Source organism: Esox lucius, chromosome 4 (assembly GCF_011004845.1).
Source record: "Esox lucius isolate fEsoLuc1 chromosome 4, fEsoLuc1.pri, whole genome shotgun sequence".
NCBI lineage: Eukaryota > Metazoa > Chordata > Actinopteri > Esociformes > Esocidae > Esox > Esox lucius.
Genome location: NC_047572.1, coordinates 5286644 through 5351964, shown reverse-complemented (window position 1 = coordinate 5351964; position 65321 = coordinate 5286644). Strand labels below are relative to the sequence as shown.

Below are 65321 nucleotides of genomic sequence, written 5' to 3'. Positions count from 1 at the left end.
ATTCAGTACCCCTGTATGGTGGGGTTGTATAATTCGGTACACCCTTATGGTGGGGTTGTATCATTCAGTACACCTGTATGGAGGGGTTGTATCATTCGGTACACCTTTATGGTAGGGTTGTATAATTCAGTAGACCTGTATAATAGGGTTGTATAATTCAGTACACCCTTATGTTGGTGTTGTTTCATTCAGTACACCTTTATAGTAGGGTTGTATCATTCAGTACACCTGAATGGTAGGGTTGTATCATTCAGTACACCTGTATGGTGGGGTTGTATCATTCAGTACACCTGTATGGTGGGGTTGCATCATTCAGTACACCTGTATGGTGGGGTTGTATCATTCAGTAGACCTGTATGGTGGGGTTCGATCATTCAGTACACCTGTATGGTGGGGTTGTATCATTCAGTACACCTGTATGGTGGGGTTGTATCATTCAGTACACCGGTATGTTAGGGTTGTATCATTCAGTACACCAGTATGTTAGGGTTGTATCGTTTCGTATACCTGAATGGTAGGATGTTATCATTCCGTACACCTGTATGGTGGGGTTGTATCATTCAGTGCACCTGTATGGTGGGGTTGTATCATTCAGTACACTGGTATGTTAGGGTTGTATCATTCAGTACACCAGTATGTTAGGGTTGTATCGTTTCGTATACCTGTATAGTAGGGTTGTATTATTCAGTAGACCTGCATGGTGGGGTTCTATCATTCAATACACCTGTATGGTGTGGTTGTATCATTTAGTACACCTGTTTGGTAGGGTTGTATGATTCGGTACACCTATATGGTTGGGTGGTTTCATTCAGTACCTCTGTATGGTGGGGTTGTAACATTCAGTACACTTGTATGGTAGGGTTGTATCATTCAGTACATCTGTATGGTGGGATTGTTCCATTCAGTACACCTGTATGGTGGGGTTGTATAATTCAGTATACTGGTATGTTAGTGTTGTATCGTTTAGTACACCTGTATAGTAGGGTTGTATCATTCAGTACGCCTGTATGGTAGAGTTGTTTCATTCAGTTGACCCTTATGGTAGGGTTGTATAATTCAGTAGACCTGTATGATAGGGTTGTATCCTTCAGTACACCCTTATGGTAGGGTTGTATCATTCAGTACACCTGTATGGTGGGGTTGTATCATTCAGTACACCTGTATGGTGGGGTTGTATCATTCAGTACACCTGAATGGTAGGGTTGTATCGTTTATTACACCTGTATAGTAGGGTTGTATCATTCAGTACACCTGTATGGTAGGATGGTATCATTCAGTACACCTGTATGGTGGGGTTGTATCATTCAGTACACCGGTATGTTAGGGTTGTATCATTCAGTACACCAGTATGTTAGGGTTGTATCGTTTCGTATACCTGAATGGTAGGATGTTATCATTCCGTACACCTGTATGGTGGGGTTGTATCATTCAGTGCACCTGTATGGTGGGGTTGTATCTTTCAGTACACTGGTATGTTAGGGTTGTATCATTCAGTACACCAGTATGTTAGGGTTGTATCGTTTCGTATACCTGTATAGTAGGGTTGTATTATTCAGTAGACCTGCATGGTGGGGTTCTATCCTTCAATACACCTGTATGGTGTGGTTGTATCATTTAGTACACCTGTTTGGTAGGGTTGTATAATTCGGTACACCTATATGGTTGGGTGGTTTCATTCAGTACCTCTGTATGGTGGGGTTGTAACATTCAGTACACTTGTATGGTAGGGTTGTATCATTCAGTACATCTGTATGGTGGGATTGTTCCATTCAGTACACCTGTATGGTGGGGTTGTATAATTCAGTATACTGGTATGTTAGTGTTGTATCGTTTAGTACACCTGTATAGTAGGGTTGTATCATTCAGTACGCCTGTATGGTAGAGTTGTTTCATTCAGTTGACCCTTATGGTAGGGTTGTATAATTCAGTAGACCTGTATGATAGGGTTGTATCCTTCAGTACACCCTTATGGTAGGGTTGTATCATTCAGTACACCTGTATGGTGGGGTTGTATCATTCAGTACACCTGTATGGTGGGGTTGTATCATTCAGTACACCTGAATGGTAGGGTTGTATCGTTTATTACACCTGTATAGTAGGGTTGTATCATTCAGTACACCTGTATGGTAGGATGGTATCATTCCGTACACCTGTATGGTAGGATGGTATCATTCCGTACACCTGTATGGTAGGATGGTATCATTCCGTACACCTGTATGGTAGGATGGTATCATTCCGTACACCTGTATGGTGGGGTTGCAGTACATGAACACTTGATTTCTTTAGGCTTTCAATTTAATTTCTCAGTTTGTTGTCTGTAGGTACTAGGTAGGCTGTCTCTACATTCAATACCTCCTATGTGGCCTTACTGAATAATAACAATGTGACAACTGCTACATTACTAGTTGCTCTTCTTAAGGATACATGGGGCATTACGATAATTTTTTTTTAGCCCAATTCATGGTCTTACATTTAAAACTTGTAATTGTAATTGTCTGAAAAGGCACAATAAATAAAAGCCTTTCAGGATTTCATGAATTTACTGTGTATGTGAGGTTGTTTATATGATTCAAGGCATGTTGACACCGAACATTAGTGGTTTGCCATGTAACTGCATACAAACAATGCAAGTAAATATCCATCAAATACAAATTCATGAGAAGTAGCTTAGAAATACTAGGCCTTGTGTATTTCAGAGACAAAAACATATCAACACACGTCGGATAGCCTTAGTTAGATGGCTAGATAATAATATGCTGGTAACGCATCCAACGCAACCTACAGAATGGACTTGTACACAATATGCAGTTAAAATAATATGAATGACTGCGTTATCCAAACTATGTAGACTTTAATGAAATAAACACAATGTACACTAGGCCTCTAACACCAGAGTCTAGTGCACGCCACGCTCCAAGGGCATTACACGAGATGAGACCCACGGGAATAGTAAACAAAACATTGTGTTCCCATTCTTGCTTGATATAGGATTTCAGCTGCTCATCAGATCAGGGTCTCAAAACCAGTCCTGTAGAATAGACCCCTTATCAATCAGTGACACCTTCCGATCTGTTTCCTGGGGCTCTTCCTATGACATAGGGGTGTTCTCTCAAGGATCAAGCAAGATAGGCAATTAAAAGCTCCCCTTTTGTCCCTGCATTCCCACATTACAGAAACATCTGTTAACCATAAACATTCCAATGACAACCTACTAGGACAGAATACAAGAACCCATAAAACAGTGCTAAACTAACTAAGAAAGAATAATTTAACTGGTAACTAAATTGTGGACTTAAAATGTTTGGGTTCCTTCACACTTGGTATGGGGGGTATGTTTACTACTGTGTTGCATCACCACTTCTTTTAACAATACTCTAAAAGCGTTTGAGAACTGAGGAGACCAATATTGTTGTGGTTTTGAATAGTGAAATCTGTTCCCATTCTTGCTTGATATAGGATTTCAGGTGCTCATCAGTTCAGGGTCTCCTCTGTCATATGTTTCATAATGCACCAATTGTTTTCTATGGGTGACAGGTCTGGACTGCAGGGAGGCTGGTTTAGCACCAAGACTCTTTTACTATGGAGCCATGTTGATGTAATACCTGTAGAATGTGGTTCGGCATTGTCTTCCTGAAATAAGCAAGGCCTTCCCTGAAAAAAAACATTGTCTGGTTGGCAGCATATGTTGCTCCAAAATCTGTGCAATTTGTTTAGCATTAATGGTGCCTTCACAGATGTGCAAGTCACCCATGCCATGTACACTAATGCACCCCCATATATTCACTGATGTTGGCTTTTGAACTGTGCACTGATAAGAAGCTGGAAGGTCCCTCTCCTCTTGGCGTCCATGATTCCCCAAAATAATTTCACATTTTGATTTGTCAGACCACAGGACAGTTTTCCATTTCGCCTCAGTCCATCTTAAATGAGCTTGGGCCCAGAGAAGGCAGCAGCAGTTCTGGATCTTGTTTATATATGGTTTGGATGGTAGAGTTTTAACTTGCATTTGTGGGCAACTTGCAATTGTATGCAACGTACTGTGTTCACAGACAATGTCCCTTATTCATGAAATGTGCATATGATTAAATCTGATCTTAAAATGATCGTACGATCATTTCACCGACAGAGCTGGTATTCAACAATATTATCTGTGTCGTATCCTTATGAACAAACTCTTGTCCAAAAATATGATCATGCTTGATTCGAAAAAAGACCATCATTATCACGAAAAACAACAATCCTAACAGCCTCAGTAGCAACAACCACAATTATAATCATAATAATAGGTAATATCAAATAAGATGATGAGAAATAGAACACACCTACCGCAATTTTAAATATATCACTACCGTAGGCTATTACTTTCTTAATTATTTCACTTTATTCTGCGTTCTCTCTCTCTTCTGTTGTTTATGCATTTGTAAGGTTTGAAATGCCTTTGTGGGTTGATTGGCAACATGGGTTGGTTGGCAACAGGGGTTGGTTTAGTGAAAAGTATTGTTTAGACATGTATTAAGCGTGTATCCGTGTCTCTCTTTGTGTGTGTGTGTGTGTGTGTGTGTGTGTGTGTAGAGGGGGGGCTAATAGGCCTGTTGTAGGAACTGTCCATTCTAAAATATTGTAGCAAAACGTATGGGATGGGCAGAAGCCTTAGTGACTGAATGTGCCCTATTGTGTTCTATGTTTATCCGTGCAGGGTTACAGGGAGTGGGAGATATAGCTGGTGAATTGAGACCTCTCATTCTCTCTCGAGTGTGCCTTTGCCAAAGACGTTCTTGCTTAGACTGACTATAGTGTTTCAAGGCTAGGTTTATTGTTTAGTGCAGCTTTCCTAATACCCACTTTTGTAGTGTTCTACTAAAACGCCATTCGGCAGTAAATAAGATTCACTCTCCTTGCCTATCTCGAGTTAACTAAACTAGATGGTTGTGAAACCCGTAAATGCCACAATGTTGTGGTAACTGCTGGATATTTTGAATGGACAATGGCAAAAGTAATTTGACATTCCTACTGATGTATTGCTTACATTTTTTTGGCTCATTTAAATAATGGCTCGTTTAAATTACATGTTCAAATTTTTTCTATTGGCTGTTTCATTTTTGTAACTACAGCATTTTATCATTGTGCCAACCAACACCGTGATGGGGCTGCATGGCACAAATGCACATCATGACTTAAATCCTAAATTACTTAATTAAATACATTAAAACATTTATTTATAGCTGAGACCTTAACCTTTCATTAGCTACTGGTTAGAATATTTTAACATAAATTATGCCAGAGAAATACGGCAGAGAGTGAAAAGTGTGTCAACCAACCCTGGTCTCCCCTATGTAATGTGCTAGACAAACAAACTTGCTTTGCCTTGCTTTTCCTAAGTCACTCAGGCCGTATCGACATACTTGGAGATCATGAATGGTTGTTATAATTTCGGTGGCTGGCATCATGATTAGTTAATAGGTCTTAAATTGACTGGTAAGAGGATAAATAAACCAGTGGTTCTGGGTCGAGCAGTTACCCTAATGATGGCAGATGCTCTTTTAAAGGACTTTGGCTCTGAATTGAGATGCGAAAGTTTTCCATAACTGTGCTGATTTCATCATGGAGAATGACAAATGGTTAATAGCTGTTTCAGGCTATAATTTATGTTGAAATCAGCCAATTCATTAGGTTACTGATCGCCACACCCGAATAAATTAAGTGTGTGTCATAAGTAAATAAGGAGAGGTGTAGCGAGTTCTCCCGTCTACGTCTTTTTCCGATTTATCAATCTGTAACGACATCTACGCTAATTTCGACCACATGCGACAGTTTTGTGAATCACACTTAGAGATGAAGTCTCTGGAAGAAGTTCAAGAGGACGGTCAATCTCCCTCGGTCTGGGGCTCCATGCAAGATCTCACCTTGTGGGGCATCAATTATCATGAGGAAGTTGAGGGATCAGCCCAGAACTACACGGCAGGACCTGGTCAATGACCTGAAGTGAGCTGGGACCACAGTCTCAAAGAAAACCATTAGTAACACACTACGCCGTCATGGATTAAAATCTTGCAGCACACGTAAGGTCCCCCTGCTCAAGCCAGCGCATGTCCAGGCCCGTCTGAAGTTTGCCAATGACCATCTGGATGATCCAAAGGAGGAATGGGAGAAGGTCATGTGGTCTGATAAGACAAAAATAGAGCTTTTTGGTCTAAACTCCACTCACCATGTTTGGAGGAAGAAGAAGGATGAGTACAACCCAAAGAACCCCATCCCAACAGTGAAGCATGGCGGTGGAAACATCATTCTTTGGGGATACTTTTCTGCAAAGGGGACAGGACGACTGCACCGTATTGAGGGGAGGATGGATGGGGCCATGTATCGTGAGATCTTGGCCAGCAACCTCCTTCCCTCAGTAAGAGCATTGAAGATGGGTCGTGGCTGGGTCTTACAGCATGACAACGACCCGAAACATACAGCCAGGGCAACTAAGGAGTGGCTCCGTAAGAAGCATCTCAAGGTCCTGGAGTGGCCTAGCCAGTCTCCAGACCTGAATCTAATTGAAAGGCTTTGGAGGGAGCTGAAAGTCCGTATTGCCCAGTGACAACTCCGAAAACTGAAGGATCTGGAGAAGGTCTGTATGGAGGAGTGGGCCAAAATCATTGCTGCAGTGTGTGCAAACCTGGTCAAGAACTACAGGAAACTTATGATCTCTGTAATTGCAAACAAAAGGTTTTTGTAGCAAATATTAAGTTCAGATTTTCTGATGTCATGCGCTAAAATGCAAATGAATTACTTAAAATCATACAATGTGATTTTCTGGATTTTTGTTTTAGATTCCGTCACTCACAGTTGAAGAGTACCTATGATAAAAATGACAGACTTGTACATGCTTTGTAAGTGGGAAAACCTGCAAAATCGGCAGTGTATCAAATACTTGTTCTTCCCACTGTACATTTTATGCAGCATCCCAACGTTTTGGAAACAGGGTTGAGCTGCGTGCGGCCGTGGAGCAGGGCTGGGACCGCGGCCCCTTGAATCCCCAGCCAAAATGGGAAGGATCGCAAACAGCACCGAGGGTGTTGTAAAATGTCCCATAATCCACCTTCTCTGAAGTCTCCTCACACAAAAACTCAGAAACCCAGTTCCAGGTCAAGCCCAGCAGCAAGTCAATGTTGATGTTGATCTTAGTGTCATTGGACCAATTCTTTCCCGCAAGGAATGTTTCCATTTGGCAGATGAAAGCCAAACATAAGAAAAACTCACCGTTGTACTCCCCACTGTGTTAAAATCTGCCTCGATCAGCTGCTCCTCTCTCTAGTACGTCCTGCTACTTACATATTTAGGTCAGTCATTCTGTCACATTCTGAGGTTGTGTAGGAAGTAAGCGCAGGCAGACAGATGTCCAACAACAAGTACCTATAATCCAAAGAATAATCCACAACATACAGTACATGGGCACATGAAACTGTCTAACAATAACTGACAGGGACTGGGAGAAAAGGACAGAACTAAATACACAGGCAAATGAGGGAACAGGACACAGGTGAGTGGAAACACAGGTGAGCATGATGACACTGATAGACTGAGGGAAGCTAGGAAGACCAAATAAGGACTTATGAGGCAACTAAAGACCAGGAGAGGGCATGACAGGACAAGACAAAACCCCAAACGGTCCTGTTCGGCTGGGGCTGTTACAGTGGTGTTCTGTATTTTTGGGGCTTTACTGTGGTTGAAGTGCAGAGGGACCATGTGGACTCTAAGTAATATCCTAACACTCTCTCAAGTCAAGTGCTCATTAATTAGAGCCAATGGCTGGAATGTAACATTCACCTCCAAAGTCCATCTGGAAATATATGGAGTTATTACTACAAAAGAGGATGAGAATAACAGGAACAAAATCAATCACTGCAGAGAAGAAAGATAATTGTTTCTGGAAAAGTAATAGAGGGTGCTGTTTACAGTCCTCTTTCCTATCCAGTCAACAAATCATGTTGACATCTCCAAGGGGAGCATTGAGGGATTTGTGATAATCCTATACGTATGCAAATCAAGCTGTTGACTGGCGTTTTCAACAGAAGGATCTTGCCATAATGTTGGTGAGTAAAAAAAGGAAATTGGGAGTGTTAGTAAAAGTATTGGCAGTTCTGCTCAGAAGGAGTTCCCCAAGCTCTTTATTAGCCTGTAAACAGAACTCTCGTCTCCAGTCCATATGGACTGCATTGATCAACAGGTCAGACGAGGTTGGCTTCATCTCTTTAATTGCTTGTGTCACTCTTATTCTTGCCTCAACAGCTGTCAATTATCTCCCAGCTAAACCAGTGCCAGCCACACTCCTTGCAGTTCAAAGCCAGACTTAGGTGTGACCAGAATACAGCTCAGAGAAAGATCCTTTACATTTCACTGGTCTGTTATTGAGCTCACCTTACAACACGGAAAGTAACAAACGGCTTTAAAACGTGCTCAAACATATGAACTTAATAGAACGAATGCAGTAGTTACAGATTTACTATAATTTGAGAGGACTACTTCTGTTTGCACAGAGCAGGCAAAAGTCTGCCATTGTGCATTCATCAGCTTCTCCTTCTCTTGTTTGATAGGATCACCAGATCAGTAGGCATCACAACAACAGAAACATCCTTGATCCAAGTGGCATTAAAATAAAAACACGTCAGACAGGAAGCAGTCTGTTCTTTTATTGTTGAAGATGATATTGCTCAATTCATGGTTTTTTCTAGACTTATTTAAGTATGGCTCTGTGAACTATTTCCAATGTGGAAGACACAAACCACCATATACAGTCTGTTACATAAACTCAGGTCATACCAGACAAATCAGAAATCAGTTTCCTCTAAACCACTTATTTATATAGAATAGATCCCAATGTTGCCGGTTCACAGCGTTCGTAAAATATGATGTTTGTCTGATGTTCATATCATATTCTAAGTTTTAATAGCGTTCGTAACATATAGGTTGTAATAGCATTCGTAACATATTATACGTTGTAATAGCGTTTGTAAGACGTGTTACGTTTTAGCCAATTCGTAGTGTGTTATACATTTTGGTAGCACATTGTAATGTAACCTAACATAACGTAACATATCATATGAAATAGGGTGCCATGGATTTCCGTAAAATAGTCTGCGTAGTCCAGAAACCACGTTGGTCTAGCCCATTACATACATAAGCATTTCAAACCTTACAAATGCATGAACAACAGGAGAGAAAATGCTGAATAAAGTGAAATAAATAAATAATAGCCTACGGTTGTGATATAATATTTGATATTGTGGTAAGTTTGTATGTGTCATGTTCCTCGTCATCTTATTTTATATTACCTGTTTTTATAATTGTTGTTACTGAGACTGTTATGATTGTTGTTTTGCGTGATAATGATGGTCTTAATGTGAATCAAGCGTGATCTTATCATGACGTGATTTTGATCGTATGAATAAGACAAAGATAATATTGATGAATACCAGCTCTGTCGGTGAAATTATCATACAATAATTTTAAGATCAATCAATCAATTACATTTATTTATTAAGCCCTTTTTACAACAGCAGTTGTCACAAAGTGCTTTACAGAGACACCCGGCCTTAAACCCCAAGGAGCAAACAACAGTAGTGTTGAATTTCAGTGGCTAGGAAAGACTCCCTAAGAAGGTCGAATTTTAGGAAGAAACCTAGAGAGGACCCAGGCTCAGAGGGGTGACCAGTCCTCTTCTGGCTGTGCCGGGTGAGATATTACGAGTCCATTTGGAATAATAAATAAATTTCTCTGGGCTAAATCCAGAGTCTATTTGATTTTAGACTAGGTCAAAAGTATGACCAGGTAGACAAGGACAGGGACAGCAACGGGCCCCCCAAACCAGGTAATCCGCAGGTGTGGACCAGGACCTCTTCTCCTCCTAAAATGTAAAACTGGAGGAGACTGAGAAAAGTTAGTAGTGCATTCCTCATATCCCCCAGCACAATAATATAGCAGTGTAACACCTTGGAACTGAGACGGGGGGGTCCGGTTGCATTTCTAATGTTAATTGGCAGATTATTCCACAGGAGTGGAGCTCTATGAGAAAAGGCCCTGCCGCCAGCTGTTTGTTTAGAAATTCTAGGTTAAAAGGCCTGCATCTTGCGATCTAAGGTTACGTGTAGGTATGTATGGCTGGATCATTTCAGCAAGGTAAGTAGGAGCAAGTCCATGTATTGACTTATAGGTTAAGAGTAAAACCTTAAAATCAGCCCTAACCCTAACAGGCAGCCAGTGTAAGGAAGCCAGGACAGGAGTAATGTGTTCAAATTGTTTTGTTCTAGTTAGGATTCTAGCAGCCTTGTGCAGCACTAATTGAAGTTTATTTATTAATTTGTCCGGATAACCAGAGAGAAGAGCATTGCAGTAATCTAGTCTAGAAGTAACCAAACATGGATTAATTTTTCTGCATCAGTTTTTGATAGAAATCTCTAATTTTTGCAATGTTTCGAAGATGAAACAGCCTCCCGATGTCTTTCTAATAAAAAGGGAAGCTATTCGAGCTGCTTGTCTGGTGAGTGGGAATTCAACGTCAAGGGGCCAATGCTACCAGTCATTTGACTGTTTTTTTTCTTTAAGTGTCAATGTTCTTATCTATACATATTCACAATTAAATTATATTGATATGCATAATCCTCTATTTTACATGTTCTATTTTTTTCTTGTGTCACATGCCCCTAAACCTAACCCTAACCCTAACCCTACTGCCTCCAAGCTACTGTATCCTCTTAGGTCTTGTAGAATCCCCAGGAAAAAATTGAATACAAAAGTTCAGGGTATAGTTATTTCAGAGCTTGCAATTTCTGAATGGTTCATTGGATATGGTTGAACATACTTTCAAAGTTAAGCATACAGTTTGCACTTTAATCCCCTAGTTACTGTATCATTTGAAATCAAAAGTGCTTTAACACAGAACCAAAGACAAAGACTTTCTCTGAGATGTGAAAAGCATACAAAAGTATATCCCAAAAAGGTATACACCCTTCTTAAATAATGCAGGAAAGCTTTGGAGTTCTGAAACACAGCATAGCCAACGCCACAGCATAATCAACAAACATAGACAATGAATGGTACTGAAAGTAATTTGAGAGGGCATAATCCATTTCAACTATTGACTTCACTAACAACCTGGGCTTTGTTGGTGCTAGGCCCTTTCAGAATCCAAGGCTTAATTCCGATTACCCAAATTCCTCTCACTTGCTCAGTTCATTTACAGACTTGGAATTGAAGGACATTCCAAGACATTAGTCATTAAAGTAAACATCTGATCGAAGTCAACTACTGGCAATAAATGCAGCCAAGATATCACTATTCCCTTAGCTTGTCATTCTTATGATAGGTTAATCATGGCAAAGAACGTCATCCTGGTGCATTGTGGGTAATTTAAGCTCTACAAATGTGCAGCCACGTAAACTTGCAGCAAGGGAGTAAGTGATTTCCCAGTTTTTCTTTCTGGTTCGTATTTTCCAAACAATGGCAGAGTGCCACATGGTACTTCCTGCTCATAGGTAGGGGAACTTTCTATGGTTACATTCAGCTATTGTTTGCCAGCAGTACAGCACCCAGAATAGCACCCTGCTTCACACTGCTGGTTTTTGATCTGACGCTAAGCAGGGATGGTCCTAATCAGTCCATGGGTGAGTGACCAGATGCAGCTGGAAGTTTTGTTGAAAGGCTAGTAGGAGTCCATATATAAAATCCCACTGTCCCAGGGCAGTAATTTTGGTGTTAGCACCCAGTGAAAATCAAACCTACAACGCTGACCCTACAAATGTGGTTCTCTACCAACTGAGCTACAAACTTTGTTTTTACAAGTCATAATTTCACTAGACAATCAGTTAAATTATCTGTTTTACTCAAATCATTAATATAAAATATAACTTGATATGGTTTATGGTTCATACAATAACAGCATTAATGTTAGTTATATATTTATATATGTTAAGGACTGTCTGGCATTTGTGTTATGGATAAAATCACATTTAAATTGATTAGATATGAATACAGGTTGTGCAATTTCTAAAATCCCTTCAGTGAACACAAGCATATTCTATGGCAAGGTAAAGGAGAAAAGGGCAGAACTGGCTCTTCTTGCCAATGAAATTGAGGATTACATAGGATTTGGATCATGAAGATGATGTGGATTGGACAGTTGATGGAAGCAGTGATGGAGATAGACACGACAGATAGCCTATAGTCTAATGAAGTGTTCCATAATTCTGAGGCATCTGCATAAGTAATAGACTTGTTATTAATTTATTATAATATGTATTGGATGTACTGTATTTTGTCTGTGTACACAAATACTATTGTTTTGAATACTTTTTAATCATTTCAGCAGATGAAGAGCTGTATGTTTGTAATGTATGTTGCCCTGTGCCCACCATTCCAAAAGGCGAAGAACCTGAAATGGAGGAAAAAGAGGAGCACTACTGCGGTTCCAGGTCATGGAGACCTACAGACATGCAAGATATGAAGAAAAATAGACCACACATGATGGTACAACACTAACAGCAGTGAAATGGTTCGCACATTTGCCGCAGCCACACCTACCTCCACAGTGGAGCGGACAAGAAGATGAAGGAGGTCATTACAGAGACACGTCCAAACAATAAAAATCTACAACGAAACGAAAGCATCTCTTCTTGTTCTGTACCGCACCAAAATCCACTCAAAGAAGTGGTACCACCGCATTGTGTTCCATATGTTGGACTTCATCACGGCAGAAAGCTGGCTGCTTTACCGAAAATATTGCAATGATGTGGGGCTCACAGAAAATGCACAACTCAGTCTACTTGACTTTCAATTTGACATTTCACACTGCCTTTGTAACGAAAACAAGGGAGGGCTGAAGCGCAAAGGTAGGCCCTCACAGAGCATTGAATCAGCTCTGAATGGAAAAAAACTGAGACCTACCTGCCCACTGCCACCACAGCCCGTACGACTGGACCAGACCATCCACTGGCCTAACATGGTGTCTCAGAAGGGCAAATGCAAGTATCCTCCAATAAGGTATATCTGCAGACCGCAAGTCGGGGGCGTTACTTTATATGGGGGTTCCTGAATATTAAGTTACGCCCTCTGATGTTCGCTATTGGTGAGTTTAAATGCGGGTTCCTGAATATTAAGTAACACCCACTGATGTTCGCCATTGGTCAGTTTGGGTACATCCTGGTTTGACACACTAGGTGTCATGTATGCGTATGACGTCATTACGTTGAGTGTACTAATGGAGGAAGAGTAAACTAATGTTACAACTTTATCTCAGAGTCCATGTGATTTCATTCAATATCTTTTGTCAAGATATAAAACTAGGTTCAAGCGGTTCAAGCACTGATATAGAAAACAAAAGTGTATTTGCTTTGACTACTGCACTCTAGTCTGATTATGCTTGTACCAATTATGTAATATAAAATGGTATTTTCCAATAACATTTAATTGTATTTTGTTTCAGGATTAAAATAGTTTGATAACAAACAACTGAAATACATTCATTTGAAAACTGAAGTGCCTCTAAAGAAGTTTTGGTTACAGTCAAGAATGAGACATGGGTGGTTTAGAAAGCTGCTGAGTGCAGTTATAATACAGACACATGCATACATACACATGCACAGTCACACTCACTATGCCTGCCATGGTCAGTTTTTCTTTGAGTAGCCATTGCTTGGTTATATGTGATACAGTAGAAAGCCATCATTAGGAGGTTGATGGTTGAGAATGCTGCTTATTGCAGTTAAAATATAGTTGATCTGAGCTCTTCATGTTACAAAGTGAAACAGGCCTCCCTTTTGCACAAGTTTATACAGTATTACCATTTATGTATTTTCCATAGTTTCAACATATTAGACAAATGTGAACATGCTGTGTACATTGTGCGGTGGACCTGTGAGCAACAACTTCAGTGACAGCTAAACTGTTCTGAAGGTCCTTTTCCGTGACCTGTGGGTTCTGCTGTATAGATCTGACCAGTTTTCATACAAATCATTGTAATGGTTTCTCCTTCCTCTGACTTGCATTGCTCAATTGAACAGCAATCTTCTAAAAAGTTGAAATTGGTAACTGGAAGTGTGGAATTTTCTATAGCCTGTTGCAGAAAGGTGGCAAGTTTCAATTTGCATAATTTAGAGGTCAGGTCAACATCTGTTTACAGAACAATACATTTATCCAGGGGTGCCTGGAACAAGCACAATTTTTATTATATAGTAATGACGTGGTTATGGACTTAAAACATTGTTGGGAGGAATATGTGTTACAACTAATTTAACCCTTATCCTAAAAGTTGTTTCAATAGCATAAATTACAAGTAGAACAGGTCAAAAAGAGCACAACATACATTATTGAAAGTCAATTAATATAGCCCAAAATCTTAAAGTTAATGGCATAACCTAAGAAATACAAAATTAAATGATATGCCAGTTAGACAATTAAACATTTAATTACCCCATTAAATATTCTAAACATTACATTCCAACACTGTCAAAACTAAACTGTTTCTTTATGTACTGTGTATTCAGCTTTGCCCAGATTCTGTAGGCTTTGGATTCATCCTATCATGTTGTATGGCCAGGTGAACACTTCCAAAACATTGTTCAGTTAATCTTGCTAAATAAATGATGTTCCTTGTCTCTTTGTCTCGTCAAATTATATTGTGTTTTCTAGATCTTGTAATTTTTGTTGTGTGGAACCCAGCATTAGCTGATGGTTTAAAGACAGCTAACAGTTATCCTCATCAACAAACATAATTAACATGGAAGCTCAAAATTTTCACTAAGTCCTCTTTTTTCTATTTCGTCTATGAATGTTTCAGTGTTTTCAAAATTATTAAACAAAAACATGAATAGGGAGAGAGCTTCTTGTTCTTCCTCTAGAGGTGAAGCCTCTCTGAGCATCTGCAGAGCACCCTGTATTTCCTCATCATTCAGGGGTGAGGACTGCCCAGTCTCAGAAAAGGCCCATGTTGGCATTTACCCAGGCAACAGCATCCCCCAGCTCAACAACGCATCTTTGGAACTGAAATGAAAGATCACAAAAATCACATAGAAGTAGAGGTGTACAAAGTGCAAAGTAAAAGTACTAAACTGTGTTCGGCTTTGTTCACCACTTTAGGGAAGTATCTAATTAAGATCTAAGTAACCAGGTAAAGCAAGCAAATGTATTTATATAGCACAATTCATACATCGAGCCCTGCTCAGTTTATATTCTTCAAACATATCAGAAATTTAACCATTCAGAGATTTATAAATTAAAAGCACCACTTTGAAATCTATTCTGTAACTGACTGGAAACCAATGCAAAGATTTAAGAACCAGAGTGATGTGCTGTTTTCTCTTGGTCCTGGTTAGCATTCTGAATGAGCTGCAGCTGTTTTAAAGTATTTTTGGGGAGTCCAGTTAAGAGGCCATTACATTAGTCAACCCTACTAGAGATAGCATGGATGAGCTTCTCTGGGTCTTTTTGGGGCACCAAGCCTGCAAATCTTGCAATATTTTTGAGATGATAGAATGCTGTTTTGGTGACCGTTTGAATATGACTGTTAAATGTGAGGTCTGAGTTTTATCAGAACACCAAGATTACGCACTTGATCCCTGGTTTTAAGGGCCTGAGAATCCAGCTCTTTACTAATACTTTTTTTTTTAAAAAATTTGCCAAACACAATAATCTCATAATTGTACACAATTTTGGGAGTTCAAAACTAACCAGTGATCAATAAAATTAAAAGGAAGAGTGTAAATAATCAATTAAGATCACTGGTTAGTTATGAACTCTGTTTAGGTAATTTAGCTCATCCTTAGCAACTTCACAAAACCGGTGAACACAGCCAAATACAATTTTTTTCACCACTGCATAGAAGATGGCCATGACAAATTATTATTTTGTTTACATTTCTAAACAATGACAACATAGTGTATATTAAGCTACAAAATAAATAGGTCTTGCCTGCTTGCATAGAGTGACAGGTGCATCACACATCTAGTTATAACTACCCTAATAGACTAGACCTGGCTTAAGCCCCATGTGGTGCGAGACAAGGCAACCGTGTTTGACATCCACCTTGTAACTGCCTTTGTCCAGTTTATTTTGTATTAGCACTTTTACTATTTGTTTTTCTTTCTAAATTGAATGTTAATAGTAAGACGGAATTAATTATTGGTCCCGCCCGGAGGTTTCCGGCCGGGCGCCTTTGAGCGACGCACTGAAGAAAACTTTACCGCGAAAGAGACTGATTATTCCGCTGTTGTCATGTTTAAGTAAATAAGTTGGCAGGAAAATATACAGAAGATGATTCAGGAGATTTGAAAGGATGTTTAGCACCTCTTTGTGATAAGCAGCAATGAGGTTTGTTGACAGCTTTATTTTGCTGTATATGTTTCTGTTTACATATGTTTTTCATGTGCCATGTTTACTGATGTATAACATATAAAGTGGCTAGCCGTATATGGACTGGATTGTAAACAATATATGTGACATGCATATAGCATTATTTTGTTAATTTAATTTTCTTTCTTCAAACAAGTTCTCATGGGTTGACCAACATTAAAGCCCTGTGTTCTAACCAAGACCTCTTGCTTCATGCCTGTCACTGGGGGAGCTACACACCTGTCAAATCCCGGGCCGTGTACATTTTGCACCACCCTCTGTTGGAGCCCCATGCACTGTCAATACGCCTCAACCAGGATTCGATTGAAGCAAAGTTGCAGCTGCACTGCAAGCTGGAACGCTGCGGTACGTTACCGGTAAGTTTTAGGTAATAATCGCAATCCATGTGCCACATCATGTCAGAAATAATAACAAGTAGCCTACCTCATCACGTAGCTAGCTTTCTTTAAACGTAACTATAAGGGTTGTCGTGTAGTCTGTCTCTGGAGAGCTATTCGAATCTCAGATTCAAAGATTTTAGTAGATCTTAGCGAACATGTTAACTATCCCTAAATATATAGCTAGCGGTTGTCAATTGGAAGCACTTACCAAAATCTTCGTCATTGACCCTGTAATTCTTCCTTCCTAAATGCATGCACTTAATCGAAAACACCACACCAATGGAAACCTTCAATGGGCGTAACTTAATATTAAGGAACCCCCATATTAAGTTATGCCCCTTACTTGCGGTCTGCAGATATACCCTCCTCAGTATCCTGGCTGTAAGGGTATTGTTAGGGCGAAGTGCACCAAATGTGGGGTGTACCTGTGCCTTGCCTCTGCAAAAAACTGCATTGTGAAGTTTCATAACGAAAAAAGGTGAAGAGATCCACAAGGATTAGTGGGGCACATGTTCATAGCCTCTCATAAGATAATGCATAATGTTGAATTTTCATTAACTGCAATGTTTTGGGTTTTATGTCAGTGTTTTATGATACATGATGAACAGTATATTTGTTTTCTGAATAAGTTAGCAATTTAAATAATATTCTTAAAAATATAATAAAATTCTAAGAATATTTAAAGCTGCAAGCAGCATTTAGCGCAGACCTGGGCAAACTACGGCCCGCGGGTCACTTCCGGCCCTTTGTACGTCCCTGTCCGGCCCGCGTGAGGCCAATCATTAATTATAGGGATGCACTGAATAGTCGGCCACCGAATAATTGACACAATCTTTTCTTTCAGTGTTTCGGTTTTTGGTTTTCGGCCTTTGGACATTTTATTTTGAAAAGCGTTATGTTTGTATTACTTACGTATGGACGTATATGCGTGCTTGAGCTGAGAGTGAAGGTGAACAGACAAGTGTTGCTAGCCAGGTTACCCTCAAGATGTCAGCTCACGCTAAGAAAATAAAAGTTGATAACGAATGCCGTGTTTTCAACAAGACATGGACTGCCAAGAAATACTTTACAGAAATTAAAGGTAAAGCCGTTTGCTTAATCTGTGGTACACAGGTCGCTGTGTTAAAGGATTATAATTTGAATCGCCACTACACGACGCATGGGAACAAATACAGAAATCTGTCTGATGAGGAGCGCGCGTGGGAGTCTGATGTGTTGCTAGCAAAACAGCAAACCCAACAAGGACTTTTTACGAAACTTCACACCCCCAGAGATGCAGCCGTCAGGACAAGGTATGTAATTTCTCACAAAATCGCCAGAAAAAGTAAGGCGTTTTCTGACGGAGAGATTATTAAGGAGTGCTTATTGGACTCTTGCGTTGTGCCCGGAGAAAAAGGGCGCATTTGAGAATGTGTCACTCTCCCGACGCACTGTAATGAGGTGGGTTGAGGACATCGCAGGAAACTTGGAGCTTCAGCTGAAGAACAGAGCGGCCGACTCTGACTATTTTTCTCTGGCTTTGGATGAGAGCTGCGATGTACGTGACACCGCCCAGCTACTCATCTTCTTACGTGGGATAACTGCAGACTTTCAAATCACGGAGGAGTTGACAACCATGCAGTCAATGAAAAAGACAACCACTGGTAATGACTTGTTCACAGAGGTAAATGCATGTTTGGACATGTTAGGACTCAAGTGGGACAAGCTGGCAGGTGTGACAACAGACGGTTGTCCAAATCTGACAGGGAAAAATGTTGGACTTTTAAAGAGAATGCAGGATAAAGTGACAGAAATTGACATTTTTGCATTGTATTATACATCAGGAAGTGTTATGTAAGACAGTGTTATAAATGAACCATGTTGTTGATGCTGTAACTAAAACAGTTAACTTCATCTGAGCGAGAGCATTAAGTCACAGACAATTTGTTGCATTTTTGGAGGAAAATTAAATAGCTTATGTCACCATATTCAATTACTGCACTGTCAGGTGGCTCAGCCTTGGCAAAGTACTGAAAAATGTCTGGGACCTGAGAGACCAGATTCAGGATTTCTGTGTTAAGAAAGGACATAACATCCCAGAGCTTTCAGATAAAGACTGGGTGGCAGACCTCGGATTCGCTGTTGATGTGACTGCACTAATGAACAAACTAAATGTCAAACTGCAGTGCAAGGGCCTTTTTGTGCATGAGATGTACAGTGCAGTGAAGGCTTTCATGAGAAAGTTGCAGCTTATCTCAAGCCATGTGAAGGACAACATTCTGACCCACTTGCCAACACTAAAGAAGGCCAAAAGATCAGCCGATCACATCCACAAGTACTCAACCATTTTAGAAGCACTGCTTGCAGAGTTTAAGCCGATTTCAAGATTTCTAAACTCTTGAGAGTGAAATGCACATGGTTTCTTCTCCCTTCAACTGCAGTGTGGATAATGCACCAAGTGATGTTCAGATGGAACTCATTGACCTGCAGTCTGACACACTTCTGGCAGAGCACTTCAGGTCAGTCTCACTGCTGGACTTTTATTCCTCCCTCAAAGAGGAGAACTTTCCACACCTGAGGAGGCATGCTCAGAGGATTCTAGTCCTCTTTGGATCTACCTATGTATGTGAACAGACATTCTCAGTGATGAAGTTCAACAAATCCAAACACCGATCCTCTATCACTGATGACCACCTCTCAGCTGTCCTTCGCATAGCCACCTCAGACATTCAGCCAGATTTCAATGCCCTAGTTCAAGCCCAGAACAGACTGGATTATTCTCACTGAAGAGGTAAAATGAGGTGGAAAACATTACAGGTTTTTGTTTGTTGTATTGCTGTATTTCTATAAACTTGTTGTTTTTCATTGTATGTGGAGATTAACAAGTTACAAAAAAATTGCACTGATTCAATAATTGCTTTTGTTTTCTTATTTGACCTATACACCACAATATTCACATTGCCTAATATAAATATTTACAGAATTGTTTTATTCTTCCGATTATCTGTACCAGCTATTCAAAATATATAATTTAGTACATTTTACAATGGAAGAAAGTTGAGCAGAATTAAGTTCAAGTTATCGTTGGTGTGGCCCTCTGACACAATTCAGGTTTCTCATGTGGCACCTTGTAAAAATTTATTGCCCACCCCTGATTTAGCGGGTTTCAGCATTGAAGCAACTACTAGAAAGATTGCAATTTTTTTCAACTTATATCCATAGTTGCAAGTAATACAACATCTGTTTTCCCCTTCCTATAGTGCCCCGATGTGGCCAACTTGAAACATCATTCATACAATGTAAAATCACAACCCTGATTATGTGTACCAAATTTAATCTCACTGCGTGACAAAGAACAACAGATATTGTGTTATGGCAATTATGCCGCCACTGTTTGGCCAAACTGAATGTACTTGCATGTTACATTGCATTAGTTTTCAGGACATTTACCTCAAATGGTATTATAATACAATTTTCTGCATCAGATAAATATGGATACTTCAAATGTCTGACACTATCAGTGATGTACAACACCTTAGGCACCCAACAATGTAACTAGGTAGTTCTTAGAATTCTTCAGAATGTAATAAATGTAGACAACTTTTATGATAAATGTGACTGAACGGATGTTTATCAGTCTTCCCCAGTCCAGGACATATTAATGAATTCACATTTTGCTTGTTGTAAGATAATGATGACGTCAGAAGAAATAATCATTATTATTTTCAAAGGTATGTTAACTTAAGTATGTGCATTAACATCAATGATTGAGCAAACTATTTGTCTTAGAATTGTTTAATTTTGATTATCAAAAGACTACAATAAAACCAATACCTTTCCAGGTTTTAATTTATTTGGAAAATACCCTCCCTATTCTTAGTGTAAAAATATGTTGACTGGTAGGGTATGGGCAAAGAGCCTACGTACCCATGTGTTGTTAAATTACAACTCAGATTTTCTTTTATTTTAAACACAGTAACTGAACTGTCCCCCATGAAACCTTAGTTCAGGGGGAAAAAATATGGTAACGGCAAGAGACGTTTGTTTCTAACCAGTGTGTTTGTTTTACATTCAATCCATTTTCTTATCCTTTACACAAGCAATAGTGCATAAGTCAAAGTAAAAATTTTTATAAACTCCCAATGTTGACCAAATTTCTGTACACTTAGATTTAACAATATTAAAATAAAGTTACTACAAATAAAATCAGTAGAAGAATAAAAGGGGTACAATAGCTTCTCTGCTGTAAGAAAATGGCAAAACTACACATGAGCAAATGAGGCACAGCAGGTCACAGCGCACGTCCTCACTTCGGCAGCTAGCTGCCAGCGTAAAGCAGTTGGGCCGCTGGTGGAAAGCTGCCAGACATGCAAATAAGCTGATGCAAATTGAGATCAGGAGAAAAGCAACAAAAGTTGGCGGTAGGACATTATAACCTCCGGCGGTCCGCCATCAGTAAAACGCCTGCACGCCGCCATTGCTAAAAAAATCACATTAAGAACCAGAATATGTATGTAGATTGTCATGTCCTGTCTATGCCACTAGCCATCTCTGCGCTGGGCTGGGGCCATAGTCAGGACCAGACAGAAAGTGGTGCCTCTAGGCACCTCTAATGCCGTTTTGGTCTCCCCAATTGGAGGCAGGTGTAAATCGTTGCCTCCAATTGCGGGAACCTATTGATGTTGAGTGTTTGTCCACACCTGGTGTGGATCATTGGTTTTGGGTTGGTGCTACCTGCTCAAAGTGATCAGTTGTTGATTTTGTGTTGGTTGTTTTTGCTTCATTAAACCATGGATTTCTACACTCTCGTCTCTGCGCCTGTGTCCTGCCTCCACAACCGTGACAGAATGATCCACCAAACGCCTGACAGTGACACAGAGGGGGAGGAGAACCCCTACCGTCACCTGCTCCACACCTGGCCAGCCCAGCGACAACCCCGGAAGAGGCAACAACAGAGGTGACGTCACGAACCTGCAGTGAGTCAGCCCCAAAAATAGTTTTGGGGGGGCTAATGGGGTGCCCGAGGGGGGGCCTAGCCCAAGCCCTTTCATACCACCTCCCAATGCCATGGGACTGGATAGGCAGTCGTCTAGCCATCCGGTGCACCCCAGTCGCTGCTCTGCAGCCTGCTCTACGTTTGGTGCCATCTCCAAGGTGCCAAGCAACCTCTCTACGTCTAAGTTCCAACCCCCTCTAAATGCTGAGCGCCCAGGAGACAAATAAGCGGTCATTGGGTCCGATTTATAAGTAAAAATGTTACTGCAAAAACACCAACACAAAACGCCCTTTGAATGCATTTAAAAATATTTTTCATTAAACACTAGAAAACAGAACATTTAAACATTATATTAGGAATTTTTCATTGAACACTAGAAAACACAACACTATATTTGGAAACATTTCTTGTAAAATGAACTGAATTTGTTAATACAGCTCTGGAAAAAATTAAGAGACCACTCCTAATTTTTCTTCAAATTTTATTTGGAACTTGGGTGTAATTTTGTCATAGAATGAAACAAACATTTTCATTTTACTCAAACACATACCTATGAATAGTAAAACCAGAGTAACTGATAATTTTCAGTGGTCTCTTAATTTTTTCCAGAGCTGTATATCAATGTCCTCCTATGCAACTTTACACCACCTATCGGCAGTGAGTTTTACCTATCGGCTATATAACTCTATTAGGATCTGACATTGTCATTACTAACTAAGAGCATATTGACTAGTTTGAAGCAGTGTCACCTCCAACCGTCATTGTACCGATGTTGGTACAATGAACACAGACTTTCGTTTCAAATGGGGTTAAAGCTGATGGGCCCTTTCCATAAATCTATTGCATTAGATGCATTGCCATATTTCAGAAACTCGTTGATGACTAACAAGCGAACATGAAACCATAATCATGCTAGCTAGCACTAGCTGGAACAATAATATGCCCACTTCGACCAGTTTGCATAAGGTTAAATCTAGCTAAAAGGCAATAAAATTGCTTCTTCCAAGCAATTCTTCCAAGCAATTCCAAGAATAACACCAACCGGAGATTGAAGAACCCAAAGCTGAGGCCTGGCTGTGTAATTCCAGGGATGACAATGCTGAAGCCTTCTATGGAAACCCCGGACCCTGACAGCTCGATTCCACCAGCATACCCAACAAGAAACTACCATTGGCTTGATCGGTTTGGTGATCAGCTAGTACCTCTTAATCTGCCATACCTTTCAAATGCTAACAAGAGTTATCACAAAATGGACAAACGCCTTGCACCAAATGTTTTAAACATCATCAAAGCAACATCATCAGCCTACTGATGTTTGTGAAGAAAATGTTAGACTAGTTCTCAGAAACCTGTATGGTACAACAATAATGATCAAAGTTACATATTCCGGGTTGGGGATACTTTGAGACGTTAACAAAAGGCTATGAAAAAGGGTACACTGATGAATATTTACAATGACAGAATGCATTCCGCGGTTACCTCCTGTATATAGAATAAAATATTACGATGGCGATGTGATATTTTGGGATCTTTTATGAACAGGAATTACTGAAAATAATCGTGGCAGTTCTGGATGAGAAAGTACAGAAAGGGAAGAAAATGAGCTTGGTTGGCCTGAGAAATTCAACAGCTGGAAACCATCGGAACAAGTGCTAGACCTAGAAACTGGATAAAACTCCAAGATTTTCAGGATCACGTCATTTACATTGACTGCAATAAGCATGGGTGACGGTTGTTTCTACCTAACGCTGCCCAATAACTCGTCGAGACATGTGTATCCAAACAATTCGAGTTCGACCTATATCACAAAATTTGCCAAAGGTATAGATTTGAAAGGTGAATGGGAAGTCTTTGATAGAATTCCAATACCTGCATATGTGGAAGACTTTTACAAAGGGGTGAAAATTTGAACTACTCTTGGGAAAATGAACTCAATACCGGTTATTACAATGGCAATCTACACAGATATAATTGATTATCAATGAGTGGGTGACAGTCAAGTCCCGATGTTACGAACTGTACATATTGCAGGGAAAAAGAACGAAGTTGTAACGGTGACTTACGACAAGCCACACTATGTACCTTATAGTAAGAGCCAGTTTGATGAGATCTGTATTGAAGTAAAATCTAATCAGAATCAGCTGTTTCATTTGTAGTGGGGAAGGTGATTGCAAAATTACACTTCAGACCCGTCAAACATTCTTTTAGACTATAAAATGCAGCCTCAGAAACTCTTACGATGATCCTCAAAGGTACGTTGAATACTACACAACACAGGCCGGTAACAGTTTACCGGGGTATCTTGGTAGCGCTGCAATGTATGGGGCTGGTCTAGGGGGCCTTTTCCGAGGGCTTTTTCCAGATGGCAATACCTTTGTTGAAGCGTGAGTTCTCAATAGCAAAACCACATCTGAAAAATATATTTATATTATCTGCGTCACTATTTGTCAAGAAAGTGTCTGTTGGAGCCATTCCGTGTATTGGGATGGGTTGGCGCTGTGATCTGCCACTTAAGACGGGGGCTAATTAGTGCTGGTGTGGCGCACAGCGAGGTGCATGGTTTTTGACCGTGAGACACGGCATGTAGGCAAATCACGTTTATTTTGAGAAATGTTTGATTTTTCGTTATGTTAATAAATGGATTGGCATATCCCACTTTAAGTTCAGACTTTTGAAAGTTTATTTTTAGTTTCTTCTTTTTATTTCATTATTTAAGCCAAGAGGAAACAGCACGTCAAAAACACGCTTGCAAAACAACTTAAATGTGCGCCAACAGTGTCTGTTTCACCAGCCATGAAACTTGAACACGCTCAAGCACTACTCTCAACCACTGCCAAGTACCTAACTGAAAGAGTGTTAGTTTACTCTGCCAAAATGTATTGCATTGAATTGGTGGACAATGACAGTTTTACAGGGAAAACTATTTAATTTCAAATATTATAATTTGGAGTTTATGGTTATGTATGTAGACGGTCAGCAATTTCCTAGCAAACCATTCCAACCAAATTACACAACAGGGTCAGCCGTGCATGAATTTTACCAATTGGCCTTGGCTTCAGGAAAACACCTAAAGGACCAAACCTTGGCTATTGACAGGTCTGACGTCTTACACGGCTATGCCCTTTATGCGTTCAACTGCGCGCCAAATGTGGTCAGCACCTATCCTTGATCAAGTCAGGGAATGTATGACTTGAGATGAGGTTCAGACAACCACTACCCCACACACTTAATTTGGTTGCTTATTACATTTTTGACTCCATTATCAAAGTGTCAAACCGGCGACAAGTCATGGTTGACTACTATTAAGAAAACAGTGTGGAAATAAATACCGCAAATTTGACCGGTGTGGTCAACCAATTTTCATCTAGGACTCATTTCTATAATAATAATAATAATTGTTATTTATATAGCGCTTTTCTTAGACTCAAAGTCACTTTACAATGCTGGTTGGTTATAAAAACAGAACAAAACAAAAGAAACAAAAAAAGACAAGATTCAGACACAGATGAGAAGGGAGGGGGGCGTGGGGCTACGGATAGACAGAGGTGAAGAGATGGGTCTTGAGGTGGGACTAGAAGATGGTGAGGAATTCAGAGGTGCGGATCACTTGGGGAAGGGAGTTCCAGAGCCTGGGAGCTGCCCTGGAGAAGGCTGTCCCCAAAACTGCGGATGTAGGATTTATAGATGGAGAGGAGACCAGCTGAGGAGGATCTGAGGGACCGTGAGGGTTGGTATGGGGAGAGGAGGTCAGTGAGGTATGAGGGGGCCAGATGGTGGAGGGCTTTGTAGGTGAGGACCAGGATTTTGTAGGTGATCCGGTGGGAGATAGGAAGCCAGTGGAGGTGTTTTAGGACTGGAGTGATGTGGTGCCAGGATTTGGAGCGGGTGATGAGTCGGGCTGCTGCGTTTTGGACCAGTTGGAGTTGGTTGATGTTGGTAGAGCTGATGCCGAGGAGAATTGAGTTGCAGTAGTCCAGTCGGGAGGAGATGAAGGCGTGAATGAGTCTTTCAGCAGCGGGGGGTGTGAGAGGGGGTCTGATTTTGGCCATGTTGCGGAGTTGAAAGAAGGAGGTTTTAATGACTTGACGGATGTGTGGCTCAAGGGAGAGGGTAGAATCAAAGATAACGCCAAGGTTGCGGGCCTGGGGAGATGGGGAGACAATGGTGCCGTCGATGGTGAGAGTGGGGTTATTGGTTTTGCTGAGTGTGGATTTGGAGCCTATCAGGAGAAATTCTGTTTTGTCGCTGTTGAGTTTGAGGAAGTTGTGTTGTGGAGTAGGGAGGGGGTCAAAGGAGCAGGTAGTGGGTTTGGAAGAGCTGATGAGTTTGGAGATTTCAGGAGGAGTGACCGGGTCAAACTGGGAGAGGAGGCAGTGAGGAGGAGGGGTCGAGAGGTCAGGAGAGATGGGGAGTGGAGGGTCCATGGTGGGTGCTGGAGTAGATACTGAGAGGTGAGATACAGGAGATAGAGATTAATAGATGATGTTGATTTTGTCAGCGAAAAAGTGGAGGAATGAGTTGCAGAGATCCGGAGTAGAGGTTGGTAGGGTGTTGGTCCGAGGCTTGATGAGGTTGATCATTGTGGAGAAGAGGGTTCTGGGGTTTTGGCAGGGGTCGGTGAAGATGGTGGAAAGGCAGCAATGAGGGCGTCTTTGTAGGCAGTGAGATGGAGTTTATAGGCTTCATGATGGACTGTGAGGGATGATTTCTTTGTCAGACGTTCAAGTTGGCGGCTAGTTTGTTTCATTTTCCGGAGTGCAGGTGTGTACCAGGATGAAGATGTGTTAAAAGTGACAGTTTTTGTTTTGAGGGGGGCCAGAGTGTTGAGGGAGGTAGACAAGGCGGAGTTGAGGTTAAGGTTGCGTAAGGTGATCTCTCTGAGGAGGCGGGGACGTGGGGTTGGAGAAGGGATGGTAAAAAGTATCAGTTTGTTATCACAGGATCGAGGTTGGGGAATGTGACATGTTGGGTGAGAGAGAAGTTATCCAGTAAAATGGTGAATACTGATGAGAGCTTGCAGGTGGAGGAGTCCATGTGGATGTTTAAGTCACCGAGTAGCAGCAGACGTGGAAAGAGAGATGAGGCTAGTGTGAGGAGTTCAGTAAAATCAGTGAGGAAGGAGGGATTTGGTTTAGGTGGCCGGTAAATGAGGATGACTGTCATGGAGGAAAGAGCTTTGAAGGTGAGATATTCAAACAATGATACTGAGGGGAGGGTGAGTTCTGTGATCTGGAAGTTTTGATTGATGATAACAGCGAGGCCACCTCCACGGCGGGAGGGACAGGGTTTGCAGATGTAGTTGTAGCCAGGGGGGGATGCTTGGTTGAGGGAGAAGAAGTCATTGGGTTGTTGCCAGGTTTCAGTGAGCAGAAGGAAGTCCAGAGTGTTGTCTAGGATTAGTTAATGGAGGGCAGGGGCTTTATTGTTGAGTGGTCGGGTGTTGAGGAGGGCAAAGTTGGCATGGTGAGAGGGTGGTGGGATGGGGGCAGGCTGGAGAGATCTGAGGTTGTCCTGGTTAGCAGTGCGTATGGTCGGTGGGGTGTGGGGGTATTGCATTTGCCGGGGGACAGTGAGCGGATTTGCAGATGATTGGAGAGTATGATTAAGTGTATATGAAGTGCGGAAGGCACTGTAGTCCAGTCCGGGTTTTCTGTGCAGCCAGACGATGCGTTCAGCCCTATGTGATCCAGTGGGTGCAGTATTCTGATGACATGAGACAGATGCGACAGAGCGTGCAGGTGACCAGATGGATGGAATGGATTGTCCGTGGAAGAAAACAAACTTGCGGCGAGAACTTCTGTGGATGTAACAGGGTCGACGTAGAAGTCTGAGCTGTTTGATGACTGGGATGCAGGATGGAATGGAGTAGTTGACGAGTTCGACTAGTTGCAGAGTTGAATATTTGAACATGATGCCGGGCAGAAGGACTGAGAGCTCCGTGGTAGCGGTTAGCCGTGGGCTACGGGCACAGAGGTGGATAAATGATGTGAATGCCAGAATGATCCACGGCATGACAGGAGGAGATGAAAGTCTCGGTCACGGCTCGCATCTGGTGGAGGTTGCCTGTGAGAAGGAGGCCAGCAATCGGGCCACTGTAGCAGCTAGGACTACCTGCCATGCATTTGGTGAACGGGGGCAGCCAGCTAGCGGCTAACCGACGAGGCGACGGTCCGGTCGAGGAGCACAGGCGGCTTCGGGAACCAGCTGAGAAGCTGTCCAGTGATACAGAGGCTGTCCATAGGAAGGTGTACAGCGAACACAAACAAACAGGAACACAAGAGTAGCAGACAGAGAAGTGGCGAATATGCAGTGCCAGCGTTCTCTCACGTCCTCTGACGGTACACAACCACTATGTTGTGCTGGCATGCAACCAACTACCTAGTGGACCAGTCCGGGATGTTGCATCAATGATGATTGTTAATACACACCCGAGCAATCACACCGGGGAACACTGGCTAGATATTTACTTAACAGACAATTGTATTGGAAGGTTTTATGACAGTTTTTGAAAACCCCCAGATTTTACGTATTTTCCCTAGTCAATCAATGCCTTTCTGCAAACCTGTGAGAATGTGGAATACAGTTAAAAAAGTACAGGACATGATTTCAACCACGTTTGGAAAACATTGTGTTCTTTCTCTATCTAATGAGAAGAGGTCTGAGTTATAAAAATGCTATGTCTTCTTATATTGTTGATTTACAAGAAAACGATGTGCTAGTCTCAAGAATTGTAGCTAAGATGTACCAGAGTAAGCGTGATAAGCTAATGTTTAATTGCTTACAACATGCTCAATCTTGTGAATCTTTTCATTTGTGTCATGGTGCTTGAAGAAATAGAAAAGGTAATCATGTGTATGTCAGCTTTATTATTTAAAAATAAAACAATTTGTAAAACCACATTAATGTTTACATAGTATTTTTCATACAACAATTATTTAAGGTAAAACATACACTTTGAGAATGAATCACAAATGATAAATAAAAAGCATTAAATAAAAACACATTAAAATGGAAGCCATTTTGTGGGGTCAGTGGTCGGGGGAGCAAAGAAAGCTTTGGTTGGTTGATAACCAGTTGCTGGGGGAGTGGCTAAATCATCAATTGTGTCGCAGATTGATTTTACACCTTACAAGCTCATTTGGAATAGTAGTAAAAGGCATGTTGAGACATGCCATGGCCTCTAAAAACAGCCCCCACCCCAATGGCCTTCTATCATCAGCAATTTTATTTGTAGTTGTCACACTTTTAACCAGGTCCAACAGGTGCAAATCCTTGATTAGCACTCCTTTGAAAATGAATTCACCATTTGAAGTCCATGAAGTCAAATCTTTAGACATGTGCATTCTATTAATAATATATTCAACATTCTTCCTACGACTCACATTATTAAAAATGTAATCAACAAGGTTAACATTTCGGTCAAAAGTTTGCTTAGTCCCTGTCATGTTTACTACATCAGCCCCAGTCTCAGACCTGGGTAGACTTAAAGTGAGTGTATTTGTGTCAAGCTCCCCCTGTCTCACAACAGTCAAAAATCTTTGTAAAATGGCAGAGTATCTTCTAGCTTTCTCATGTAAATCCATATCAGGCTTCAACAGTATATTGCGAATCGATGAGTCCAAATCATTTTCAACAGATTGTCTTATATTGGTGCTAGTCGTTTTGGATTCTCACAGTTTTTCTCACTGATGTTGTGGCAACAGAAAACAATTCTGACCAAGATCCATGTTGTTTAACCGTGTCTCGATGCAATTAGACTGGCTAGGAATGGAACTGCAACGCTTAGTAACAGTAGTAGAAAACCTCCAGAATGGTTGATCGTTTTTCTTTTCTTTGTGACTGTATTGTTCTTTCTAGACATGTATATAATTTTGTCTTTTTGTCTCTTTACTTTTCGGAGCTGCGATTCTGTTAAGGGTATATTTCGGCACCTTAGATTAAGCGCTATTTCACAGAGTGATAGAATGAGGTCAGTGGATGCTGATTCTAAAATAACTTTTTGTTGACTTGCCAGTGCCTTAAATAACATCTTCAAAAGTGGTACATTTCTACAAATGCTTTTAGACATGATCAAACTTTCTTAGGAACATACACGACAGGCCAAACCCCTGAAAATAACCCCATTCTCAGATGGTAGTCTTCTGGTGTTGTAGCTTTAAAGTCAATATGTAAATAACCAAAAGGCGGATATGTTGCTTCTTTAACATTCTCCATGAAGAATCGAGAAAGACCGGGGTATATCTGTCTGCCTAAAATACTAATCTGCTGATTTTCACAGGGGTTTTAAACAAGATGAGGTAGTTTGTGTTCAAGTTAATAGTTCTACTAGATTTCCCTTTAACAAACATGTTTTGGACAAGGTAAATTGCACTCAGGTTACGGTGGTGTGAATATTGTGTGAAAACTCGCTCCATCTCCAAACTCTCTGATGCACTTTTGATTAAATCGTCAATAATTAAAAGGTTGTTTTTCTGAATCGGTAGCAGATTGTCATCACACAGCGATGTTGGTAGACCTTCTATAAAAATAATCTCCCTCACCTTCAACATTTCGTCATACATCGGTTGCCAACATGAATAAACCCAGACGATATTCAGAACATCAGTGTGACGACTGCGCCCTCTGCTGCTTCTCCTCCCCCCCAGCGGTCGACGTCACCGGTCTTATAACACCACCGCCCTACAGACCATGGAGGCCCTGTTTACACACGTCTTCCGGCACTATGGGGTGCCCCAAGACATTGTGTCTGACCGGGGTCCCCAGTTCACGTCCAGGGTGTGGAAGGCGTTCATGCAGCACCTGGGGGTCTCGGTCAGCCTGACCTCGGGAAACCATCCCCAATCTAACGGGCAGGTGGAGCACGTTAATCAAGAAGTAGGCAGGTTCCTTCGGTCCTACTGCCAGGACCGGCTGGGGGAGTGGGCGGAGTTCCTGCCTTGGGCGGAACACGCGTTGAACTCTTCACCACTCCTCCATGGTGATGTCACCATTTCGCTCCTAGCACCCTGGACCCCTGCGGTGGATGATTGGTTCTGGCGGGCGGCGGACACGTGGGAGTCTGTGCAGGCTCGCCTCCGGCTCGCTGTCCGCCGCCAGAAGACCTTTGCTGACCACCACCACAGGGAGGCCCCAGTGTATCGTCCGGGCGACCAGGTCTGGATCTCGACCAAAGACCTGCCCCTCCGCCAAAGACCTGCCCCTCCACCTGCCCTGCTGGAAGTTGGGCTCACAGTTTGTGGGGCCTTTTAAAGTCCTGAGGAGATGCAACGAGGTGACATATCGATTACGCCTTCCCCGACTACCATATTAACCCCTCGTTTCATGTGTCTCTCCTCAGGCCGGTGGTGGCTGGTCCCCTTCATGGGTGTGAGGACATTGAGGGGGCCCTGGCGTACTCCGTCCGCTCCATCATCGACTCGAGGCGCCGGGTGGGGTGCCTCCAGTACCTCGTGGAGTGGGAGGGGTACGGCCCGGAGGAACGGAGCTGGGTTCCGGTGAGAGACATCCTGGCTCTCGCCCTCCTGCGCGACTTCCATCGCCCGGATCGCCCTGCTCTGTGTTCCCCGGGTCGGCCCCAGGGCCGGTGTCGTTGGGGGGGTTGGTGCTGTAATGACTGCGCCCTCTGCTGCCTCTCCTCCCCCTGCAGCAGGCAGGCTCCAGCGGTCGACGTCACCGGTCTTCTAACACCATCGCCCGTCTCATTCATGCATTTCCCCTGTTGTCTTGTTTAGCGCACCTGATCCTCATTCTAATCATTGCCCCCAGTATATATGCTCCCTCTGCTTCCCGTGTCTTTGTGTTTTATTGTCTCGCCTACCCAGAGCATTATCAGGCTACGCCACTATTGTCACTATTAAAACACAGTTCAACAGTACGACTTCGGATTCCTGCTCCTCGTTCCTCCTCGAGCCTGACATTCAGCATTATCCAACAACATCTTGTTTTACCTGGGTTACTGGGGCCAATAATGACACAGCCGAATGGGTGTTGAAGTTGCGGGTCAAAACCGCTATCCATCCTAGAATGTGATTTAGTACCCGTAAGGCCCTGTGCTGTAATCAGGGAGCAGTACACACTTGTTGTACACAACTCTGAAATGCTTAGACACTACTTGGTTTTTCAATCTGAATGTTGTTTTATCTCTCACAATTGTGTCTACATTAGCAAGGACGTAATCATCATCACCACCCTCGCCTCGTACATAGTTATCAACCAGTCGTGTTAGCGTCTCCAAATTAACAATGGTTGTGTTGTAGCTGTTGAGTGTAATGTTTGCTTTGAGACAGGTCAGACCTTTAACAGTTTTGTAACCATGTGTCTTTGGCCCACCACTAACAAATTGAGCAATGCTGTCACCATCTGGCAACTAAACGGTCAAGTCACCCAAGAATGGACCCAGTGGGGGGACCCAATCCCCATGGCGTGTGACAAAGATCACTGAATCAGTGTCTGTGTCTATCCAACCTCTCCAAGAGTGAATACAACTCAAGTCTAGCATAAGCGGTTGTGAACGCGGCAATAAAAATGTTGCCGTTACGTGGTTTGATTCGTGTCTGTTTTGTGTAATGCCACTGTACCATCGCAACGGTGTCTGAGATAAAAGAGAAATAACCAACTTCTATTTCACTGGAAAAAAGGTAGTGGCTAAACCCCTCCGGATCTGTAATTAGCATTCTGTTCATAAGGTTAGACCAACCACCCATCTTACCCCAAAGACTATTCATTACCAGTTTAGCCAAAGATAGCCTAGTACTGTTTACAACAATTTTTTCCCTGTCAAGCTGCACACCCTAATTTTCATGATATTCAGGGATACAGAAAACCCCCAGCTATCTGCGGTTCCATATTCCCGAACTCAAGTATCCGCAGAAATTCTAAAAACGCGCTAGTTTCAGCCATCCAAGCGTCGATCTGGTTAATTGCATTCGGTTAATTGTTTTACTATATAAAAACTTTGTTTTATGTATATTAAATGTATTTATAGGTGTTTTATATCTTATATATTTTATTTACATTATTCACAACATATTTACAATTTTATCATGCAATAAGACAATGGAAAGGGTAATGGGGCGTTCTGTGTAGGGTAACTGGGGTAATGGGGTGTTTTGTGTATTGTAACTGGGGTAATGGGGCGTTTTCTGTAGGATAACTGAGGCAATGGGGCGTTTTCTGTAGGGTAACTGGGTGTTGGGGAGTGATTGTCAAGGGTGCGTCACTTATCCGCAATTTTCCACATCCACGAGGGTTCGCAGAACCGATCCCTCACGGATACGGGAGATGTACTGTATACCGGTCTTTAGCATCATCTGCTTATGCTTCAGGAATGTTTTCATGTAATCTGCAAAAAGATTATCTGATGTCCTGGTGAAATCCCAGACTTCGAATATCCCAGCCTTAACCAGCTCAATAGAAACCCAGGTACCAGTTAAATCTCTTTCTGAATCAATATGTGAACAATCAGCTACCTGGTTTTCAGACTCATTATATACAATCTTACCGCCGACCCTGTGCAGTAAAACAAAGTGATAAAGGCCTTTCGGTGGACACACCGTAGCCCTAACAATACCAAAGTAGGTGTCTAGCAGTTTGAAATCTCAAAAGATTATGTCTGGATGCCCAATCGGATAATTCTTTGTCTTATTGCAGAATGGGTAAAGACTAAAGGGATCGTTATACTGAATAGTCTCCCCTTCTTTTGTCAGCCATTGTTGGTGCATCAACCTGTACTGAATCTTCGTCACTGGATTGGTGCTTGCTGAACAATGACCCTTTGCGTGACAGAGCCAGAAACAGCCTAGAAATTCATAGACTGTGCACACCCCATCGCGTTTAGCATATCCATCAACATAGTAGGCACCGATTTTCACTTCACCCCTGTTCAGGGCTTGCTGTATTGATATATTCTCATCAGAGGCCACATATTCAAGTAATTGGATTGAGCTGTTTGAGAATGTCTTCTGACAACGGTTGTAGTTGTCTTAGGGGACCAATGCAATGGTGTCCTTGGTGAGGAATCTGTTGCAAAAGACTTTCATGCAAGCCGAAGCAATTGTAATTGACCGGAGTGGGTCAACACCACCACACTCCAGGAACTTGAGTCTGTAGCGCATAGAACCATCTCTCTAGTTGACCACATCATTCACGCATTCACGCAAATCATTGCTTGCTACCATTAGCAATAAGTGTCGTGCCAATACCATTGTTAGCAAGGTATGGCATCAATATGTAAACATCCAACCCTTTAGGGTTGTGTGCTATAAATATGTCATTATATTTTCGCCTAAACTTTTTGAAAAAAGCAGCGGCACAACCATCTCCGGCTTAACACCACGTCTTGTTATCAAAGTTATTGCGTACACAAAATTTGATGTGTACACACCGTTCACCGGATTGGCAATTGTCTCAAAATCATAAAATATGTAGCGCTCACTGGGGTCCTCAGGTTTTGAGGGTTTTATGAAACACTGATGATACATTTGAACCACCAGATCCACATTACAATTGGGACACACTGTATAGTTGGTAATACTAACATTGTTATGACGGCTGCAATCGAGACAGTATTTCTTCTGGTCACATCTGCTAACCCAACAACCCACACTTTTGTGGTGCTTCAAGCGTTTATGCTGTCTATAACAAAAGTCAGAATATCCACATACAGTCTGGGAACTGCTTTGTGTTACGGGGTTGGCTATGACAATTTTCATGAAGACAGACACTACAGCTATGTTTACAGCCATGATCGCTACGGGTGTTAAAACATGTATAACACCTTTCACAAACATGACACATCCGGAAAACCCTTCAGATTTACGATGCTGTAGAAATGGTTCTTTTAAGTACACAAAGACGGTTAACCAGCTGTAGTGATTCATCAATCATGATCTCAGCATTACTCTGCATAACACTTTCAAGTAAATTACCAAAGGTGCGTTCATTATATTCATCCGCTCTTATGGTCACATGTACGGGGGCTATCAGAGATTCACCAATCAACTCAATCTGCAGACGATCACCGGACTTGTGTACAAAGTCTGAAGCTATAACAATCAAAGTATCCAAGCCCGCCATAATACTTGCGTAGAATGTGCCAAAATCACCTACTTCACCAGTATTTTGTAAATGTATCAACTGTCATACTTCAACATTGTCAAACACATTATGTTGTATAACTCTAACATCGCCATCACTGCACTGAGTTTGCATCAGAGAGCTTGAAGGAGAGTCAACTAGATCATGTGAAAAATGGGGGCTACTAAGCTTGGTTAACAAGCCTTGTATCTGGGGGTTATTGTGTGCATCGCTGTGTAACAAAGTAATGATTGGTTCATTTGTATTTTGGGGTGTGATCGATTGATTATGTGTAGAGGTTGTTGGCTGTTCCATGTCTGGTCTGTGGTTAGTATTATCTTTCGCCATTTCTCTGGCTTAATGTGTAAATAACAATCCACTTTTCGGGTTTAAATATTCTAACTCAAACATACATTTACATACAGCACAGTTTTGAAGAGTTGGCTGCATTACCTTCAGCTTTCAAGCCTGAAAGAAAACAAAACAAAAATCCCCTCACGCTGTGCAGCCACAAGGTAGGGTGTCCGTAACTGAATCCATTGTGGTAATGTACTTTGTATCATCACCGGGCTGTCCTCAATCTGTTGGAATAAAGAATGTTGTACCAAGGTTCAGTATGCACATTGTCATAATTGTTAATAACGCTTTAGAACAAGACTAAACATTTCTGTAAATAATTAAACTTACACAAAAAGTATCTGCTCAGGTTGTGTAAGATCACAACCGCCCAGTCCAACTGACGCAGATGCTGGTCACTTGGTCTAAATACAAATAGGATTAACAAGCTTATACAGGTAATTAAAGCTGATTAACAATAATATCAAAAGTCTACTTACCAAGATTTGAAGGTCCTAAAATGTGTTTACCCGCTATAATACTTGCATTGAATGTGCCAAAATCACCAACTTCACCAGTATTTTTTAAATGTATCATCTGTCGTAATTCAACATTGTCAAACGCATTACGCTCTATAACTCTAACATTGCCATCATTGCAATGACTCTGCATCAGAGAGCTCTACTAGATCACTGTGTAACAAAGTAACGTCCGGTTCATTTGTATTTTGGGGTGTGGTCTGTTGATTATGTGTAGATGTTGTTGGTTGTTCCGTGTCTGGTCTGTTGGTAGCATTATCTTTCACCATTTCTCTAGCTTAACGTGTAAATGACGATCCACTTACAGGTTAAAATATTCTAACTCAATCATACATTTACATACATCACAGTTTTGATGAGTTGACAGTAAAATATGTATTACCTTCAGCTTTCAAGCATGAAAGAAATCGATGAAACAAATCCCCTGACGCTGTGCAGCCACAAGGTGGGGTGTCTGTAACTGAAGCCATTATGGTGATGGACTCTATCATCGCTGGGGTGTCCTCAATCTGTTGGTTGGTAAATAGAGTACAAAGGTTCAGCTGTATGCATATTGTCGTAATTGTTAATAACATTTTATTGACAAAATATTTCTGTAAATAATTAGACATACACAACCTGAACAGATAATTTTTGTGTAAGATCACAACCGCACAGTCCAACTGACACTGATGCTGGTCACTTGGTGTTATGTACTCCCCTCGGGTGGTTCTCGTCTGAGGCGGAGACGTAGTGACCCGTGCTAGTGCACAAGATGATAAAGCCAGATATGGACCGCGCAGAGGTGTGGGGGTGCAACCAATTAAATAAGACACGACAGTCAGACGTTATGGGAATCCCCACCCTGGGGCAGTTTAGTTACTAAGTAAACAAAACCATAACACCCATTTACAGGAACAACAATCCAACCAAAACACAATAGACACAATAGGGAAGGTAGAAGGGATTTTGGGAACGGGGTCCAATCAATGAAAACAATAAAAAGGTCCCTACGCTTCTACACCTCTAACCCTTCCTAACCCGGTCTAGTCCCTAACCAGCTTTCCTAGCTCTTACCAAAACACATGGGTGACTGCCGCCCAGCTAACCTAGTGTGTATAACAAAGTGTTATCTACGTGCAGAAGTCGACCCATGGGCAAAACTATCATTCCCTTCTCCAGGAACCAGGCAGGGTTGTAAATAAGAAAATGGGCTGGAACACAAAACAAAGCAAAATAGAACTAACATTAAGAAATAACAATTCAATCTGCCCACAAATAATCAAACAAGAAAAAGCCCTCCCTCAAGCTCACAAGTCAAACATTACATATATACTAGGGTCAATTAGGCCAATCAACTCCAGCTGCCAGGACCTCAGGCAAACCACGCCCCTGCTCGTCAGCAGCAACTCCGCGCACATGGGAATGGAAGAAAAACATGGCACAGGTAACACTTGGTCTGAAATAAATACAAAGAGGGTTAACAAGCGTATACAGCTAATTAAAGCTGATTAAAAATAATGTCAAAAATCTACTCACCAAGATTTGAAGGCCCAAAAATGTTTTACCAAACACGGCTGGGTTTAATTCCGCTCAACCTAAAACCGGACTATGAAACAGACAATATGAAAGACAGACAAAAGCGCATGGATTACTCAATCGTAAAATGTATTTACACATTCTTAAAAAGTTCAAATGTGTTGTTTGTTAGCATTTGTAATTGCAACACAATTCAAATCAATTACTTCAAATGAAATAACTTCTACTTACAACGTAAACGACATACTCCACACTGGAAACAGCTGACTTCTGTGAAATCTGCAGATTTAATATTCTTTACATTGCCGCAGGTCGCGCCTCTTAACTTTGTCATTGGTTACATGTCATCGTTCATCACGTTAGAACTATACCGGACACAATTATAAAAATTGTGTATAAAGCTTAACTAGCTAATTAGGTAGTTGTTGACGTTTGACAACCAAATATATTGATACTTCCTGTCTGGTAGAAACGCCATTCTCATTAGTTATCGCGGCTCAGCCATGACATCACGTCATTTAATGTTGTCTATTAACGACAAACTTATCCGTTTAAATATGAACGCTCGCTATTGTGTGAAGAAAACAATCTTGCGTTGATCCCCGTTGTACAATTTCATAAGATGCCTTTACAAAAGTTTTGATTACCTGAAATAACATATCTTGACCTGACAACGATTCACCGTTGTTCATGCAAATTTATACGCTACCTTCCGGGTAACTTTGTAACGTTTTGCCATATAATGCAACTTAAAAGTTAATGCTGACTTTAAATAAATATATTATTTTTATTTTTAACAATATTTTAAACCCAACCGTGATACAATCAACCTAGTCATAAAGTGTGGTCGGCCCAGGCATTCACTGTGCCCACCACATTTCAAAATAATACCATTGCTCATGCAATGTTTGTTTACTGTAGTGCTTTGTTGGACTACAAACCTTGTGGTTCCAAAATTAGTGGTTATTTGGGGTCTATTAGTATGGGCAGATTTGATCTTAAGGCCCATCTCTTGTTAAAAATCGTAAGTCCTAACCCCTTCTTTATATCTTACACAAAAAAAGCATGTTACCCACATGTAATTTTGTGGTTGCGGAGAAACACCATGCTACACGCACATTGTAAAACATGGAAGGTTAACACCCACTGGTTGTAGGACATCTGTTGTTGCACTTTTTGGAACATAAAATATGGCGGGGTTATAGCATTGCTGAACCCTGGCACCCTTTTGTTAAACACCAAACATCTTGCCACTGATATAACACTTATTTATTGCCTGGGAATTTAACATTCTGGAACCCTAAGACCCCATTGTAATACATCAAACATATCGCACCTGTTATAACACTCGTTCGGGGTGCTCATCAGTAGTTGTAAAACATCAAACATGGACACATCAACGCAACATGAATTACAAAGTCACCAGACATGCATACGTCATTCCAAGAGTCCAGCTCTAACACACATCATATAGGAAGTCCATACATCACACTGGAAGTTCCACCCTGCAAACCGGATGTCCCGCCCACCAGTCAAATCAATCTGAAAGCCCCGCCCACCAGGGTTTTAAATCACCAAAGTGACACAATATACCCTTCATTTACTACTCATCATCTTGCCAAAGGCAAAGATATAAAAAAAACAGGCCAAGAAGAATGAAATCTATTTAAGTACATGCCTGCTAAAATGAAAATTAATAATAGTGATAGTGTTATGTAGAGTAAAAAAAAGACATGCTTAATGTATAAGGTGTTTCATACTTGATGGTATTGCCTCACTGCATATGAATTCGCATGTTGAATATAAATGTTTTAATGATTCAAAGATGAATATGATGTGTTATTTCTAAATCTTGTAAAAGTATGTGTTAGAACAATGTTTTGGAGTTAAGATATTGAATTTGCAATATGGTTATATTTATTCTTTGAAACTGAAGGTTTTACATTGTTGTGGTGAGATGGAACCTTATAATTCTGAACCGGATCAGAGCTCTCAGAATTATATTTCTAACTGTCCCAGGATTTTGATATGACTTACCCTAAATACAACTAGGGTGAAGGCCTTTTTAAGCTATACAAAAATAAATATACTATGTAAAACCTTTGCTAACAGGGATATGAAATATTTGATGCTAAATATCTCTGAATCATATTCAACGCAGATGGAACCTTATAGTTCTAAGCTTACGAAGAGTCAGTTAGTCAGTCAAGTAAGTCTGTCCGCTTAAGCAGTCTGGCAAAAATGAGGCTTGGTTGGGAACTCTTGGGTCTCTGTAGCTTTCGATGTAGCTTTTCGATTTTTCGATGACTTCCAATATTTGATTTCTGATTTCAAGCGAATATTGACCAATCAGAAAATATTTCATTTTTCGTTCATCAGTTTTGGATTCATAACAAAAATAGACTTCATTCTCATTTGCTCTGTTACATTTCTATTTCTGTTTCTTGTTTTATTCATACCAGGAAATGCACACCTTCTTATAGAATATGCATAGCATTCTCACATGTTCACAGCCTAGTTTAGCAGCAGTACAGTTCAGACTGTGTATGAAGTTAAGATAGAAGTGTTAATGTTCAATACGATTCAGAGGTTTTATATGCCTATAGGCTTCAAATTACTGCTAAATGTCTTGTGGGTAAATAAAGCGATGTGCACATCTGTAAATCACAATCCACGGGACAGTTTTGCATTTCGTAGTTGTATTTAAAGATCGGTGAATTAACTATTTGTGTCTGTACACATTTTTCTTTTGCATGTATTCAAAAACTTTGTACACATACAAGACTTAAGAATTACTGTCAGTGAGGTATTCTGTCATGTGGTGCAGGAGTGCGAGAACCAGGTGCAGGCAGAGGTAGTCAGTATTGATCTTTTATTAAACAAACACCGAGCACAAACAAAACACAATGAAAGAAAAGAGCTGACTTAAGCAGCAAAACGGCGACGACGACGACGAAATCCAATAACAGCAACAATGATCCACAAATGCGGGTATGGGGGGTGGATTCTGCCACGGAGATGTAGATAAGCGACCTACCGTCAACTTGCTTCCATTTAACGTCGCCGTGAGTGAATTTCTTTGGCTTAACGTCGCCGTGAGTGATTTTCCTTGGCTTTAGTAGATTACAACTTTTGGTTGTTCATTGCGTTCTACTGCTCCTATATAGAGAACTGTAAATTAGAACTTTTGAACGTTCAATATATATTGGAAGAACATCAAGACAGTAAATCCAGGTATTGAAACTCCAATTTATGGCCCATCCACCACTGCCCAGACATCCCTGTGGTCCATGATCAGCCATTATTGTGCAGGTTTAACTTACATGTCCTTTTTACGCATTGTATACAGGTGTATTTAATAAAAAAAATAGAAAATTGGTTCTTCCTACCACCATTCTACAATTTTTTATGTAACCTTTATTTAACCAGGTAGGCCGATTGAGACAGATTCTCATTTGCAATAGCGACCTGGCCAAGACAAACCGCAAACGTGCAGGACAACATACAGTTACACAGAGCACAAAAATACAAAATGAAGTAGAGTCTGCAAGAGGTGCCATAACACTTCCTCCACCATGCTTCACAGAAGAGGTGGTATGCTTTGGGTCATAAGCAGATGCTCACCTTCTCATTACTCCTCCTTTCCCATCTTTCTTTTAAGTTGCTGAGGGTTTACTGATCTGGCCAAGAAGGGGTTTTTATTGAACTGGGAAATAATTATTCTGTCATCCACCTCAGATATCTTTTGTAGTCTATAAAATGTGCTGAACTCAAAAATCTGTTTAGGAGATTCAATTAATCCTTGTACATTTTCAATACGGCATTCCAAAATGCAACATTGCTTAAATATTAACAAAATGCGTTCTGAACCTTGCGCTCAAATTAGCTTGTAAATTATAATACATTCAAGGAATCATTGCACTCCAATCCAATTTTCAGATGAGAAATTACATTGAGAAACACAGAAATGCGTATACAAAACAGGTAATTTACAAACATACAAAATGGTAAAAATCACAATATCAACTCTCGAGGGACAGAACAACTGTAGCAATATCAGCCACATCTGGAGCAGGCATGATGCAGAGGTTTATTAAGCTGACCAGTTCTACAAACATATACTGCCAAGGTCAGCCAGACATGGACAGAGACACCCAAGTCTAACTAAATTGGTAATTGGTTTATAAGAGTGAAAAGAAATCTCTGGGGTTTGTGAGAATTGCTTATATCCACGGTATATCCAAATCTTGTGTCAAAGCACTGCACGATCCATCACGCTTAAGTTCTTAGCTGTGGTACAATGATCATGTACCAAACCTGCTTGTGTCTTATTCCTTACGTATACCGATTTACTGTGATGCCACTTAAATCAGAGAAAGAGCAAAGAGAAGTTATATTATGGTTTGGGGTGGCATTCATGCATCAGGGCCGGGCCAACCTGCCATAATGGAGTCAATCATGGATTTAACATTTACATCATGCAGCAGACCCTTTTATTATTGTAACGTTACTGAAACTATTGGTGTACTTTCAATAAGTGCTCCCTAAAGAAATTGCATTTCTGTTTATTTTTGGAAAGTAAGTGATTGCAAAGTATTAATATCTCAATGTCAGTTGTTGAATTAAGTTGCCTTTGTCTGTTCAAGTTGGAAGTATTTGTATTTGTCATGAAATGCTTAGTTTCCTTACTCCGCAACAGAGCAGATAAGAATAAAAACGGTATGATCTAAGGAAATTCATGTTAATGTATGATCTGTTCATATCTGTACACATCTGAGCAAAAAACGCATTTTCTGGGTGTGTACATACCTATATAAAAATGCACCTTTAGCAGGATATATTCTGATTAACCATGTATTTTGATCCATAGTAATACCACATCATTTGTGGTGTATAATTTCTCTTTTATATTTTACATTTCTATTTTATGTAATGTTTGTTAATATGTTTTATAATTGTCTTACTACTGGCGCCGTAGGACGTTTGCCTGATACACCATGTGGCTAAACAAGTGAACTACACACAGACTGATTACAGCTGTACATTTAGATTTTGGATTTAGCTGTAAATATGCGGTGATCACTGTACATTTCATTGTATTCTGTAACATTTACTCATTAGTATTTTCATGAATAGAGAGTGTATGTTTTGGCTCAGTGATATTTTGACCAAGGCATGTGTTATCATTTTATGTTACTAGCCATTCAGACAGTTAACCAAGCAAAAATATGAATACCTGTTAATATGAGTAGAATTCCTTATGTTGTAATATCATGTTGTTATAAACTATTTGTGTGACAATTATTTACACTGACTACACTAGTATTTTACAAATATGTTGAAATCTTTATTTTCCTACACTCACGGCGGCGACGTTCAGACATTGCACATAGTTAATCACTCATGGCGACGTAGCACATTGTTGAACACTCACGGCGACGTTCAGACGTTGCACATGTGAATTCACTCACAGCGGCGGCGTAAGAAATTTTGACAACGTCTGTAACGCCGTCGCCGCCGTGAGTGATTTACATGTGCAACGTCTGAACGTCCCCGTGAGTGATTAACAATGTGCAACGACTGAACGTCGCCGCCGTGAGTGTAGCAAAATAAAGATTTAACATTTCAATCATGGGGGTTTAACAACATATTTGTAAAATAATTACAAATAATAAAATAATTGTTTACTCTCATTCCACTATAGCTATGTCACTATCAGTAAGAAGGCAGTGGTAAGAAAGCTGTTGTAATAACAAACCTTTATCGGAGCACAAATGGTTGAGCCTATTTTGAGTTAATTTTACCTATAAAATATCATTATATATAAGAAATTATAGCAGCACAAACAAAACATTTTACGGCACAAACCAGCACGAACAATTAAGCCTATTTTGCCATAGATTTGCGCTGGATGGGGGACCATCTTTACACAGATAAAAACCTTTAATCGCTTCTACTCCAGTTGTGCTGCTGTCATTTTAAGTATTAGCCCCAAAAAATATTTTATAGTTAATTCTAAAAACATTTTATAGTTCATTTATAGTCACTCCGCCCCCCAAATCCTCCAAATTCACCCATAATGAATTTGTTTGTGCCGTTATAGTTTTTGTGCTGCTTTCATATTTTAAATATTAAATAATATGTTATAGATCAAATTCACTCAAAATAGGCTCAATCGTTTGTGCTTCGTTTGGGTCGGTAAAATCCTTCTTTTTCAACTTTTTTTTGGAAAGGAAAGAAAAAGCTGAAGTGATCTCTTAATTTCTTCCGGAGCTGTATAGCAGAGCTATAGGGCTATGGGAAAGAGAAATGTAGACTATTTACCAAAAGCTATAGCAGCACAAACACAATTTTAGCGACACAAACGGAGCGCAAACGATTAACCTGACCTAAATGAAACTTTTAACACCGACCTAAAGCCAAAGAGATTCGCTCACGGCAACGTTAAATGGGAGTAAGTTGACGGTAGGTCGCTTATCTCCGTGACAGAATCTATGGGGGGTGGATTCTGCCACGGAGATGTAGATAAGCGACCTACCGTCAACTTGCTCCCATTTAACGTCGCCGTGAGCGAATCTCTTTGGCTTAACGTCGCCGTGAGTGAATCTCTTATGCTTTAGGTCGCCGTTAAAAGTTTCGTTTGTGCTGATGCAGCGTTGCATATATTAGACATTTAATTTTAGCTGTCACCAGCCCCACAACCTGCTCCAAACTCCCTCAAAATAGGCTCAATCATTTATGCTCTGTTTGTGCCAAGGTTTGTTTGTGCTTCTACAGTTTTTGGTACATACCTATTCCTACTGGATAGTGCACTGGCTTTAATCTCTTCCCAGCCAACACGTTTATGTGGGGCCCATGTGGGTTACAAATGGGCGACAGGGGTACAGAGTGGGCATGGGCTCAAAATGGGCTTCTTATCTGGGGCCCACTTGGGTCAACTGAGTATGTCCAACATGGGCAAACCCAGTTGGGCTCCCTTTGTGGGGCCTAGGTGGTTCACTAATGGGAAATGAGTGCATGGGTTGAAAATGGGCTACACTTGGGGACTAATTCAGTTTACAGAGGAAGTGCAAACAGTCAAACCCAATTTTTTTTTTTTACAGATAGTACACACATATGCACCTTTGAAATTGCTTGTATCTATACAAATGCCAACACAATTAAAATTTTAACAAATTTTCGGCCAATTAAAAGGATCAAGACCCTGCAGATACTGTCACAGTGGTGCAGTCAAAAGTATGCACACTTTTACTCACAATATAATTTAAACAGTTACAAAAAGACACCTAAAGGTACAGACCATAGACTGTATATATAATGGACGACGCCCTTTCGCTCTTTTCCATTGGTGAAAAATGAAGCCACCAGTGTCCTGATACGGCGCTGACATTTTGGACTTGCGTCTGCGCAGATAGCGATCTTGGGACCAGTTCTGCGCAGTAGTTATGCGCAGTAGCGAGAAGGAAGTAAAGCCCTAAAGCCGCGAAATCAACGGCCCCACCCCTGTGCCCCGCCCTCACTCTCCCTCGCAGAATGCGCATACCGTAATCAATCGCAAGTCCAAGTACAGTACAACCGTTGCTTGTTAAACCTAGACGATATGTTATAGCCTAACTTACATCATGTTTAACCTTAATTTAGAATAGGCATAATACAAAAATAATTGGTAACTTCTAGCTAACGATCACCTGCTAGCTATTAACATGGCTATTAACGAGGCTTGTTGTCTTTTAGCTAACGTTAGCTAGCCCATTACATTTATTTACTAATTAAATAGCTTATAAATTTAACTTACCGAAAAAAATTCAAAGATCGATTGGAAATGCCAGATCGGTTAGCACAATGTACTGCAGAACAACCCATTATGTCCGTGTGAAATTATAGAAATTTAGAGATTAAATGTAAAGTTCCAATCTCCTCAGTCCTCCGAAGATTCAGTGGCTCCTCGGCTCAGATAGCTGTCAATCACAGCTGTGAATCACGACGTCACACCACCGTTTTTAGAGCATTAAATAACTAACTAAAAACAAACTTATTTTAAAAACAAACTCTTGAATTTACATTAGGGTGATACAAACTACAGTAAATGACAGAAACCAGCTTCGGAAAAAATATATTTGAAGGGTAATTTAATTGTTTAGTTGGTCTCGCGTCCCATTGAATAACATGGGGAGGGCGGGATTTATGACCTATACTGGGACCACTCACCAGGGGGCGATCGAGACGTTTTGGCTTCACTTTTCAGGGCTTGTGCGGCACGCTTGGTACAGACACTGTACAACGGTGACACAAAAAAAAAAACCTTTGCAGGATAGATCTCGCGAGATTTCATTCAACACTTCCCATCCCCCTCGCCCTTTTCGCGCTCGCGACGACACCATTCACTCTCTCAGTCTCACTCACACTCTCCTGTAATTTTCGGGAGGAGATTTGGAAGATTCTCGCTGTCTTCGTAGTCAAGGCTAAGTCAAGGTAAGAAAGTTACATTTCACAATATAAATGTTAATTAAAATGCATTGTTTTCAAAACACGATGTTGACCAGAAGCTTCTTGTCACTTTAGAATTTCGAATTCCCCCAAATCGCGCCATATTTTCCCTTATTTCTGGCGCCATTTTTGAAATTGTATAAGATCGATGTGCACATCAAACAGCCAAAATGAAAGCACTTCCTTATTAATTTTTCGAATGCATTACAAGACAAGCCTGTTTAATCGTGTCTGCTCCCGATTATTTTGTGATCACAGAACAAAGCCATACAGCGACCATTTCAGCAGCTAGCTGTTATTTTAAAAGTGTGCGCATTTAATGAAAAAATCCCCTTCTCAAATGTATTTTTTTTTATAAATCTTTAACAAATGTCTATTTCATCACAGAACATTCGAGATTCAAGAAGCTTTAACACCATCTCCGCGGCCTGTGCTATTTTTTCCTTTTTTTATTTAAAGTTAGTGCTAATTCAATTAACAAATGGCACAAAATATACCGAATTAACGTTACAATTTAGAATACTGTTCCAATTCCTTCCTAATGTATGCATTATAAACTCATATAGTAGTTCTCTTAGTAGTTACCTGGGAGGTATGAAAAACATAGCAGTTATTGATTAGTTATAGAACTACCACATTCAACTGAGTGCTATTACTATTTCATTAATCAGAGTTCCTTGTTAGTTAATATTAGTAGAATGTTAATAGTGTGTTACTTATTTGTTCCTGTGTAGTTATTCATTGATGATGGAAGAGTATTCTAAAGTTTTACTAAAAATATTATTATAACACTTAACGGTCAGGGTACATGAATTATCATGAATTCATGTATACATTTTCAACGTTTTTCATTTACAACTACATGGATGAACAACACCTTAATTAAAACATTAACTAAGATCATTACATCATCATGAAATATGATTTATTACGCATGATTATGATTCTTTGTTTACAGTTATGCCACCATATTGTTCATCAGTGTTTCAAAGGAACTAGTCAGCATTTTATTTGAGGGTCCACACACATAATGAAGTCATTGATAGATAATACTTAGTTAGTGATGACTACTGTTTTCAGTTACAGCACTTCCAGAAGATATTGTTTTCCCCCTGAGGACGCTCTTGGAGGTTGCTGCAATGGAGCAGAAATTGGCAGACCCCACCTTCCACAAAACAAGTGGTATGTTCTAATATGACCATTTAGCAGATTTACTGGGCTGATCGTTAATGTTTTTGCACATACAATACTATACAAAAGTCTTAGGCCACCACAAGCTTAGTTGTTTTAGCAAAGTATTAATTACCACCCACATTTATTTTTCGGTTTCTTTATTAAGATGCAGAAAGTACAGGAAATATGTACAGAAAGTACAGGAAATATGTACACAAAATAATAACAAAAAGGCTTCTTCAGGCAAAAGTCAGTATTTTGTGTAATCTCTCTTTGCACTGAGCACATCTCACACCTCTTTTGGGGGGACTGCCCTTAAGTTTTTTGAAGTAATTGTCTGGCATATTTTACCTCGGCTGCTTTCTGCACTTCCCAGAGTTCATCTTTAGATTTAGGCCGTATTAAAAAAAAATTCTGTCTAGGTGACCCCATACTGCCTCTATAAATTCAGGAAAGCTGTTTTTCTCTTCAAATATGATTATACTGTATTAGCAGTGTACTTGGAATCGTTATCATGATAAAAAAAATAAAAACATTCCCAATATGGCACTTTCCAGAAGGAATGGCATTATAAATTAAAACCTGTCTGTACTTTTCCACATTCATGATCCCATCAATTGCTCATGTGTAAGGGGAAGTCACACTAAATACTTCCCACAATTAGCATATGGTCATTATATCATTTCTAAAACAAAAATAATGGTGGCATAACACGTTTGCACAGTACTGTAGCTTTTTTGCTAATAACTTAAATACAAGTATAAAACATCTGTTAGAGAGGCAACTGCATATATTATGGAAGTGTTCCCTGGGAATTATGAAAAATAGAGTTGTATTTAGGGACTCGATACACTATACAAATAGTAGATTACTACTTCCGATGATAATCAGAATTAATTCCCATTATGATAATCTTATTTTTCTTTAGGTTGGCGTGGTGGCAGAAATTGGAGGAAGAACATTGGATGAAGTCACCAGAAGAATGATGGCCTTCCTTTTAGACCACTCCCTATCAAGAGAGTACAATTTTGTTGGCTGCCATGGAAAGCAAGAGTTTCGGGGCTCAAACTGTTTGAGTTTGTATATGGTATGTTTACTCGCTGTTTAACATATTAATGTGCAAACAAAGGTTATTTTGTAGAGTTGAGTTCTTCATAAATCAATTTGATTGTATGCAATTAATTGTCCATACCTGGATAGAGAATACCCTTAATTATGACAATATGGACCAGGTATACTGCCAATTCAGTGATAAGTAACTGTTAATTTGTGGTGTAGCAATCACACAACTCATGGTTTATAATAAATAATAAAGTTAAATCATTATTAAATACAAGTGAGGTACTACAAATAATATAAGTAAAAATACACTAGTTACAAGCAAAGGTAAATACAATAGAACAAAAGTTACACATTTAAATTAAATTAACTGTAGTTTTCAGGTACAGGTACAGAACCAGTCCCTTGTTTGTTTGTTTAATAAACCTTTGCACCAAAAATTTCGTGTTTGACAGAATATTATATCCGATACCATTATTGTATTACCTGAAAAATTACATGGTGGAGATTTCTGCTTTGTTGCAAGGGCTCAAATGAGGAATTTATCTCACTCTTTATCTATTTTACAGGAAGCTTGAAAAAAAATGCCCTTACAAACCAGATTACTAGAAGAGATGCTGAAAAGGCAGTGTCAAAGTGGCTAATTGGTGCCAGGGACAGGGCATGAAACCGTACAGCGAGGGCACGTGGTGGAGAGCAAGATGGGTAAAAGTCATTATCATTAAAACTGCAGTTAAAAAGTGTTTAGCCTACTTATATTTGTGTAAAACACAACATTGTGCTTTTGTCAAACTTTAAACTTTTGTAGGCTAACCTACAACTGTCACCCAACCAAAATCACACACACACACACACACAGTTCAGTGGTTCTGGAGATTTATCTGAATGACTCATAAACAAAAAAAATTGAAAATGTGAAAATAAAACAAAGTGGTTCTGAAAGTTTTTTTTTAGGAAGAAAAATCTATGAGCCATATCTCTTCGCACTTGCACCTCAAGACCCAAAGTATAGAATAGCTCTAGGTGTTCTTATTAGACATTTACTGTCAGATGTGTGTCTGCTATATGTACTGACTGCATATGTGCATCATAGTTATTTATTTATATTAACATAAAATGTGGACAGTCTGATTCAGCCATGGCAAACTAAGTATTGTGGTCACTACCAAAACATGCAGTCACTACCGTAACATGGGATGTTTTGTCAAAAATAAAGTATATTGAATTATCAACTAAGATGTTATGATAGTGTTTGCATATTCATATTGCATATTCAAACTAATTAATCCTTAACTTTAAAATCAGTACAATAAACTTTATGCCTTCTACAAAGAAAGATTGGGTTCAAAATACAACAATTCTCATAAATTACACTAAAAATATTATACAAATTATAATCTTCATTTATTTATCCTGTAAAAATATTTTTAAAAAATAGAAAAAATATATATTTATAAGGTAGATGTAAACAAAATCGTAATAGGTCATTATAAGCCTTCTTAATAAATTATTTAATATTGTGTTTCGGTAGTGACAAATTTGGGGAGAAGGAAAATATTCCAGCATTATCTGAAAATACAAAATGAGAATTAACTGCACAATTACTAGAAAAGCATACCTTGGATATTATACAATTTGCATATATGAAAGAATTGTGAAAAAAAAAAATATTCAAGATGTTTCCAACTCTGACTTTGCACCTATTCTGTAGAATGGCCCATATAGACTCAGCAGTTTTACCTCGATCCATTGACAGTTTGCAACTTCCCCCCACCACCTATTCTCCACACTTCTAGTCCTAACCACTTACATGCGGGGGGGAGTACTCTGGGTTCGGGCTGAATTCAGAGCTTGGAGTCCTCCCTCCGAAAAGCACGGCAAATATGCATTAAACCTTAACCCCTCTAATTGTATGTGTGAACTCGTGAAAAGTGGTAAAAGTTGGTCAAAATCTAAATTTTGTGCCTCCAATATGTGCAGTGCAGGGGGTGTTCCGGGACAGGTTTGAAAACCCCTTATCTACATAAACTTGATTTGGAGCACCAAAAGACTAACCTGACACATCTGTTTGAACTGTGAAAAGGAATTGCAAAAGTAGAAAAATGGTTGATTTATTTTCTCTTTTCAAAGGGCCGTTGGGAGAGCGACAACAGAGGACTGAGATTCTGCACTTTTGTTTTTGTATGTGAAATAAAGAGTTTTCTGACAGAGGACTGTAAAACTACACTTTTGTTTTGTTTGTGAAATATAAAGTTTGTCAAAAGCTTTCACTTTTGATACTTGTCTGTTAATACACATATGTTAATAAATATTCTGTTTATAAAGTAAAGCTTGAAGTAATGGTTTCTGTTCATTGCTTACATATAATGTTTGTATTTAGGGGTTTACTGTAAAATAAGGTAACCCAAAGAGACAAATATGGTAGCCCATATATACACCCGTTGTGGCCCATAAGAGCCCTAGATAAGACCTATCTGGGTCCCATCATCAACCCATGTGGGCAGACTCCTGTAGTCCCTAAATGGGGACTACCTAGGCTACCCATATGGGCCCGATATGGAGCCCATCAAGAGCCCATCATCAACCCATCTGGGCTAACACATGTGGGGCCTCCATGGAAACTGCGGCCAAAATTAGCTGGGTCCCAGTTGGGTAGCCCAGGTGGGCCCCGGATATCAGCCCATTTGCAGCCCCACATGGGTGGGTTGGCTGGGTTTCCACTATAGCTCTGTAACTATCCATAAGAAAGCAAAAACAAACCTTTGTCGGCACAAAATGAGCACATATGGAGCCTATTGAGTGAATTTGACCTATAAAATATTATTTCATATCTAAAAAAGTATAGCAGCACTTTTTGCCGTTACAATTTTCATTTTGGCTGATTCGGTGTTTTAAATATTAGATATTTAATTATAGGGTATGGTGTCACCAGCCCCCACAACATGCTAAAAACTCAATCGAAATAGGCTCAATTGTTCTCCATTTGTGCATTTACATTTTTCATTGTACTGACCCAAACGAAGCACAAACGATTGAGCCTATTTTGAGTGAATTTGATCTATCACATATTATTTAATATTTCAAATATGAAAGCAGCACAAAAACTATAACGGCACAAACAAAATCATTTATGGGTGAATTTGGAGGATTTGGGGGGCGGAGTGACTATAAATTAACTATAAAATATTTTTAGAATTAACAAAAAAATATTTTTTTGGACTAATACTTAAAATGACAGCAGCACAACTGGAGTAGAAGCGATTAAAGGTTTTTATCTGTGTAAAGATGGTCCCCCATCCAGCGCAAATCTATGGCGAAATAGGCTTAATCGTTCATGCTGGTTTGTGCTGTAAAATGTTTTGTTTGTGCTGCTATAATTTCTTAGATATATAATGATATTTTATAGGTAAAATTAACTCAAAATAGGCTCAACCATTTGTGCTCTTTTTGTGCCGATAAAGGTTTGTTATTACAACTGCTTTCTTACCACTGCTTTCTTACTGATAGTGACATAGCTATAGTGGAAAGAGAGTACACAATTATTTTATTATTTGTAATTATTTTACAAATATGTTGTTAAACCCCCATGATTGAAATGTTAAATCTTTATTTTGCTACACTCACGGCGGCGACGTTCAGACGTTGCACATTGTTAATCACTCACGGCGACGTTCAGACGTTGCACATGTAAATCACTCACGGCGGCGATGGCGTTACAGACGTTGTCAAAATTTCTTACGCTGCCGCCGTGAGTGAATTCACATGTGCAACGTCTGAACGTCGCCGTGAGTGATCAACAATGTGCAACGTCTGAACGTCGCCGCCGTGAGTGTAGGAAAATAAAGATTTCAACATATGTGTACAATACTAGTGTAGTCAGTGTAAATAATTGTCACACAAATAGTTTATAACAACATGATATTACAACATAAGGAATTCTACTCATATTAACAGGTATTCATATTTTTGCTTGGTTAACTGTCTGAATGGCTAGTAACATAAAATGATAACACATGCCTTGGTCAAAATATCACTGAGCCAAAACATACACTCTCTATTCATGAAAATACTAATGAGTAAATGTTACAGAATACAATGAAATGTACAGTGATCACCGCATATTTACAGCTAAATCCAAAATCTAAATGTACAGCTGTAATCAGTCTGTGTGTAGTTCACTTGTTTAGCCACATGGTGTATCAGGCAAACGTCCTACGGCGCCAGTAGTAAGACAATTATAAAACATATTAACAAACATTACATAAAATAGAAATGTAAAATATAAAAGAGAAATTATACACCACAAATGATGTGGTATTACTATGGATCAAAATACATGGTTAATCAGAATATATCCTGCTAAAGGTGCATTTTTATATAGGTATGTACACACCCAGAAAATGCGTTTTTTGCTCAGATGTGTACAGATATGAACAGATCATACATTAACATGAATTTCCTTAGATCATACCGTTTTTATTCTTATCTGCTCTGTTGCGGAGTAAGGAAACTAAGCATTTCATGACAAATACAAACACTTCGAACTTGAACAGATAAAGGCAACTTAATTCAACAACTGACATTGAGATATTAATACTTTGTAATCACTTACTTTCCAAAAATAAACAGAAATGCAGTTTCTTTAGGGAGCACTTATTGAAAGTACACCAATAGCTTCAGTAACGTTACAATAATAAAAGCGTCTGCTGCATGATGTAAATGTTAAATCCATGATTGAGTCCATTATGGCAGGTTGGCCCGGCCCTGATGCATGAATGCCACCCCAAACCATAATATAACGTCTCTTTGCTCTTTCTCTGCTTTAAGTGGCATCACAGTAAATCGGTATACGTAAGGAATAAGGCACAAGCGGGTTTGGTACATGAACATTGTACCACAGCTAAGAACTTAAGCGTGATGGATCGTGCAGTGCCTTGACACAAGATTTGGATATACCGTGGATATAAGCAATTCTCACAAACTCCAGAGATTTCTTTTCACTCTTATAAACCAATTACCAATTTAGTTAGACCTGGGTGTCTCTGTCCATGTCTGGCTGACCTTGGCAGTATATGTTTGTAGAACTGGTCAGCTTAATAAACCTCTGCATCATGCCTGCTCCAGATGTGGCTGATATTGCTACAGTTGTTCTGTCCCTTGAGAGTTGATATTGTGATTTTTACCATTTTGCATGTTTGTAAATTACCTGTTTTGTATACGCATTTCTGTGTTTCTCAATGTAATGTCTCATCTGAAAATTGGATTGGAGTGCAATGATTCCTTGAATGTATTATAATTTACAAGCTAATTTGAGCACAAGGTTCAGAACGCATTTTGTTAATATTTAAGCAATGTTGCATTTTGGAATGCCATATTGAAAATGTACAAGGATTAATTGAATCTCCTAAACATATTTTCGAGTTGAGCACAATCTTATAGCCTACGAAAGATATCTGAGGTGGATGACAGAATAATTATTTCCCAGTTCAATAAAAACCCCTTCTTGGCCAGATCAGTAAACCCTCAGCGACTTAAAAGAAAGATGGGAAGGGAGTAGTAATGAGAAGGTGAGCATCTGCTTATGAGCCAAAGCATACCACCTCTTCTGTGAAGCATGGTGGAGAAAGTGTTATGGCACCTCTTCTGTGAAGCATGGTGGAAGAAGTGTTATGGCAGACTCTACTTCATTTTGTATTTTTGTACTCTGTGTACTGTGTGTAACTGTCTGTTGTCCTGCACGTTTGCGCTTTGTCTCGGCCAGGTCACCATTGCAAATGAGAATCTGTCTCAATCGGCCTACCTGGTTAAATAAAGGTTACATAAAAAATACAAATAAACTATTCTGTGAAGCATGGTGGAGGAAGTGTTATGGCACCTGTTCTGTGAAGCATGGTGGAGGAAGTGTTGTGGCACCTGTTCTGTGAAGCATGGTGGAGGAAGTGTTATGTCACCTGTTCTGTGAAGCGTGGTGGAGGAAGTGTTGTGGCACCTGTTCTGTGAAGTGTGGTGGAGGAAGTGTTGTGGCACCTGTTCTGTGAAGCATGGTGGAGGAAGTGTTATGGCATGTGCATGTATGGCTGCCAATGATGTGACTGTAGAAAAAAGCACCTGTCAATCATCTGACCTGCATGGACGTTTTTGCTGGAGACAAACCTGAGGGCAAAAGGCACCAAAAACAAGTAGGAACTGTAGAGGTTGTTTCCACATATGGGGAGGGGGGATTATCCAGTGATATACTGTCAAACATGGCTTGACTGATGACCCCAGGCCTTCATGGCCATACAAACTCTCCCCTTACAATGAAAAGTGTCTAGGCTCCAAGAGATATTTGGGACATAAAGTGTTAACTCAGGAACACACTCCTCCAACTGGTAGTTATTCTAGTAGAATGGTGGTAGGAAGAACCAATATTCTATTTTTTATTAAATACACCTGTATACAATGCATGAAAAGGACATGTAAATTAATCCTGCACAATAATGGCTGATCATGGTCCACAGGGATGTCTGGGCAGTGGTGGATGGGCCATAAATTGGAGTTTCAATACCTGGATTTACTGTCTTGATATTCTTCCAATATATATTGAACGTTCAAAAGTTCGAATTTACAGTTCTCTATATAGGAGCAGTAGAAAAGGGTATGTTATTCTTAGAGGAATTAGATAACAAGTGCAGTATGCAATGAACAAACAAATGTTGTAATCTGCTAAAGCCAAAGAAATTCACTCACGGCGACGTTAAGCCAAAGAAATTCACTCACGGCGACGTACAGCATAAAAGATTCACTTACGGCGACGTTAAATGGGAGCAAGTTGACGGTAGGTCGCTTATCTACATCTCCGTGGCAGAATCCACCCCCCGCAGAATCCACCCCCCGCAGAATCCACCCCCCGCAGAATCCACCCCCCATATGCGGGGAGCAGAGGGAAAACATTTAAACACTTACAAACGATGTGATAGGGACCTGGTGTGCATGGTTAAAGACATGTGACACAAAACAAGTACGGGATGTGTTCATGAGTGATGGGAAGTGAGAGTGCACGGAACGGTGGTGCTGCTGCTCACCGTACCGTGACAATAACACACACAACTCCTTATTTACGCAGACAAATCACCAAATACAAAGACACATCGCAATCTACAGATAAAACTCCTTTCTTTAACTTGAGGTCTCAAGTGATACGGGGGTCAAAGAAAAAGTGTCATAAAGATTTGCAAGTTCGTTAGATTTGCAGAGTTGTATTTCCTGAGCTGTGCATATGTAATAAATGATTTGTATTAGCTAATTGCTTGAATACTGACTAGTTTACAGATTACTCAATTGTTTATGTTTATATCTTGTGGAGATAGGATGAGAAGTGTGATAATCCTGTTGCTGGTCAATGGGCACCGTTGGAGGTGTGACAGGCAATAATGTCCAGCAGAGCAGGTAGTCTAACCACCAACCCTTCTCTATAAGGTATGGAGGCTGACCGTGTAAGCTTAGCTTACACAAAATATATGTACTGCTTTTATTATAAAGGTTACTTTGTGGGACAGGCCAGACTCAAATCCTCACAATTCCTCTTTTGACAGGTGTGTTTGTAAGGCAGAAGTAAAGAAGTGCATTGTTTTGGATTCTCCTTTACCTATAACTGTAGAATATACCATTAGGTGAATATTAGTGAAAATGACAAGCACGGCAAACTTATTAAGTTCTGTCTATATGTCTATGGAAGTTCTATGCATCCCCCTGCTGGTTTGCCTCTGAAGCTAAACAAGGTCGGACCTGGTCGGTCCTGGGATGGGTGACTACATGTTGCTTTAAATGTCTTGCACGGGGTGCTGTGATTTGGATCGGCAGTTAAATGGGTGTCCAGACTTTGTGTGGACCTAATCATCCCCAGCTTCCAATTGGCTCATCTTCTCTCCTTCTCCTGTAACTATTCCCCATGTTGATGCTCTAAATGAGAATTGGTTTCCAGGCCACTTACTTGGTAAAAGAAAGGCTAGATAAAATAAAAATCTCACCTATTTACAAAAACATTTTTAATTAATCTATCTTAATTGCTCTATTTCTCTTTACTGTTTCTGTCCACCAGTCAACACAACATTCATCGCTTGTTTTTTCCGAGCTCTGATGTTGCAGACTATAAAAGGAGAGACAAGGCCCATTGCAGCATCTCAACTGTGGCTTTCTCTTGCTCTGATAAAAAAAAGAAAAACATATGCCATCCAACTAGCCCCTAATGATCAGCCTTACTCACCTAAAGGATTATTAGGAACACCTGTTCAATTTCTCATTAATGCAATTATCTAATCAACCAATCACATGGCAGTTGCGTCAATGCATTTAGGGGTGTGGTGCTGGTCAAGACAATCTCCTGAACTCCAAACTGAATGTCAGAATGGGAAAGAAAGGTGATTTAAGCAATTTTGAGCGTCGCATGGTTGTTGGTGCCAGATGGGCCGGTCTGAGTATTTTCACAATCTGCTCAGTTACTGGGATTTTCATGCACAACAATTTCTAGGGTTTACAAAGAATGGTGTGAAAAGGGAAAAACATCCAGTATGCGGCAGTCCTGCGGGCGAAAATGCCTTGTTGATGCTAGAGGTCAGAGGAGAATGGGCCGACTGATTCAAGCTGATAGAAGAGCAACTTTGACTGAAATAACCACTCTTTACAACAGAGGTATGCAGCAAAGCATTTGTGAAGCCACAACACGCACAACCTTGAGGCGGATGGGCGAAAACAGCAGAAGACCCCACCGGGTACCACTCATCTCCACTACATATAGGAAAAAGAGGCTACAATTTGCACCAGCTCACCAAAATTGGACAGTTGAAGACTGGAAGAATGTTGCCTGGTCTGATGAGTCTCGATTTCTGTTGAGACATTCAGATGGTAGAGTCAGAATTTGGCGTAAACAGAATGAGAACATGGATCCATCATGCCTTGTTACCACTGTGCAGGCTGCTGGTGGTGGTGTAATGGTGTCGGGGATGTTTTCTTGGCACACTTTAGGCCCCTTAGTGCCAATTGGGCATCGTTTAAATGTCACGGCCTACCTGAGCATTGTTTCTGACCATGTCCATCCCTTTATGACCACCATGTACCCATCCTCTGATGGTTACTTCCAGCAGGATAATGCACCATGTCACAAAGCTCGAATAATTTCAAATTGGTTTCTTGAACATGACAATGAGTTCACCAGATCTCAACCCAAATAGAGCATCTTTGGGATGTGGTGGAATGGGAGCTTCGTGCCCTGGATGTGCATCCCACAAATCTCCATCAACTGCAAGATGCTATCCTATCAATATGAGCCAACATTTCTAAAGAATGCTTTCAGCACCTTGTTGAATCAATGCCACGTAGAATTAAGGCAGTTCTGAAGGCGAAAGGGGGTTTTAGTATTAGTATGGTGTTTCTAATAATCCTTTAGGTGAGTGTATACTACCTGAGTAAAATGTCAAAACAATAAAACAAAACAAATACAATACACAAAATAACTACTGATAACAACACAATTGTGAAATGGCTTCTACATACATATTATTTTTTTCATTCAATCCAATTAAATAAAATTAGCATGTGTAAAGGAATCATCAAAACGAATGCCAGACTAAAAATGTATTTAATAACTGAATTTGACCAAATTCTTTTTCATTTGTTGCCCGCCTAACCAGCACAGGCTTGAATGCTTTTACAGGGCTCGTTGTGACATAACAGTTTTTTAAATCTTTTGTTTAGGGCTGCTCCTCTTCTGGCAGCTTTCTCTGTCTTTCCTCTCAATCCCTCTCTGTCACTTATTCTTTCTTCTTTGGGAAGCCTCTCTTTCGCTCTGGTTCTCTCCTCTCTCACACTTCTTTCTTTAACCTCTCTCTGGCTCCCTCCTCGCTCACTTTTTTCTTCTGCAACCCTCTCTCGCTGGCTCTCTCCTCTCTGTCTGCCTCTTCTTTTCTTTCCCCCCTCTCTCTACTGTCTGTCCTTTTGACCAAACTGGTCATCTACCACATTCTCTTTCCTTTCTGTAAACCATTAAGCACAAACAGTGCAGGCCGACAAACTACAAGATTGAGTATGTACTTATCTGACTACTGGACTACCCAGCACAGTAATCCGAATTTCTCATTCTTCCTCTACCTGGGATGTTATCATCCATTGTTCCAGAACTCAGAGGTGAGCTTACCTGTAACCATTTTTCCATGCCAACATCCTGATTGCTTGTTGAATAATTTTGCTTGTTAGTGTTTACACAGTAACAGCTGTGTGGTGAGCTTCTTAGAATTTTGATGATTTGAGTTTTCTTATTGAATGGCAGTGCTTTCTACATGAAAATATGGTGACAATTTTGCTTTACAAAGAGGCATTGGTGCTGTTTTGCAAAAAAGTGACAATGTAAATAAAATGTGTGTGAAAAAATAGAACCAGTTTTAGTGTGTTAGTGATTTTTAAAAACGGTAAGTAAAAGATCATAAATTTCAAACGTACTTTGTGCTCATACTTCGGAGTTACATTCCCACCAAAAAGATGCAATAACTCAGGAGTTTGTGGATTCAAATTAAACTTTAATGAAGATCATAAAAGCTGAGTTGATCTGCATAAACAACTGTCTTGTCCACCTTGGACTCACACATACAGTGAAATCTTGCATAAAATCACCTGGCTGTCCCTTTGTTAAACCCTGGGTGGATCTTCTCCCGCCACCATGGTTTCACAACCTTCCAGAACCCATTCTTTGTTAAACATTGCTGGTTCTAAAAAGTTCTATAAAAATAATAGCCATTAGGGCCCTTTATTTTAATGCAGTTGATTGTACCTTGCTTATACATTCATTGTCACTTGATTATTCCAACACAAGACTTCATTTGATAATGATTATACTGTTTACCATATTGATTGCTTAGATTTGTGATTAACATTCTTATACATTAATGAAGGGTGAGAGTTCAGAAACCTCTATACATTCTGGGATCATCTTAAAGTCGGTCTGGGGGTGGTTTAAAAAAGGATGTGCAGGGAGGGTAAGCTTGCACCATCAATGAGGCAAAGTGTGATTACCCTCCTGTAGATGGGAATTGGTGATGCCACTGAGCATCAGTCTCCTGGGCTCAGATTACAAGATCTTGGCAAAAACCCTTGTATGTATATATTAAAAGGCTGCTCCAGCAGGCTGTTTGATCCGACCAGACCTGCGGTGCTCTGGGGTGGTCGTCACTGGATTACCTCTCAGCTGTAAGGGACATTTTAGCTCACTCTGTCAAATCTGTCTCCTCAACCTAGACCAGAAGGCCTTCGACTAGGTGAGCCATCTATACACGTTGAGAGTGATGGCCATAATAAACCTCACTCTTGGCCTCCATAACTGGGTTTCTATAATTTATCAACCCAACACCAGCACAGTCCTGATCAACGGCACCCCATCTGAACCCATCCACTCTGATTTAAGGCAGGGCTGCCTGCTGTCAGCCCAGCTTTAAACCTTCACGATAGAACCCCTACTGGTCAGCAAACGCAGCAATTCCCTCATCACCGGCTATCCCCTACCTGGAGCACATGGCATGACAGTTAAGATCCAAGCATACATGGATGACACCACCATTATCACTACCAACACAAGGTCCATCGCCCAGATCACACATACTATATACACCTTCTGTAGGGCAACTTGAGCGATAGTGAACAAGACCAAGAGCGAGGTTTATGTAACAGAAACTTGCGAGCCAACCAGCTCCTGCCATACCCAATAAAAGATACGGTTAACATCTTGGACATCTGTTTTGGCAGGACCAAACCCAGACATCGGTCTTGTTGACCAGGAAGGTCCAAGTCCTCAAGGCGTTTGTTTACACAATCCTGGCATACAGGTCAATCTCAAAAAATCTGAATGCCATGGAAAAGTTCATTTTTTTCTGTAGTTCAAATAAAAAAGTTAAACCTTCATATATTATAGATTAATTACATACAGTGGGGAGAACATGTATTTGATACACTGCCAATTTTGCAGGTTTTCCCACTTACAAAGCATGTAGAAGTCTATCATTTTTATCATAGGTACTCTTCAACTGTGAGTGACGGAATCAATAATCCAGAAAATCACATTGTATAATTTTTAAATAATTAATTTGCATTTTATTGCATAAGTATTTGATATATCAGAAAAGCAGAACTTCATATTTGGTACAGAAACCTTTGTTTGCAGTTACAGAGATCATACGTTTCCTGTAGTTCTTGACCAGGTTTGCACACACTGAAGCAGGGATTTTGGCCCACTCTTCCATACTGACCTTCTCCAGATCTTTCAGGTTTCAGGGCTGTCGCTGGGCAATACGGACTTTCAGTTCCGTCCAAAGATTTTCTATTGGGTTCAGGTCTGGAGACTGGCTAGGCCACTCCAGGACCTTGAGATGCTTCTTACGGAGCCACTCCTTAGTTACCCTGGCTGTGTGTTTCGGGTCGTTGTCATGCTGGAAGACCCAGCCACGACCCATCTTCAATGCTCTTACTGAGGGAAGGAGGTTGCTGGCCAAGATCTTGCGTTAAATGGCCCCATCCATCCTCCCCTCAATACGGTGCAGTGGTCCTGTCCCCTTTGCAGAAAAGCATCCCATAAGAATGAGGCTTTCACCTCCATGCTTCACAGTTGGGATGGTGTTCTTGGGGTTGTACTCATACTTCTTCTTCCTCCAAACACGGCGAGTGGAGTTTAGACCAAAAAGTACTATTTTAGTCTCATCAGACCACATGACCTTCTCCCATTCCTGTATCATCCAGATGGTCATTGGCAAACTTCAGATGGGCCTGGACATGCGCTGGCTTGAGCAGGGGGACCTTGTGTACACTGCAGGATTTTAATCCATGAGGTTATTGACCAGGTCCTGCCGTGTAGTTCTGGGCTGATCCCTCACCTTCCTCATGATCATTGATGCCCCACGAGATGAGATTTTGCATGGAGCCCCAGACCGAGGGAGATTGACTCTCATCTTGAACTTTTTCTATATAATAATTCTAATCATTTTTGCCTTCTCACCAAGCTGCTTGCCTATTTTCCTGTAGCCCATCCCAGCCTTGTGGATGTCTACAGTTTTATCCCTGATGTCCTTACACAGCTCTCTGGTCTCGACCGTTATGGAGAGGTTGGAGTCTGTTTGATTGAGTGTGTGGACAGGTGTCTTTTATACAGGTAACGAGTTCAAACAAGTGCAGTTAATACAGGTAATGAGTGAAGAACAGGAGGGCTTCTTAAAGAAAAACTAACAGGTCTGTGAGAGCCGGAAGTCTTACTGGTTGGTAGGTGATCAAATACTTATGTCATGCAATAAAATACAAATTAATACCATGTGATTTTCTGGATTTTTGTTTTAGATTCCATCTCTCACAGTTGAAGTGTACCTATACCTCTACATGCTTTGTAAGAAAACCTGCAAAATCGGCAGTGTATCAAATACTTGTTCTCCCCACTGTATGAAGTGAAACATTTCAAGCCTTTTTTGTTTCAGTCTTGATGATTACAGTTTACAGCTCATGGATATCAAAAATCCAGTATTTCAAAATGCTAGAATAAAAATGTATAATAAAGAAATGTCGACCTGAGAACAGTTCTAATCAGCTAATTAACTCAAAACACCTGGAAAGTTTTCGTAAGTATGTTAATTTATGCTGTCAATACTTGGTCGGGGCTCCTTTTGCAGAAATTAATGCATCAATGCACTGTAGCAATCAGCCTTTGACACTGCTACAGTGTTATGGAAGGCCAGGATGCTTTGATAGCGGCCTTCAGCTCGTCTGTGTTGTTGGGTCTGGTGTATTTCATTTTCATTCTGACAATACCCCACACATTCTCTATGGGGTTCAGGTCAGGCGAATCGGCTGTCCAATCAAGCACAGTAATACCATGGACAGCAAACCAGTTACCAGTCATTTAGGCACTGTGGGCAGGTGCCAAGTCCTGCTGGAAAAGGAAATCAGCATCTCCATAAAGCTTCATGGCACCCCAAATCATTACTGACTGTGGAAACTTCACACTGTACTTCAAGCAACTTGGATTCTGTGCCTCTACACTCTTCCTCCAGACTCTGGGACCTTGATTTTCAAATGAAATACAACATTTGCTTTCATCAGAAGAAAGGACTTTGGACCACTGAGCAACAGTCCAGTTCTTTTTTTCCTTTGCCCAGATAAGATGCTTCTGACATGGTATCTGGTTCAAGAGTAGCTTTGCACTATGAATGCGACATTTGTAGCCCATTTCCTTGGCACGTCTGTGTGTGTGGTGGCTGTTGATGTACTGACTCCAGCCTCATTCCAATCCTTGTGAAGCTCCCACAACGTCTTGATTCGGCTTGGCTTGACAATCCTCCCTGTTGCTTTTGCACCTTTTTCTACCACACTTTTCCCTTGCAGTCCATTTTCCATGAATATGCTTTGATAAAGCACTCTGCGAACAGCCAGCCCTTTCAGCAATGACTTGTGGCTTACCCTCCTCATGGAGGGTGTCAATGACTGTCAAGTCAGCAGTCTTCCCCATGATTGTGGTTGTGTAATGAAGGCTCAGGGAGTTAATTAGCTGATTAACACTGGGACCGCCAAATACCTAAATTCCTAAATGGGTGTACATCAAATGTTTCCGTTGTCAGAATTCTGAACTCACAAACGGAAAACTATTTAGAGACTATTTACCAGTTTTTTTTTTTACCCTGTTCTCTGACTTAATCAGCCAACAGCTCACGACACTTTGGTAACGTTGGTACCCAGGCAGCCTACTAATGGTACCCAAATGGCACTAATCACTCCTCACTGAATGCATGAGGTCAATGGATGAATTTGCGATACTCCCAGATAGATGATAGTGTCTTAGTTGAATTTGAATGAACTTACAAATTAAATACAAGATTTCCATGACCATTCAACAATTTAATTAGGCTATTATTGAAACATAATACAAACGATATAGGCTACTTGACAATTCAACATACACCGATCATCCATAACATTATTACCACATGCCTACAATTGTGTAGGTCTCCCTTTTGCCAACAAAAGAGCCTTGACCTGTCAAGGCTTGGAATCCACTAGACCTCTGAAGGTGTGTTGTGGTATCTGGCACCAAGATGTTAGCTGCAGATCCTTCAAGTCCTGTAAGTTGTGAGGTGGGGCCTCCATGGATCGGACCTGTTTGTCCAGCACATCCCACAGATGCTTGATTGGATTGAGATCTGGGGAATTTGGAGGTCAAGTCAACACATTTAACTCTTATTTGGGTTCCTCAAACCATTCCTTAACCATTTTTGCTTTGTGGCAATGCGCATTGTCCTATTGAAAGACGCCAATGCCATCATGGAATACCGTTGCCATGAAAGCCGCAATGCTTAGGTAGGTGGTACGTATCAAAGTAACATCCACATGAATGGCAGGACCCAAGGTTACCCAGCAGAACATTGCCCAAAGCATCACACTACCTCCGCTGGCTTGCTTCTTTCCCATAGTGCATCCTAGTGCCATGTGTTCTCCAGGTAAGCGATGCACACGCACCCGGCCATTTATGTGATGTAAAAAGAAATGTGATTCATCAGACCAGGTAACCTTCTTCCACTGCCTAGTGGTCCAATTATGATGCTCACATGCCCATTGTAGGCGCTTTCGGCAGTGGACAGGGGTCAGCATGGGCACCCTGACTGGTCTGCGGCTATGAAGACAAACTCCAATGCACTGTGTGTTCTGACACCTTTCTGTCAGTACCAGCATTTACTTTTTCAGCAATTTGAGCTACAGTAGCTAGTCTATTGGATCGGACCACACAGGCCAGCCTTCGCTCTCCACATGCATCAGTGAGCATAGGCTGCCTGTGACCCTGTCGCTGGTTCATCGCTTTTCCTTCCTTGAATCACTTTTGATAGGTACTGACCACTGCAGATGATCTGACCCATTCGTCTAGCCATCACAATTTGGCCCTTGTCAAAGTCGCTCAGATCCTTACGCATGCCCATTGTTCCTGCTTCTAACACATCAACTTTGAGGACAGAATGTTCACTTGCTGCCTAATATATCCCACCCACTGACAGGTGCCATGATGACGAGATTATCAGTGTTATTCACTTCACCTGTCAGTGGTTATGTTATGGCTGATTGGTGTATGGATCACATTACCGTTTTCAATAGGCGATTCAGCTTGTTGTGTAGGGTAATTCATCATATGTAAATCTAAAATGTAAATCTAAATATTTTAAGAAACTAATTTTTTTTACCAATAGCCAACAGTAGTAAATGTAGGCTGTAGTAAATGTGATTTATGACCCTGGTGGGTGGGGGTTCCAGATTGATTTGACTGGTGGGCAGGACAACCGGTTTGCTGGGTGGGACTTCCGGTGTGACATATGGACTTCCTGTCTGGCGTGTGTTAGGGCGGAACTTCTGGAATGACGTATGCATGTCCGGTGACTTTGTAATTCATGATTTCATTGTTGTGTCCATGTTTGATGTTTTACAACGACTGATAAGCACCCCGGACGAGTGTTATAACAGGTGCGATATGTTTGATGTTTAACAAATGGGTCTTATGGTTCCGGAATGTTAAATTCCCAGGCAATATGTGTTATATCAGCGGCAAGATGTTTGTTGTTTAACAAAAAGGCGCCAGGGTTCAGCAATGCTATAACCCCCCGGCATTTTATGTTCTGATAAGTGCTACAACAGATGTCCTACAAGGTGTTAACCTTTCATGTTTTATGGGCTCATTGGCATGGTCTGTGTATTTAAACCACACAGACCCTGGTGATGGTCATTCAGTCCTGCCTGAGTAAACTTACCTACACAATACAAACCATGGCGGATTGTGCAGCAATCAGCGTTTTGGTTGAAACACCATTGAAAGCTAACAGGAAGTCCCACCTACCAAACCGGAAGTCCTGGCTACTGTCAATCAGTCATCCAAAAGTGTCAGAAGCCATCCTATATAAACTACTCGTATCTTTTATTTGTGTCCCAACACCGAGTTGGAGGCCAGGAGTGGAGGTCCAACTTACAACTTCAAGTCAAATGGAAGAAAGTAACACTCTTGGAAGTAGGTTGAATGCAGTGGCGAACCGTGAGTAATACAGCTGGGCCTTCACCTCGGCCATCACCGCAGACAAAAGAAATCATCACGGAAAAAAGCAACAGTACGATGAATTGACAGGGTTTAACAAGTGCAATCCTTTAATTAACGATGGCAAGGATGTAAACAAATAGACCATAACGTCAATAACATTCTCCACAACAAGAGACAATCTCAACATTCAATTCAGAAAACTAGAGACCATTTAGGCTACATAGTTGAAATTAAATAAACCTACTCTAAAGCCAAAATCTGGAAATATAAAATTAGGTCACCCAGAATGTCACCCCGTGACGCTGCCGACACAGACACAGAGGCTC

General features: G+C 40.6%; 1 protein-coding gene and 1 long non-coding RNA gene across 6 annotated transcripts; both read left to right on the top strand.

Annotated features, from left to right (window-relative positions):
• Nucleotides 1-16212: 16212 nt before the first annotated feature.
• Nucleotides 16213-31975, top strand: LOC109615338. Of its 4 annotated transcripts, none has more exons than XR_002196329.2 (4): nucleotides 16213-16344; nucleotides 16523-16742; nucleotides 21592-21721; nucleotides 31079-31975. XR_002196329.2 is itself a non-coding variant. In XM_020044437.2 (4 exons), the coding sequence occupies exons 2-4, from the start codon at nucleotides 16579-16581 to the stop codon at nucleotides 31470-31472; spliced, it is 669 nt and encodes a 222-aa protein (XP_019899996.2). In that variant the 5' UTR covers nucleotides 16213-16344; nucleotides 16523-16578; the 3' UTR covers nucleotides 31473-31975. The 4 variants fall into 4 exon arrangements, 3 of the variants coding, with proteins under 3 accessions (XP_019899996.2, XP_019899998.2, XP_019899997.2); XM_020044437.2 differs by having other exon boundaries at nucleotides 21592-21702; XM_020044439.2 differs by lacking the exon at nucleotides 21592-21721.
• A 13600-nt stretch (nucleotides 31976-45575) lies between these two features.
• On the top strand, nucleotides 45576-50180 carry LOC114839110. Of its 2 annotated transcripts, XR_003781754.2 has the most exons (5): nucleotides 45576-45680; nucleotides 46776-46877; nucleotides 47797-47955; nucleotides 48497-48632; nucleotides 50058-50180. It is a non-coding gene; the product is annotated as an uncharacterized LOC114839110 (long non-coding RNA). The 2 variants fall into 2 exon arrangements; XR_003781753.2 differs by lacking the exon at nucleotides 50058-50180 and having other exon boundaries at nucleotides 48497-49147.
• The last annotated feature ends 15141 nt before the right edge of the window (nucleotides 50181-65321 follow it).

Excerpts from the sequence above, each read along its gene's own strand:
- LOC109615338 (XM_020044437.2), top strand. The coding sequence starts at position 16,579 with ATGCCTGTCACTGGGGGAGCTACACACCTGTCAAATCCCGGGCCGTGT. Across the intron at positions 16,743-21,591 it reads AACGCTGCGGTACGTTACCG|AATGATCCACCAAACGCCTG; the intron begins GTAAGTTTTAGG and ends CAACCGTGACAG. Across the intron at positions 21,703-31,078 it reads CGGAAGAGGCAACAACAGAG|GCCGGTGGTGGCTGGTCCCC; the intron begins GTGACGTCACGA and ends GTCTCTCCTCAG.